We start from the raw sequence: 72089 nt of genomic DNA, 5'->3' as shown, positions 1-72089 counted from the left end.
TCCTGAAACATAATTTGTTCCATGGCAACTTGTTCAGCTAGTCTTCAAATTGATGGAAATCTCCTCACACCTTGCCACCACCACAGCAGCTATTCTAAATATTTTTGTACATATAGGTCCTTTATTTTTTCCTTAAAAAATGTCTTTGGGGACATGTACAAGAATATTTATAGCTGCGCTCTTTGTGGTGGCAAAAAATTGGAAAATGAGGGGATGCCCTTCATTTGGGGAATGGCTGAACCAATTGTGGTATCTGTTGGTGATGGAATACTATTGTGCTAAAAGGAATAATAAAGTGGAGGAATTCCATGAAGACTGGAACAACCTCCAGGAAGTGATGCAGAGCGAAAGGAGCAGAACCAGGAGAACATTGTACACTGATACACTGTGGTACAATCGAATGTAATGGACTTCTCCATTAGTGGCAATTCAGTGATCTAGAACAAGTTGGAGGGATCTATGAGAAAGAACAGGATCCACATCTAGTGGAAAAACTGTGGGAGTAGAAACACGGAAGGAAAACAACTGCTTGGTTACATGGGCTGAGAGGGATATGATTGGGGATATAGACCCTAAAGGAACATCCTAATGCAAACGTCAACAACATGGAAATAGGTTCTGATCAAGATCACATGTAATACCCAGTGGAATTGCCTGTCAACTACGGGAAGGGGTGGGGGGAGGGGAGGGAGGGAAAGAATATGATTCTTTTAAACAAGGAATAATGTTCTAAATTGACTAAATAAAATTTTCAAAAAAAATATCTTTGGGGCATAGATTTAGTAGTGATATTACTGAATCAAAGGGTATGCCCAGTTTTATAGCTCTTTGGGCAGAATTCCAAATTGGTCTTGTTAACATGGAAATATAGAAATCCCCAGTTCATTTAGTAGGGAAGTAGAATCCCCAGGTTTTGACATTGTCACCAGAGAGTTTTCTCCCAGAGGAAAAGTCCCACATCACCAGACAATAGACTTCCTGGTAGTTTGGGTGGAAATAGCTAATACCAGATGTTAAGTATCTCTTTTGTCCCAATGGTTTCCCCCCCTGGGCTAAAGTCCCTTACCTAGGTGGCCCAGCCCTGGGCTGAGTCTTTCCCTTTTGTGTCCATTGTAAAGCATCATCCCCTCACTGTTATTCCTGTCTGGAACTCCTCTTTTTCCTTTCTCACTATTGTAAAATCAATCAACTATCCCTCTCACCCTAAGCCCCCAGGTCATCTAGAAAGGTATTTAAACTCCCCAACTTTAATGGTTCTTCGAAATTGTTGTTCTCCTACTTTTTGGCATTTTCCTAAGAATCAGTGACCAGTACTCTGTGCAGTCCCATGTGGCAAGCAGCTCTGTTGTCGAGGCCTACTAGCGCTGGACCCCTTTTGTCCTTGATTAAAGAGTGATCTTGACTATTTAATAGTTCTGTGTTTTTTCCAGTTAACAGTCTCCAGAGTGGTTGGATTGCTTTATAATTCCACCAAGAGTGCATTAGTGCCCATATTTTTCCATATCCCCTCCAGCCCTTGTCATTTTCTATTTTTTGTCTATCTGATAGGTATGAGGTAGTACCCAAGAGATGTTTTAATTTGTATTTCTCTGATCAATAATAGTTTTGAGTATTTTTTCACATGATTATAGATAGCTTTGATTTCCCCTTCTAAGAACTGTCTATTTGTGTCCTTTGACTATTTGTCATTTTGAGGAATGGCTTTAAAAAAATAAATTTGACTCTGTTCTCTATATATTTGAGAAATGAGACTTTATCAGAGAAACTTGCTATAAAATTTTCCCCAGTTTCCAGCTTTCCTTTCAATTTTGGTTGCATTGGTTTTGTTTCTACAAAATCTTTTTAATTTCATGTAATCAAAATTAGGGCAGCTAGGTGGCACACTGGATAGAGACTTGAGCCTGGAGTCAGGAAGACCTGAATTCAAATCCAGCCTCAGGCATTAATGAGTTATGTGACCCTGAACAAGTCATTTAGCCCCTTTTGCCTCAGTTTCCACATTTGTAAAATGTTTTTTTCAGGAGAAGGAAATGGCAAATCACTCCAGAAACTTTGCCAAGAAAACTCCAAATGGGGTCCTGAAGAGTTGGATACAATGGAAAACATCTTAACAAGAACAATAAAAGTAAAAAATATCTCTTATACTCCCTATGATCCTTTTAATTAATCTATTTCATTTATAAGAAAGTTTTCCTATTTTACTGGGAAAAAGTAAAACATCTAGTCTCATTTATTTTTCATATACTCTTTGACCTTGGTTGTAAAACTGTTGTATATTTGAGGTAATCAGCTGAAGACATCCCAGACCTGTAGTATTTAAATTATGCAAAGGTATTTTGAGTGTCTTTAATTACTACTGTTATTTTGTGGGCTTTTAAAAATTTTGTCCTACTTTTCAAGAACGGATAATGACCAACAGTTCCTTATATACTTAGTGGTGGGTGTTTCTGATGGTGGTTAATAGCAGCTATAAAATTATAATGAAATGAAACATAACGATGATATCCATCCTCAAGGGAGTAGTGTTGTGTAATTAATTGATAACTGTAGAATAATTTGATCTCTTCCAACAGTCAGGTGCTCTATGTCATGAGTTTCTGAAGAAGGTCTCCAGCATATTTGGGGAGCATCCCTGTGAGGGATTTATCAGTGGATAAGGATTAGGATTGCACAGGGTAGTTAGGTATAGATGGGTTGCAATCTCTATCATCATTTTGTGGATGAGATTTTAGCTTTGCCCCAAAATATAGGATTTCTTTATTTTTTGTCATTTATTCTTATAAATTAGTTTGAAATACAACCAACCAGGTAGGTCCTGATTAGTGCAAATAATGAATCCTCCTACGTGGTCATGCATATTCAAATTATTACTATTTGAAGTTATAATTATGCAAATTATAGTAACTGGTTCCAGCCCAGTGGAAAAATGCAGTGCAAATTTGAATAATTCAACCACTTCACAGGATTCATTATTTATCCTAATTGGACCTGAGTACAAAATATTTTATTAATAATACATTGTTTAAAAAAAACATTTATTTTGTATTCAAAAAGTACCATACTCCAATGGCTCTATAATTTCATTGATGTAGGTTTTTCTTCCAATAATACACATCACAACCCATCCATTCCTGTTTATCCCATTCGATCCTTTTTCATGTCTTTCCAAAAGTTCCCAGTAGGGTGTCCACCCCATGCTCTGGTGGCCTCATTCCCTTCCTCTTGACATGATAAGAATACCAATAAAAGGCTTGGTCAGTTCATCAGTTCTTAGTTCTTGTCCCATGATCAGTCCATCTTATTTTATAATTACATGTGGCTTCCTTTAAACTATTTCTCCTTTATAGTAAACTTAAACATCATTTATGTAATTCCTAACATAACACTTAACACTAGACACATAATAAGCATTCACATGCTCTCTGATTCACTGAGTGATATAATTAGTTTTCTCAGGTTATACCTGTGGGAATAAAGTATCATGCTACCGGCACAAAGTACAAGAATGAAAGAACATGTTAAAAGTGATGTTAGGAGTGATCGTTTTCTCTCTTTTTTAGGCTGTGAGATATCTATTGATGGCTTCCCTTGAGCCATCTCTCTATACATTTGGACATCCCATGTGGATATATATAGTCTACATTGGCAGTGTATACCTTACAGACCCAGAATCATTATCATGCTGCTCTATGTTAATTTAATCTGGTCTGTTAGCAGAGGTAAGAGCATTGTGCAAAATGTTCCTGGCTTGACTGGAAATATGGTTGGTGCCTATCATTTGTGTCTGATTAGCTATATTGAATATTTAATTTGATGAAAACACTCTATTCCGTTCATCATCATTAAGCAATGAGTGACAACTATGTGCAGGGAAGAAAGGTCATTTTGTAGCATGGGTCATTTGGGAATGGAGAGGACTGAGTAGATGATGCCAAACTGAAAGGCTTTAGATAGGCAGATGGTAGCATGAGAGAATTGGTTTTCTGGTGGTCAATGAGCAGAGGAAAAATGATGGTGTATAAGAACAAAAAAGGAAGGGTGGATAGTCCCAAAGATAAGCATCGATAAGCATAGATATTTAACTTAGGGCAGGTTTATGTTATAACATTTCAATGGAAAAATATCAAGAAACTATTGGTAGTATTGACAATTTTTTAAAAACCCTTACCTTCCGTCTTAGAATTAATACCATGTATTAGTTCCAAGGCAGAAGAGTGGTAAGGGCTAGACTTGTCCAGGGTCACACAGCTAGGAAGTGTCTGAGGTCATATTTGAACCCAGGACCTCCCATCTCTGGGTCTGGCTCTCAATCCACTGAACCACCTAGCTGCCCCCAATATTGACAATTTTAAGAACAAACTCTTCATAAAGGGAAATAGAGGCCTGGAAAGAAGAGACTTGCCATACCTATATAAGAAATAGCTACTATGAGGGCTCCTGAGCTGTACATAATAGAGATTTGCAATTTATAAATACTCTTTTTTTCTCTGCTTATTTTATTATATTTACTAAGTTCATAATGAAAACAAGAGAGGGGGCTGCTGGCCATTTAGAGACATTAAACATATTCTGATGAAAATTCAAATGAAGAACTCCATATTAGATAAAAAAAAAGAAAGTCTGATAATTCATGTATTTAGAAATTAACTTGTGATTTCCAGGAATATCTCTAATGAAGAATACATTATTTTGATGACTTGAAATGTTTCAATCGTTTCAGAATCTCCCATAGATTTCAATAACATGTCTTTTGACAGTCCTCATGAAAGACACTGAGTACTCACTAGTCAGGCACTACTTTCCCTATTGCTCTACCCCTGGCTGGAGAGGAATTCTTAATGCAGCTTCCATTTCTCCTAAGGGAGGGATGCAGATAGCTTTCAGTTAATCATTAGCTATTATGGAATCATTTGTTCTTTTATAACCAATAAGACATTCTGATCAAATCTGATGTCTAAGAATAGGTTTTAGGAACCACAGAATTGAGAAGAATGCTTTTGTTTACAGCTCATAGGGCACATAGTGAGCACTTAATAGATGTTTATTTTTATTTTTGTATTTTAAAAGTTTTTTTTTTCAGACTGACTGTTAAATGGGTCTCCAGAAAGTTACTACAAGTGTGAGATCAATCTGGTTACTTTTACTAAGTCAACTAGAAAGGATATATTAAGTTAAAGGAAAAGATATTTAAGCAATATAGAAAATAAAGTGGTAAGAAAAGTTACACATATGCACACATTCAACCTTAGTTCTTACTTTCTGTCACAAATTTCTGCAGTCTTGGTGAGGAAGTACACAAATGTAGAGAATAGAAAGGGTCAGGGAGTATTCATGTAGAGGTTATACATACAGAACATATATGTCAGAAAACACATAGAAAGACTACACATAGGGTAAACATGCAACTTGGGTACCAATATGGAAGACATATACATAGGGACATGTGTGAGAAGGGTACACACAAGGCTGGAACCATCCAGACCTCTGATGCTGCAGAGCCCTCAATGTCTTCCTGTGATGGAATCATGCTACTCACTGCTGTTCCCTTTGGGATACCATATTTTTTTTCCTTTGTTCGGCATCATATCATCTCTATGGGATGCCATGGCTAGTTTCCAACTGGGGTATTTGCTAGGCTGCTTTCTGCTGCCATCTGCTGGTATTCAGTTATTCAGCTTCTTGAGACCATTTGCAACTGTGTTAACTTTTGTCTAGAGCTGAAATTCTTGGTAACTTTTTTTTTAAACCCTTACCTTCCGTCTTGGAAGGAAATCAATATTGTGTATTAGCTCCATGGCAGAAGAGTGGTAAGGGCTAGGCAATGGGGGTCAAGTGACTTGCTCAGGGTCACACAGCTGGGAAGTGTCTGAGGCAGATTTGAACCTAGGACCTCCCATCTCTAGGCCTGGCTCACTTAGCTACCCAGCTGCCCGCTCTTGATAACTTTTAAGGCTTAAAATAGGGTTAAAAATCTGAAAACCTGCCTAGCCCCTGTACTATGACATTTGTACTCTGTTAGAGAATAACAACAACAAAAAAAGTCAGAAGCACAATTATCAAATCTTTTTATTGTTTTCACTGTTCTTTTTCAAATAATGCTTGAAGTCTCTGGTTCCCAGCAACTCTCTGAGTTTGGGTAAGAAATTCCTTAGACCTCTTTTCAAATTCCTGTTTTTTCAGGCTGTGTTTTTTAAAACAGTTTTGGGACTTCACCCAGCAAGCTCAAAGTCTCTAGTTACCATATCAATAAATCAGGGACAAGAATAAAAGAGTAGGTCACTAGTTTCTGCCTTAAAAAAATTTGCCAACAACAAAATAGTTCTTCTTTCTTTAGAATTTATCCAATTGACACACCCAGCTGGTCTCTCTGCATTTTATTTGAATCATATAGCAACTGGAGAGGTCAGGGAAAGTTGTAAAGGAATAAAACCCTCAATAAGTTCTGGTTGGAGCTCAGGGACAGCAAACTAATGGCACTGTTTCTGGTTTGTTGTTATCCAGATTTGCAGTTCTTTGGCATCTTGTTTCTCTGAAAATCTACAGATCTATTTTTTGGATTATGCATTTCCCCCTTCTATTTTACCTCCTTTTCTGTCTCTCCTCAGAATTACATCTGTTTTTTGCCTGATTGCTAATCTTGATTTTGTTTCCAACCTAATTATATTTCAGGTAATTGATTCCACCTCACTAGGTCCTTGTCTCTACTTTGCCATTTTTAAAATCATCCTCACCCTGCTTGCCTGTGAGGAATATCTCTTTGCTCACATGGAGTCCTGAGCTTTACTGATACATTTCCATTATTGCCATCTAGTGGTGAGTCCTATATTTTCTGTGCCATTTTTTTCCCAGTAAATAGAATCTGTCCCTGATTATATGTTTCAACATGAAAATATAATCATTTACTGCTGTGCATGAAATTTGCCCATAAAAAGGAGAATGAGAGATTGCAGAGAATAAAAACAAAAATCTGTCTTTATTCTGGGGACAAACTTCATATTGATAATTATAATAAGAGAAGTATGGAGTACTTTAAAGTCTACAAAGCACTTTCCATACACCCTCTTCTTTAAGCCTCACAACAACTCTGTGAAATAGATAATGTAGGTATTTATAACTGTGAAGAGCATTGTGCAGAGAATATTGTGTAACTTCTGGACTTTTCAATGAAAGGACCCCAAAGTATATTCTCCAGTATAGCTAACATTAGAGGACAAAGGTGTCCTCTAATATTGATCCTCAGAGTAGCTTATTTACACATACCAATGTCTGTATTCCATCCCTATAATAAAATATATGCTCCTTGAGAAAAGGACTTTCTATTTTTGGCTTCCAAAATAATCCTCCTAAAATGCAGGTCTGACCCACATCATTCTCTTTCCTAATATATTGCAGTCTCTCTTTATTGTGTCTTAAAACAAACAAACTAACTAACTAACAACCCTTACCTTCCATCTTGGAATCAATAGTTCCAAGGCAGAAGAGCTGTAAGGGCTAGGCAATGGAGGGTAAGTGATTTGTCCAGGGTCACATAGCTAGGAAGTTTATGAGGCTAGATTCAAACCCAGGACTTCTGTCTCTGGGTCTAGCTCTTAATTCATTGAGCCACTACTTAAATTCCAAATCCCTTCCCCCATTGCTTCTAATATAAAAAATAAAATGCTTTGGCTTTTATAGTCAGGGGTTATCTTTGTTTTTCTTTGTATTTTTATCTCCATCATTTAGCATAGTTCCTGGGACACAGTAGGTACATAATTACTATTTATTGACTGAACATGTTTGATAGTATATGCTTCATTTCACAACTGAACTGAACAGACATTCATTACTATAGAGGTTATTTCATCAAGTAGTTCTCTGGAGTGAAAACTGGTCATTCCATCTAACTCTTCTTTGCTCCCTCCCCTAAATATATCAATATCTATATAAATATATTTATACATAAATGTCATTCAACTTAATCATGTCCATGTGTCAATCATGTCAACTTAAACAAATAAACTAATTGACTGTATCTAAAAAGATACATTCTGTAATTACATTCCACTACCTTTCTACTGAGAGATCAGAAGCAAATGTCACCATCAGTCCTCTGAAATTACTTTTTTTTGGTCATCATTTTCAGCCTATGAATGTGATGGTAAAAGCTCCCAGTTGTTTTGACTTACATTTCTCTGATTAATTAAATCATACTTTAAATTACCAAGGGAAGAGGCTATTTGACATAGACCTATGATGAATTATTTTTAAAGGAAAAAAAAGCTTTTGTAAAACAAGTAATCAACATTTTGCTTTGTTAGTTTTTTTTAAATATGTTTACTTTCCTTAAATAGAGATGTAACCTGTCATTGGCATTTCTGAACAACTAAGAAGACAATAAATAACTAAAATCACACAACAGTAGAAGAACTGGCAAGAAAATTGAAGTGTTTTAAGTTGTTAGTTTGATGCTTTCACGAATCTCTGGTCTCATCAATGTGAGTGCTCTTACCTGTGCACAACCTTTTGCCTCCCCATCCTCTACAGTGCTTGTACATGTCTTCCTATAAATTCTCCAAAGAGGATCTATCCACTGTGTTGGAGGCCTTTCTCTAGGTCTTTTAATGATTTGTGGATACCAATACTGTACTCAGTCTAGCCACTTGTTACTTGCTACATAAATCATAGAATCCATCAGAACCTGCTTGATAAATTTTTCTGTCAAAATGATCATTCACTTAGAAGTATATAGAACTGCCACATAGTTTATCAAATTTAGAGTGTTTATTTTCTGGTTGTTTCAGGCATCTTATCAACCAAATTGTGTCAGATGTTTAGTGATCAGATGCAGTCATAACTCAGAGGCTGACCTCCAAATGATCTATTTGGTTGAACGTAAGAACATAGCCATAGAGTCTCACCTAATGGACTTTATAATGTGCCACTCAACAACTATTCAATGGCATATTTTCAGGGTGCTTTCTCCTTTCTAAGCAATGATCAGTGGCTTCAGGATTAATATGATAGTGCTGTCATACTAAATGTCTAGGTCTGCATCCAGGCAGATGAAATAGTGTCTCCACATTAGGAACCAATGGGTAGGAATCACTCTGAAGAGAAAGGAATTTGATTATTAAAGGGACTGTTTTGTCAATCTCTATGATTCGTATTATAATCTTGTCACCCCTTGAGCAGCCCAAGAACATCTGCTTGTCACTCACTTGGGTTTCATCCCATTAAAGGCTGCAAAACCTGGAAGAATGTCAAATATCCTCCCTCTCCCCCCTCTCTTCCCTCTCTCTCTCTCTCTCTCTCTCTCTCTCTCAACTGGAGATAAAATGATGCTGGCAATTTTATAGCATGACAAGCATTTAAATGAATTGCATATTCTGGACAGTTGTTATTATCAATAATAAAATTCTTGATGCAAATATAAAAACCAAAGGATTTTTTAAAGCAAAAAATAAATGTTGTTGAATAAATATGAATTAAAATTTTAAGAGGTGTGTTCACTACAATTATTACCATAGTTATTTCTACAGATGTCAATAATGTTATCTATTCCTGTTTTACCAATGAATTCAAAGTAGTTTTCATGATATAGATATATATATACAGAGATATATAGACTTCAGTATTCTAATAAGGGTATGGAAATATTGTCTCTAGAAGTCCCAAAGTTTAGGAAGTTCTACATATAAAAAAATGTGAAGGGGGGAGCTGGGTGGCTCAGTGGATCGAGAGTCAGGCCTAGAGATGGGAGGTCCTGGGTTCAAATCTGGCTTCAGACACTTCCCAGCTGTGTGACCTTGGGCAAGTCACTTGACCCCCATTGCCTAGCCCTTACCACTCTTCTGCCTTGGAGCCAATATACAGTATTGACTCCAAGATGGAAGGTAAGGGTTTTTAAAAAAATGTGAAATGCCTAAAATGAAGATGGAGATGAAAAAGGAGGTAAGGTGAATAATAAGACTTGAGAATAAGAATATATTTCCCCAACAGAGAGTGGATTGCTGAGCATAGCTCCAACTAGTCTCTTTCCTTAATTCATTAATTAAATTCATTAGGTACTTACTATGTACAAAGTGCTTTACTAATGTGTGTATGCGTGTGGAGGGGTGAGAATGGGAGGAAGAGATGAAATCCTTGCTCCTATGGAACTTAAAATTTAGTGAGACATCTGATATAGTGGGATTAGTGGGACATCTGATTATAAAAAAAAGTAGAAAATGTTTTGTGCCTAAAAGTACTATTACAGTAATTTTTGAGTGTCCAAGAAAGAAAGGTGTTTTTAAAAAAAATTTGATTAAGTTATGGGAGGAATCAGGAAAGACTTCATGGAATAGGGGCCATCTGAGGTAGGTCTGAAAAGGTTTCCAACAAGTAAGAATGAGACAAAGAATATTCCAAGTATAGGTAATTGAAAAAAGACAAATGCTAGAGAATGTCATATTAATAAGGGAAATGAAGTAAAGCCAATATAGTTAGAGGACCAAGTATATAGAGGGAGTAGTGTGAGATAAGGGTGAATAAATGATCTTCCTAAAGTGCTAGTTTAACCACTTCACTTCCTCTCACCCCTATAAACGTTAGTGGCTCCCTGGTAACCCATGATCAAAAATTAAATTGTCTCTTTGGCTTTTAAAGGTCTTGACAAGACAATCCCCTCCTATGTTTTCAGTTTTATACTTTCCTACCCTTTACATGCTTTATAATCCAAACATTGGCCTTGCTGTTTTTTACTGCCTGTCTACCATGTATGCAATACACTCTCTCCCTCATTTTCTCCTCTTGGCTTTTCTGACTACTTTCAAGCTTAACTTAAATATCATCCTTTATAAGAGAAAAGCCTTTCCTGGTTCTCCATCCTTCTGTAAATTCTTACTAAATGCTACTGCTGCTGATTAGTGGGATAGGGCCAGAATTTGGAGGAACTTGAATTCTAGTCAAAGAGACTAGACTTTCATAGGCTTATAGGATCTAACTATGGAAGGGACCTTAATCTATCCCTAAACATCCCTCCTGGAAATTGAGGGGATGCCCAGCAATTGGGGAATGGTTAAACAATTGTGGCATATGATTGTGATGGAATACTATTATGCTGTAAGAAATGACAAGCAGGTTGGTTTTTAAAAGAGCAAAACATAGAGATATATATGTGTATATAAAATTATGAAGAGCAAAATAAGCAGAACCAAGAAAACATTATATATATGCAGCAATAGAAGTATTGTTTGAAGAATAACTCCTATGTACATTTCCAAAGAAAGAACTAATAAATAGAAACAAACAAGACATAGTTTATATATATATAAAATGATGTTTTTCTCTAGTGCAGGGAGGGGAGGAGAGAGAGAGAGAGGAAGATACCTAGGAACTTTAATGTAAAAAACAAAAACTAAATAAATGTGTTGTTAAAAAATCCCTCCCTCCCTTTTTTTTTGTTTGCTTGTACAGATGAGAAAACTGAGAATCAAAGAGATGAAGCCACTTGCACAAAGCCACAGAGGTTGCATCAAGACCAAGATTCCAACACACATCTTTTGAATCTAGATTCAATGATCTCTTTTCTATATCATGGTTTTATTGAATCATTTCAGGGCTATAACCAAAGCAAGTAAGAGACTAGGAGAGTACACCAAAGGACAAGACAGAGCTCATAATATGGGCACAGAATCAGTTAAATACTCAGAAGAGAGCTTGAGATGTGAAAATATTGAAAATTATAGTCATAATTTGGATTCCCAAAGTTTAAGATCTTGAAGAAAATACAATTTTGTGAGATGTTAAATATGATCATGTAGGCATGTGGCTAAAGTGGATTAGAGTTGAGCCATTTGAAAAGTTAGGTGGAGAAGGTAGGAAAGGAGTGATCAAGACGAATATTGAAGACAAAGCAGAAGGAAGACCTTGAGCCAGGCACCAAATTTCACTGGAAAAAGTCAACAAACCAAACTGATTCTACTTCCTATAAATTTATGGTGCTAATTACTCAACTGGACCTTCACTGCTGCTTAGAAGTTTTCCCTTTATTTTATTCTTTCTTTTTAATGTTTTTTTTTCCCTCAGATTACATGTAGTTATGCATTTTTTCATTTTCCCATCTTTTATTTATTTATTTATTTATTACATTTAAAAAAATTAAAATATTTTTCCATAGTTATATAATTTATTTTTTCTCCCCCACTGCTTCCCTCTCAACCTCCCGGAGCTGATAAGACTTCCACTGGGTTATACATGTGTTATCACTTGATACCTATTTCCACATTATTCATTTTTGTAATATAATAATCTTTTAAAATGAACCCATGAAAACAAGTGTTAAATCATACATTTTTCTTCTGCGTTTCTAGTCCAACAGTTTTTTCTCTCTATGTAGATGGCATTCTTTTCACAAGTCTCTCAGAATTGTCCTGGATCATTGCATTGTTACTAGCAGCAAAGTGGATTATGTCGGATCTTTCCACAATATTTCAGTTTCTATGTACAGTGTTTTCTCTCTCTTTTTTTTTAGACCCTTACCTTCTGTCTTGGAATCAATACTGTGTATTGGTTCTAAGGCAGAAGAGTGGTAAGGGCTCGGCAATGGGGGTTAAATGACTTGCCCAGGGTCACACAGCTAGGAAGTGTCTGAGGTCAAATTTGAACCCAGGACCTCCCATCTCAAAGACTGGCTCTCAATCCCCATAGCTACCCAGATGTCCCCTACAGTGTTCTCTTGTTTCTGCTCATTTCACTCCACATACGTTCATGGAGGTCTTTCTAGCTCATATAGAAATCCTCCAGTTCATCATTCCTTATAACACAGTAGTATTCCATTATCATATACCACAATTTGTCCAGCCATTCTACAATTGAGGTACAACCCCTCATTTTTCAATTTTTTGCCACCATAAAGAGCAAGGCTATGAATATTTTTGTATAGCCCATTTTTATTATCTCTTTGGGGTACAAACCTAGCAGTAGTATTGCTGGATCAAAGTACATGCATTCTTTTAAAGCTCTTTGTGCATAATTCCAAATTGCCCTCCAGAATGGTTGGGTCAATTCACAACTCCACCAGCAATGCATAAGTGTCCCAATTTTGCCACACTTCTTCCAACATTTATTATTTTCCTTTACTGTAATATTGGCCAATTTTTTAGGTGTGAGGTGGTGCCTCAGAGTTATTGTGACTTGCATTTCTCTTATCAGGAGGGATTTAGAACACTTTTTTATGTGCTTATTGATAGTTTTGATTTTTTTCATCTGAAAACTGTCTATTCATGTCCCTCGAGCATTTGTCAATTGGGGAATGGCTTGATTTCTTGTACATTTGACTTAGTACCTTATAAATTTGAGAAATTAGACCTTTGTCAGAGATTTTTATTATATTTTTTTCCCAGTTTGTTGCTTCCCTTCTACTTTTGGTTGCATTGGTTTTGTTTGTACAAAAACTTTTAAATTTAATATAATCAAAATTATTCATTTTACATCTTTTAATGTTGTCTATCTCATTTGTCTTAAATTCTTTCCTTTCTCCAAATCTGACAGGTATACTATTCTATATTCAGTTAATTTACTTATAATTTCCCTCTTTATATTTAAGTCATTTACCCATTTTGAATTTATTTTGGTGTAGGGAGTGAGATGTTGATCTAAACTAATTTTTAAAATACTGTTTTCCAATTTTTGCAGCAGTTTTTGTCAAATAATGAGTGCTTGTCCCAAAAGCTGGCATCTTTGGGTTTATTGAACACTAGCTTGCTGAGGTCATTTACCCTTACTCTATTCCATTGATTTACTCTTCTGTCTCTTAGCCAGTAATATACTGTTGTTTTTTTAACCCTTACCTTCTGTTTTATAATCAATACTGGGTATTGGTTCTAAGGCAGAAGAATAGTAAGGGCTAGGCAATGGGGGTCAAGTGACTTGCCCAGGGTCACACAGCAAGAAGTGTCTTGAGGTCACATTTGAACCCAGGACCTCCCATCTCTGGGCCTGACTCTCAATTCACTAAGCCACTCAGCTACCCCCTACCATATTGTTTTGATGACCACTGCTTTATAGTACAGTTTAAGATCTGTTACTGCTAGGCCCCATCCTTCACAGTTTAAAAAATTATTTCCCTGGATATCATCCTTGATCTTTTGTTCTTTCAGATGAACTTTGTTATAATTTTTCCTAATTCTATAAAAAAGGTTTTTGGCAGTTTGATAGGTATAGCACTGAATAAGTAAATTAAATTAGGTAGGATTGTCATTTTTATTATATTAGTTTATCCTACCCATGAGTAATTAATGTTTTTCCAGTTGTTCAGATCTACTTTTATTTGTGTGAAAAGTGTTTTGTATAATTTTTAATAATTGTTTTGACATTTTTCAATTCATGTTCTCTCCCACTCATCCCTCTTCTTCCCCAAGATGGTAGGCAATATGATATGGGTTATACATGTGCTATCATGCGATACATATTTCCATGTTTGTCACATTGTGAAAGAAGACACATTGTTTATATTGGAAAAAATTATGAAGGAAATGAAGTGAAAAATGACATGCTTCAATCTGCATTCACACTCTGTCAGTTCCTTCTATGGAAGTTGGCAGCCTTTTTTGTCATAAGATTTTTGGAGTTGTCCTGGATTATTTATAATAGTAATTCATAGTTGACCATTGTATGTTATTGCTTATACTGTATACAATGTTCTGGTTCTAGTCATTTCATTTTGTATCACTTCATATAGGTCTTTCCTGTTTTATTTATTTTTTTGTTATTACTTATGGTACTATGGTATTCCATTATATAATGTGACACAACAATATTTCATTATATTATTCATTATATCATATACCACAACTTGTTCAGCCATGCCCCAATTGATGGACATCCCTTTGGTTTCCAATTCTTTGCCACCTTTAACCTATTCTTATTGTTTATTTATCATATTCCTTATATTTACTGCTCTGTAAGAGGGGAAGGGAGACTATGCAGATGTATACAGTGAGTTCTATGTGCTATGACAATTAGATGGAGAAGTGGAGAGTATGAAGCCTGGAGTCAGGAAAACCGGAGTTAAAATTGAATAGTGTGATCTTGGGCAAGTCACTTAACCTCTATTTACTTCATTTTCCTCAGGTGTAAAATGGAGATAATAATAGCACTTACCTTCCAGGCTGTTGTGAAGATTAAATGAGATAATCTCTGTAGAGTGCTTAACACAGTGCCTGGCATAGAGTAGGTGCTTTTAAAATGCTAGCTATTATTATTATAGGTACTAGACTCTGGTGTATGAATATAAAGAATGATATTATATCAAGAAATTTATATTCTGTTGGGGGAGAAAGAACATGTGCATAGAAAATTAAATACAAAATATACATATCCAAAGTAATTTTATAGAGGAGAACTTGAATAAGGGGTGGTGAGATAGTTCAAGATGTTAATCATGTAGAAGGTGGCCCTTAAACAGAACCTTGAAGGAAGCTAGGAATGGTTTAAGGCAGAAACAAGGAAGAAATACATTTCAGGCATGTCCCCTGCCCTTTTTACTGGACAGAAAATAAGAGAACAGTCTGTCCCAAGTCATAGAGACAGGAGATAAATACCATGTACAGGAAACAATAGACAGGTTGCTTTGGCTAGAATTTAAAGAGTGAAGAGGTGAGTAATGTGCAATTATCCTGGACAGGTAGGCTGGAACCAGATCTTGAAGAGGTTTAAAAGTGTGATAAAGGATGAAAAGGTTTGCAATGTACAAAACTGTGCAAAAATGGAAAATGCAAACTTAGGAATGATTGACAGTGGCATGTGATCCTTTTCATCCTTTATCACAAAAATCAAACAGAGGTATCTGTATTTTTCTACCAGAGACAAGTGGGAGGCACTGGACATTCTTGATCAGGGGAGGGACCTGGACAGACTTGTGTTTATGGAATATCAATTTGTCTATTGTGTGGAAGATGAATTGGAGAGAGGAGAGACTGCAGGAGAGGAGACCAATGGGGAAGCTAAAGCAAGAGAAAGTTAACATTTCCAGAGAAAGAACTGTTGGACGAAGCTAGATGTGGATTGAAGCATACTATCTTTTATATCAGCATATTTATGCTTTTTATTTTGGGATTTTGGTTTTGTATGAGTGTTGTGCTCTTTACAATAAGAATCAATATGGAAGTGTTTTTTGCACAATAGTAAAAAGAAAATTAAAAAAAGAGAAAAGTTAAGAGTTTATGGTGGTCTAAATTATGGTGATGCTTTGATCCATTAATACTACTACAAGATCTATATCTAAAAGGGATCCCCCAAAAAGGGGGAAAACATCTACTTGCACAAAAAGGTTTATAGCAGCTCTTCTTGTGGTGGTAAAGAATGGAGAATTAAGGAGATGTCCATCAATTGGAGAATGGCTGAGCAAATTGTGGTATATGTTGACGATGGAATACTTTTATGACCTAAGAAATGATGTACAGAAACAATTCAGGAGCTAGAAAGATCTAAATGAACTAATACAGAGTGAAATAAGCAGAACCAGAAGAACATTATACACAGTAATAGCAACAATGTGGAATGATCAACTGTGATAGACTTAGTTACTCTCAGCAATATAATGATCTGGGACAGTTCTGAAGGACATATGCCAAAGAATGCTATCTATCCACCTCCAGAGAAACAACTGTTGGAGTTAGAATGCAGGTCAAAGCATACCATTTCCCAAATTAGCTTATTTATGTTTTTATTTTTGGGGTTTGGTTTTATATGATTATTCTCTTACAAAAATGAACAATGTAGAAATATGTTCTGCATGATAATACATGTATAACCCAGATCAAATTGCCATTAAAACTAGTGTATAGAGCTTGAGGCTGGAGTTCAGAAGACTCATCTTCTGGGTTCAAATTTAGTCCCAGACACTTATTAGCTATGTGACCCTGATCAAATCATTTATCCCTCTTTGCCTGAATTTTCTCATCTAAAATAAGCTGGAGAATGAAATGGCAAATCCCTCCAGTGTTTCTGCCAAGAAAACCCCAAATGGGGTCAAGAAGAGTTTGATATGACTGAACCCCAACAAAATGACTAACAGGATGATAGTGCCCTCAGGAGAATCAGAGGGGAGAGGTTTAGGGAGATAAATAATGAGGAGAGGGAACTTTCTACTTAGGAAGAATAGGTTGAATCACAAGGATGCTGAGTGAAGTTATAGGGGAGTAGATTGTTACTCACTTATAAACAGTAAAGGTATTTATTATTGATTTGAACATCAGTCCTGAAGGAAGAGAAAGGAAATGTTATTGGTGATGATCTATGAGAAATTACAGAGAATAGGAGAGATTTTGCAGGATTCAACATAGGCAAAGATTCCAGTTTTTTAAAAAATGGAAGATAGCCTAATATTTCAACTCTTTCATACATGGCCCCAAGGAATAGAGAAGAATCTCATAGATTAGCTCATTGTAATTTGTGTGGTAGCTTGATTTTGAAGGGGTGGGGTGAATAAGAGTGCCAAGTGAGACTCTTCTATTTCAGAGCAGTACAGCTCCAGGGGGACTGATGGGACTGTCTTTTTCTCCCTAAGTATCTAGTTCACTATATCTCTGTGTCTTTGAGAAGTCTTAGAACTAATCCATCCTGTAAGCTTCCAAAGTCCTCAACATAGAAAGCATGAATATTAGGGTGATAATGACTCTTTCATAATTTCACCAACAATTAACTCCTTGCCAACAGCTTCTGAATCTTTTCCATTTGTTTTTCTGCCATGCCTCTGTTGGGAAGTTAAGAGATTGAACAGATGATGATCTACAATGGGGGTCCTGAAGAAAGTGAATAGAATAGTGAGAGTAGTACAAAATACATCATAAAGACATAAGGAGAAGACTTAGGGAGTACCTGATAATTTTCTTCAAATTTTTGAAGGTTCGTTTCTTGGGAAAAGGGTTAAACTTATTCTACTTGGCTGAAGAAGAGAGAACTAGAAAAAATGGGAGAAATAATACCTAGCATTTATATAGTGATTTAAAGTTTGCAAAACACTTTACATATGTTGAAACTTATTTGATCTTTACCGCAATCCTATCAGATAGGTGCCATTATTATCTCCATTTTACAGATGATGAAAACTGAGGTTGGGAAGAGGGTAAATCATTTCTTCAAGGTCATATTTAGTTACTAAGTATCTGAAGCAGAATTTAATCTTAAGTTTTCTTGTCTCCAAATCCCATACTTTATCCATTTTGACACCTAGGTGCTAGGGGGACAGGAAGATTTTACTTTGGGGGAAAAATAATCTACATTTTTATGGTTCTTTAAAGTATATAATGGGCATCTAAGTGGTACAGAGAATAGAGTAGAGTCAGGAAGATTCATCTTCCTGAGTTCAAATCTGGCCTCAGACACTAGCTGGGTGATCCTGGGTGAGACATATAACCCCATTTGCTTCAGTTTCCTCTTCTGTAAAATGAGCTGGAGAAGGAAAGAGCAAACCACTCCATTATCATTGCCAAGAAAACCCTAAATGGGGTCATAAAGAATTGGACATGACTGAAATGACTGAATAGCACAAAAAAGTTTATAAAACAATTTCTTTTAAAAAATCTGAGTAAGCTGTCTTAAAATGAAAGAGTCCTACAGGAAATTGGGAGTTTTCTATGACCAGAGATCTTCAAACTTAAACAAGATAACCACTTGTATGGGATACTGCAGAGTACATTCATACTTCAGGTGGAAGTTGGATTAGATCAGGAGTTTTAAACTTTGTTGTATCTTGATCCTCTTTGGCAATCTAGTGAAGCATCCAGACTCCAGAATAATGTTTTAAAATGCATAAAAGAAAGTAAAACACATAGGAGTAAAAAGGAAACTAATTATGATGAAATACAGTTATTAAGATTTTAAAAAATTCACAGATACTAGGGTAAGTACCTCTGGACTAGATGAAGGTTTGAAGGGTTCTCCTGTATATATAAAATAACCAATTTTCTTGTATGAATTAGGTTGGAATGAAGCACAATGGCAAAGGTGTTGGATTTGGAATCAGATGATCTAGGCTTTGATACTTATGAGATATGTTGCAATGGACAAGGCCTTGTAAACCCAAATTTTCTCATCTGAAAAATAGAATTAATACTACCCAAACTATCTACCTTACACAGTTGTCCTGAGAAAAGCATACTGTGAATGGCAATGTTCTATATACATGGGAGATACTATTATTTTGAATTCTTAGTGATTATTACTATTATTATTTTGCTTTCTTTGACTATGATTAGATCAGTAGTTTAGACTTTAGTTTGGATTTTAATTCAGAGCTGGCAAATTTGTATTTTTCTTCCAATGTTAAAAAGTGGTTGCTGCAGTTCTTTCTATTTTGAGATATATAACAACAGTGTCATACTCTTGCAGTTTTAGAACCCAGAATAGGGTGAGCTGAAGGGAAACTTATTAAGCCATGACAAAACAATCTGTCCTATCTTATTATCCATTTTTCTGTAAATGCAAAGGCACCCTGTGGGCCTCCTGGCAGACTTTTACTTTCACCTTTGACTTTGACTTTCTTTGCTTCACTCTCAAGTCCAGATATCCTAGCTGGTTAGGGCAGGACTTGGGCTTCAGCTGTGGTATCTTCTGGGGGTTTCTTAACCACCTCCTGCTGGTCAGTGCCATAGACTAAAAAATCCAGGTGCTGACTTTAGGTAAAATTGTAAAGCAGACAAAGATCATTTTCTGCTTCTTCTCTCTCCTTTCCTTGTTTCTTTCCCCCTTCATGTGAGTCAATGTCTCCCCAACCTTAACAGTGTTTAAGGAACCAGTGCACTTGACCTTGATCTCCCCTCCATTAAAACTGGTGGTCATATGGAAATAGGTTTTGAACAATGATATATGTATAATGCAGTGGAATTGCTTGTCAGCTTTGGGAGGGTGGAAGGGAAGAGGGGTAGGAAAAATAATGAATCATGTAACCATGGAAAAATATTCTAAATAAATAAATTAATTTAAAAAATAAAACTCATGTTCTTAGAACATGATATACAATTTGAACCCCAATACTAATTTAAGTCCACGTTTTACCCCTTGAAATGGTATTTATATTTTATACCTTATCCTTTATTGCAGAATGAAATAATATTGTAAATTTTACATGACTCTGGAATCCCTTGATGCCCCATGAGTATAACTGATTTGGACTCATGGTGTGAGCCTCTTCCAGTTCATCTCTGGACACAGAGACACAGAAATCCAAGACCAAAAGTCATTTACTTAAGATAGGAAATAAATATATAGAACTGGAGAACAATCAAGTAATAGGGATATTGCTTGTCCTAAATATAAACACAAATGGGTGTTATCCCTTAGTCCTTCCAAAATGGAGGAATAAAAAAGAAAATTCCTAGGGAAAACCTTTTAGGAGATAAGGAAACTGTTCTTCAGGTCATAGGTAAATAAGGTAAAGTAACCAACAACTGGCCCATTTTCCCCCCTCTAGTGTCCAACACAAAGATTGCCAACTTTTCAATACTTTCCAAGTTTTTCTGAAATTGTCTCTTGCATAATTTCTGTTTCAGCCAGGTCTGACTTTTTGTGATCCTATTTGGGGTATTCTTAGCAAAGATACTAGAGTGACTTGCCATTTTTTCCCCTTTCAGCTCATTTTGCAGATGAGGAAACTGAGGTAAGCAAGGTTAAGTGACTTGCTCAGGGTCGTCCAGCTAGTAAGTGTCTGATGCCAAATTTGAATTCAGAAAGATGAGTCTTCCTGACTCCAAGGCATTGCACTCTTTCCTCCTAGCTACTCATCATTTCTAATAGCACAATAGTATTTCACCAGTCATCAACCATCATTTGTTAGCCATTCCGTAACTGATAAACACACCACTAGTTTTCAGTTCTTTGCCACTACAAAGTGCTATTATAATTATTTGTATACAGTAAAGACCTTCTCTTTCTTCAATCTCTTTGGTGTATAGGAGTATAGTGGTATCATTGGTGAGAGAGTATGCAGTTTACTAAATTTTTGTACATAGTTCCAAATTGCTTTCCAGAATGAACTATACCAATTTACAGCTTCGTGAACAGTCTTGGCTAGATATGAGGTAGAAGCTTAGAAATGCATTATTTTGCATTTCCCTACTTACTCATGATTTGGTCCACTTTTTCATATGACTTGATAGCTTTGATTTCTTTCTTTTATAACTGCCTATTAATTTCCTTTGACTATTAGTTGATGAATAGTTATTATTATTATTATTTTTAATTTAAATTTGTTTGTTACATTAAAATACCCAGGTAACTCCCTCCTTCCTTTCTTTCTCCCATTAGAAAAGGCAACATTTGACAAAAAGGATATATGTACATACAAAACTATGTCTTGCTTATTTCTATTTATCAGTTCTTTCTCTTCAGGTGGACACATACAAGTCATTCTTCAAACTATATGTCTGTTGCTGTATATAATGTTCTCTTGGTTCTGCTAAATTCACTCCTAATAATTTCTTTAGGTCTTTTCACTTAAATAAGAAAATTAACCTGCTCATTATTTCTTACAGTTCAGTAGTATTGCATTCACAATCATATACCCAAACTTGGTTAGCCATTCCCCAGCTGATGGGTATCCCTTCAATTTCCAGGTCTTTGCCATCACAAAGAGAGAGGCTATAAATAGACTAGAATAAATAGGTTCTTTTCCTTTTTCCCTGATCACCTTAGGAAATAAATCTAATAGTGGTATTGCTGGGTCAAAAGGTATACACAGATTTGTGACTCTTTGAGCATAATTCCAGGTTGCTCTCTAAAATGGTTGGATTATAGACCAATATTTTATTCCCTTTGCCAAGATAAGATTACTTTCATTCTTACAAATTTGAATCAGCCTCTGATATATTTAAAAAATAATACATTTATCAGAGAAACTTTCTGCAAAGATTTTTCCCAATTAAATGTTAAGTTTATTATTTATATATTATATATGATATAATATATTTATATATAATATTAGTTGTTTGTACAGAAACATAATTTTATGTAATCATAACCAACTACTTAATGTTCTGTGCTCCTTTCTATTCTTTGTTTCATCATGAACTCTTTCTTTATCCATAGATCAGATAGGAAGTTTCTTCCTTGCTCCTCCAATTGTTAAAGAAGTTTTAGACATCAGGGAGAAAGTAGAGGCAGGAGGTCCTTGGTAGATAGAATACAGGCTCTGGAGTTAAGACACCTGAGTTTGAATTCTACCTCACACAGCTATGTAACCATATCTTATCTATGATCTCAGAACTTCAGTTTTCTTATCTGGTATTCCTTTCATCTACTTGCTATCATAGAAAACTGGTTTCCCAAAGGTGACTCTGTAGTCCTTGACAGCTTTCTCTAGTTCTGTATCAGTTCACATAAGTCTTCCTCAGTTTCTCTGAATACTTCCTTTTCACCACTTGTCATGGCACAATAGTATTCCTATACATTCATATGCTATAAATTGTTCCCCCATCATTGGCATATACTTTGTTTTCAGTTCTTTGCTATGACAAAAAGTGGTGCTGTAAATATCTTGGTACCTTTAAATCTTTTCCTGTTGTCTTTGCGGGGTATATGACTAGGGTGGTAGATTACTAGGTCAAAGAACATATACAATTTAGTCAGTTTTGGGTGTACTTCCAAAATGTTTTCCAGAATGGCTGGATTAACTCAGAACTCAACTCAGCCATGGTATTTTGTAATGTCTTCTGGGTTGACCCTGTAGGTTTTCTGTTATTGTTCCTATTGAGTGAGAAAGGGTAGGTGGAAAAGAGGAATGGAAGATTGAGGTCAACTCTTGGGGAGAGAAAGTAACTTCTTCCAGTGACAAAGAAAGATTAAGTGCACAGTTGTATCTTTCAGTCTAGCTGATGCTGGAACTCTGGTGGTGACAGGAGAATTTTAAAGTTTTGCACAACTTTTAAGATTCACCAGGCTTCCTAATGTGACAGATATGTCAAATGGGTTCCAACTCACAGAATTTCCAACCATTTCAATTTAAACTGCTTTTAATCCAAGTGCATTTATAGGTGTCAGCTTAGGTATAAATTATTTCAAAGTACAAAACACTGTAATTATTTTGGAGGAGAAGACTAACTGGATGTACATCATCGTAGCTATGACAACCATCAGGAAAGATCCCATTATTCATTTTAAAAGAGCGTTACTCAGGTTTAAACCTTAGTTTGGGATATGTCCCATTGGTATGTTGAGGGGGTGGGGAATGGGTAAGTAGAGGCAGGACTGAAATAATGTTTTAATGATTCTATGAAGGGATTATTGCCAGCTGATAGTAAGTTACAACCGAATTGGAAATCTTTCTTTTCTGCTGGCCTAGCTGAGTGATACAATGAATAGAGTGCCAGACCTGGAGTTAGGAAGACTACTCTTCCCAAGTTCAAATTTGGTCTCACACATTTACTAACCGTGTGATCCTGGGCAAGTCACTTAACCTTGTTTGCCTCAGTTTTCTCATCTGTAAAATGAACTAGAGAAGGAAATGGCAATTTTTTCCAATATCTTTGCCAAGAAAACCCCAAATGGGGCCATGAAGAATCAGATACAACTGAAAACGACTGAACAGGCTGGTGAACCCTCTGCCATATCATACGAGAGGCAATAAACTGCAGTCTTCATTTGAGAAGGGCCCCCCAAAATCACTTGCAAGGTGTAATGGTTAAGTTTGCTACCTTTTCAATGTTTTTCTTACCTATGGCAAAAATACCTGGGTAGTTGATAACCCCATTGCCTGACTGTGAGCTTTTTCTGGGACTTCTCCAGGGCACACGGTTATTATAATAGTCGTTTTCTATGGACTATCCAGGTCTCCTAACTGACTTAGGTGATACTTTGACTAGAATGCTGATCTTGGCATTAGGAAGGCTTGAGTTTGAATTCTCTTCAGAAACTTGCAGGTTTGTGTGATCTTGGTCAAGTCTCTTAAACTCTCTTACATTCAGTTTCCATATCTGCAAAGTATGGATAGTAATCACCCCATACTCACAGAACTGTTGTGTGATCAAATTAGATAACCCAAGCAAAGGGTTTTGTTATCACATCATGTTTCAAGGTTCGTCTGAAATGCTGTGTTTTCCAGGAATGCTTGCATGATCCTCCTGGAGTCAGCCATGATCTTCTATTCCTCTGGTCTGGTACAGCACTTTCAACCCTTCTTTGGAGCTGTTCTCACAAGGCCCTAAGCTCCATAAGGGCAGGGACTTTATCTTTAGTCTTTATCTTCCCTCTTCCCCTAGCACAGAGTACAATAGACCCTTAACAGGGATTCTTCAATTGAATTGTCCTGGACTGACTTCTTATCTTGAGGATTCCTTTTGTTTGAGTTACATTACCCAGTGAGAACTTTGATTCTTCTGGATTGTGATTTTATTGGCCTCCCCTAGAATTCTATCCCCTGATAACAGAGTATCTTTGGGAATCTTGGAACCAGTTCTTCCTTTTAGATTAAAATTTTTTTTTTTCTAGGATTGGTCAAATGGCTTGGCGTTAACCTTTTTGTGTGGCTTAGATTATCTGAGCTCACTTTGGAGCTTAACTGTACCCTTATCTTTATATGGAAGGGTCCCTAAGGCTTTAGTTTATAGTTTATGTGATATGAACCCCTAGAGCAAGTAGGTCTCAGGGTGGTGAGAATAGGGGCTGCCAGACATTGGGGAACTTCTTTTTTATATCTCACTAGATGAAAATGTTTCCTAAACTAGATATTCCCTACTGTTTCAAATATAGTTCATATTTTCCTATCTTTTCCCCAGCATAAGTCACTCTCTCACGGTGAAATCTGTATAGAACTGACACGGGAGCTTGGGGTTTCCCTTGGATATCCTAAACTCTAGAGGTGTTTCAGGTCAAACAGAAAGCAGAAAAATTCCTTCTCTTCCTCTTGTAATGCTGAGGAAAAGGTGACTCTGGGCATCATAGACTCACGATAAGGAAAGACCCCTGAGAGAAATATTCCCCTTGGATTCTCACCTGGATTTTGAGATGGACATAGCTATAAAGAGAGTTATGCTCTGATACCATTGGTTTGTCCCCTAAACTATGCCTGGCCACCCCCTGTGTCTTTGGGACACTAAACATCACTCTAGCCCCAGTCAGGTAACAAATATCCCCCAATTCTGCCCAATCTCATTCCATTCCCTCATCCTTGGTCATGTAGCCTCACTGCCAAAAGGGTATAAGAAGCCCAGAATCCATCTCCTCTGGGAGGTAGTGTCCATTCTTGTGCCTGCCTCCTGATCTTTCAATGGTACTAGCAAATTAATAAATTTCTCTTTTTATTTTTAAGCTAAGTTTTAGAGTTTTGCATTCTTGCAAAGGGTACCTGTCCTGAACCTGGGATTCACCTCAAGTCCTCCCATAACAGAACTATATAGATAAGAAAAGATCCAAAATTGGAAGGGGATTTCCTGGACAGCTAGTCTAACCTATACTTTAAAAAGAATTCTATTACATCTAAAGGGTGGGCATCTGCTACCCCCAGATCTACTATTTAAGGAGAGCTCCTAGGATGACCATCTTATTATTTCCCATCCAGGTTGTAACACTTCATAATGCCCAGGTTTGTAAGACTTCATCATGTCTCACCAAGTACTTTCCTTCCAGGTTCTTCCCTTCTCCTTTTTGCATTTTTAAATGTGTTATTATTCCCCATTAGACTTCTTTTTTGTGTGTGTTTCTTTGTCTCCTTAGTGCCCAGCATTATGTCTGGCACATAAAAGGCAGTTAATAAATGTTTATTGTTTGACTGAATACATATCTGACAAATTAGGGAGTTCCTTTTGATTTTGGATCTTTCACTCTCATTTCTTTCTCTCTCCCTCCTTTTTTTTCTCTCTCTCTCTCTCTCCATACGCACACATAAATGCATATGTCTCTCTATAAATGTATTTATATATAATATATAGGAAAAAAGTATAATCTAAATGTATATAATATACAGTTTATAGTTTTGCATATAGAGATGTCCCAATATGGTACACTGAAAATCTGGAAAATAATATTTTTGGCCCTCCCTTCATACCAGAGAGAACATGAACCTAGGTCTTCCTGGCTCCAAGGCCTGTGAACCTTAAAAATTCCTAGACCCTACTTCATAAGATTGGATTAAGACCATTCCCCATTTGGGTAGAGAACTCTACTTAGATCAGAAATGTGAGAACTCTACTTCATCTACTTAAGTCTGCCCTAGGGGAAGATAAAGTTGTAAACTCTTTTCTGAACAATGAAAAGTACTTAAACCCATACTTATAATAAGGCAAAAAGTTCTTAAGATAAGTACCTATAAAGGTCAAGCAACTTGTGAATTTACAAGGAACAAAAAGGTGAGAAACTTACTCAGAACTTTCCTGATGTAAATTACTCAAAAGTTCACACCCTTAGGTGTGAACTAAGAATGGTCTGTCCTTTGAAAAACGTCTACTGTGATTGGTAGATGTAAGAATTTAGGGGAGGTGACTTAGGAGAAAATGCCCTTTATAAGGAGAAGAGCAGTCTGTTGAAGGACAGTCTCTGGCTGGAACTCCCTTTGAGGAGGACTCTAGCTGGAACTCCCTCTAAGGAGACTCTGTCTCTCCCAGGTCTCTCTCAGGACAGTCAGCTGGGAAGTCTGAATTACAGCTGGTGCCTCTCTGATCACTAGAATCCTTGCTTGGACAGATCTTGTGGTGAGTGATTAAGGACTGACTGATCTCTCTTTTAAGACTCAGGTCTAGGCCATGTTGGCTAAGGCCCTTCATACTTATTCCTTTTTTATTCTCTCTCTCTTTCTTAAATTTCTCATTGTATTATTAATTAAAATTCTCTATAAAACCCAGTTGACTGGGTACATTTGAATAATTGGGAATATTTCCCTGGCGACCACCTTATATTTGATTTAAAATAAGACACTGTAGTGAAAACATATCTTTGCGGTCACAACTTACTCATCCACTCTTATATCTACAACAATTTAATTCTTCCACTATTTTAATCACTACAGTTTATACCCTCAACTATTTTAACTCTTACAGGCCAGTTCTATATCCAGTATGCCACGCTGCCTCTATGGTATATTATATATATATGTATATTTACTCTAATACTTTAAAGACATAATTTTATTGCTGTGGGTGCTTACTCCAAGGACACAGATCCTAACCTCTCTATAACTTAGTGAAATGTTCTTCATTAATTTTCATGGTTCATCCCCTACAAAGCTGACTAGATGGCAGTCTACTGACCTACTAGCCTTCTCTAGGGCTACCTTCAAAAACCTTTCCAGCTCTACTTGCATAGATTTTGAGAATGTCAATGAGGAATGAGGCCAGGGTTGGAAGAAGATATAGGCACAAATGCAAAAAGAATCCCCCCCAACACTATTATGTTATGTTATGTTAAATTCTGCTTACTACAAACATCCCTTAATAATTCTTTCAATTCAAATGCAGGTGTTTTATCCATTTTTATAATCACTTTTCTCTTCAGTTTTATAAATTATGTTCTCTTGCTGAAAAAATTAAACTCTAAGCAAACTCAGCTTTTGTACAAGACTGACTGCTTTGGTCAAATACATTTGGAGAAATATGGTATTTAAATAGATTGGTTTGAATCATTTGTAGACTTTGTTATGCCCCAAGTACTAGGTTTGACTTCATTTGTTACAAAGTGGACAAATTCAGTATTTATTTAGCTTCCTTTTGAGTTATAGCTGCTGAGCCTCTATATGTAAAGTTATGCAAATAATGTGCAGGCTCATTTTGTACTTTTCAGATTTTTTTCTGAATAGGGCTTAGAGTTTTGCTGAACTGTGCAGAAAAGCCCCTTTTGCTAAGAGAGGCCTCTAAGTAAATACTTCAGTCCAGCAGCCAATCCTGATTCTGCCGGCATGTTTTAAAATGCTAATATCACTATCAATTTTCTCATTTTAATTAACTGTAGAAATTTTTAACAGCATACAATTAAAATTATAATGGTGAAATGAATTCTGCAATCAATCTAAAAGACCCCCCACCCCCACTAACAGTATAAGCAAACAGTAAAATAGCTGACCACTGTTTTGAATCCTACTTTAAAAAGTGGCATTTAATATTTCTTTGGAGCACTAGAGTGCTGTAGTGCCCTCTCACTTACCCCATCCTTATATACAACACGGTCTGGTCATAGGAGGCAAAAAAAAGAGAAAAATGCTGAGAGGTTCTCATCTGTTTTTATACCAGTTGATTCAAGGAAATTAAATTCCATTTTCTAGATTTAAATGTTTTAGAATTGTAGAGGATTTAATCAAAAGTATCCTGGTCAATCAATTTAACAGCGTTAAAGAATGAGGCATTTGTTCTGGTTTTTGAAATATCTCTCTTGGAAGGTCCTTGTTAATATCACAGTTGGGATTTTTCTGGGTAAGGAATGGAAAGTAGGTAGGTAATTGTTAGCCCATTGACACTGTGTGGTAGGTGATTGATTCACTCATGGCATTTAAAAATGATTGATTTAGTCATGAGCTCTGGTCCATACCCTTCAATGTCCTTAGATTTGATTTTTAAAAGGGAGTGTACAGATCTGAAGAAAACAGGGGGAGAGAACTGAATTTAGTTTTTAAAAATTGTTTTGACTATGTATGGGCTCTGGATGAAGTCTTTTGGGTTTAAAATAAATGCTATTATGTAGTACAATAAGTCCTTCAATAAATATATATTAAGCATTTAATATGTTTTAGGTTCTATGTTAAATGCTAGGAATACAAAGAAAGACAAAAACTTTGCCCTTGCTGGCAAGAAACTAACATTCTAATGGGAGGATACATGTAGATAATTATGTACAAACAAGTTATATATACAGAACTGAAATGGAATATAATATCAGGGGAAGTTCCTTAGGATGGGAGGAGAGGCTCTGCAGAAGGTAGGATTTGAGCTGCAGATTGAAGGCATTCAGGGAAGCCAGCAAGGGGAAGATTAGGAGGGAGAGTATTCCAGGCATCAGAAAGAGAATGCAGAGATACCAGGAAATGGTGTATCCTTTGGCAGGAAAAGCAATTAGGCCAGTGTAATGGATCATGGAGCCCAATAAAGTGTAAGAAAGGGGCCAGATTATAAATGACTTTAAATACCAAACAGACGACTTCATATTTAATCCTGGAGATAATAGGAAATCACTGACACTGAATTAGATGCATATTGTTAGTTTCAGTCCATATGCAGGACATTAAGCCTCTTTTATCTTAACCCAAAGATCCCAGCTTTTGGGACAAAAATCCACTATTCAATAAAAACTGTTGGGAAAATTGGAAGACAGTGTGGGAGAGACTAGGAATAGATCAACACCTCACACCCTACACCAAGATAAATTCAAAATGGGTGAGTGACTTAAACATAAAGAAGGAAACCATAAGTAAATTGGGTAAACACAGAATAGTATACATGTCAGACCTTTGGGAGGGGAAAGACTTTAAAACCAAGCAAGACATAGAAAGAATCACAAAATGTAAAATAAATAATTTTGACTACATCAAATTAAAAAGCTTTTGCACAAACAAAACCAATGTAACTAAAATCAGAAGGGAAACAACAAACTGGGAAAAAATCTTCATAGAAACCTCTGACAAAGGTTTAATTACTCAAATTTATAAAGAGCTAAATCAACTGTACAAAAAATCAAGCCATTCTCCAATTGATAAATGGGCAAGGGACATGGATAGGCAGTTCTCAGATAAAGAAATCAAAACTATTAATAAGCACATGAAGAAGTGCTCTACATCTTTTATAATCAGAGAGATGCAAATCAAAACAACTCTGAGGTATCACCTCACACCTAGCAGATTGGCTAACATAACAGCAAAGGAAAGTAATGAATGCTGGAGGGGATGTGGCAAAGTAGGGACATTAATTCATTGCTGGTGGAGTTGTGAACTGATCCAACCATTCTGGAGGGCAATTTGGAACTATGCCCAAAGGGCGACAAAAGAATATCTACCCTTTGATCCAGTCATAGCACTGCTGGGTCTGTACCCCAAAGAGATAATGGACAAAAAGACTTGTACAAAAATATTCATAGCTGCGCTCTTTGTGGTGGCCAAAAACTGGAAAACGAGGGGATGCCCATCAATTGGGGAATGGCTGAACAAATTGTGGTCTATGTTGGTGATGGAATACTATTGTGCTAAAAGGAATAATAAAGTGGAGGAGTTCCATGGAGACTGGAACAACCTCCAGGAAGTGATGCAGAGCGAGAGGAGCAGAACCAGGAGAACATTGTACACAGAGACTAATACACTGTGGTATAATCGAACATAATGGACTTCTCCATTAGTGGCGGTATAATGTTCCTGAACAATTTGCAGGGATCTAGGAGAAAAAAACACTATTCATAAGCAAAGGATAAACTATGGGAGTGGAAACACCGAGGAAAAGCAACTGCCTGAATACAGCGGTTGAGGGGACATGACAGAGGAGAGACTCTAAATGAACACTCTAATGCAAATACTATCAACAAAGCAATGGGTTCAAATCAAGAAAACATGTAATGCCCAGTGGATTTACGCGTCGGCTATGGGGGGTGAGGGGGAGGAAAAGAAAATGATCTATGTCTTTAATGAATAATGCTTGGAAATGATCAAATAAAATATATAAAAAAAAAGACTCTTTTATCTTTTCTGTAAAGATGTAGACTTGACACAAATTGTGCGGTTCTTGAGACTGGCTTTGGAGGAACCAAACAAAGGATAAATTGTGAGAAACTCTCCATGACTGATCCTGGTCTATGTCTTTCCAAAGCAAGGGATTCTAAGGCATGAATCACCAGTGGTAAATGGTATCTTAAAGAGAGGAAATTTTTTTTTTCCTTTTCCTTCTTAAGAGTTCAAAATATTTTCATTTTTTTTGTTTGCAAAACTGGTTATATTTAATCTTTGAAAATGAAGTGGGAGGGCAGCTAGGTGGCAGAACTGTGTTCATGTCTTCCTTCAAACAGTTAGCAATGTGTCTCTTGGTTAGTGAGGAAACCCTGAGCTAAGATAAGCAAAGACTAGCACCTACACTAAAACATAGTCTTTTGGAATAAGAAGAAATCTCAGAGACCATCTTACTTAACTCCTCTCATTTTACTGATAAGGAAATTAAGGCTAGAAAGGTTAATGATTTACCTAAAGTCATACCCAGTTAATGGCAATAGAGATATAATTGGCATGGGAAAAACAGAATTTTGTGCTTAGGGAAGAGAGAAGCTTTCTTTCCATGAAAATGTACTTTCTTTCCATGATGAACATCTCCAGTCCTCACTTTGAGACAGAACTTCTCTGGGTTATGTCAAGAAAGAGGGTGCTTTGTGGTTACTATATTCCTGCCAGTAACAGTTGTAGTAATTGGCAGCTTTATTGTAGAAACAGGTCAGGGTGTATAAAAGGAGAGAGGAATAGAAATGTGGGAGAGCTTTGAGGTAAAACCCTAGGTGCAGGACAGGTTTCCCTTTGAAAGAATGCAAGACTCCATAATTAGCTTTGTGACCGCGAAAATGTGGGTTTCAAGACTGTGAATTGCCCAAACTGTAAAGATAATTTTTAGCGTCTTGATTTTATATAAAAAATAAGTGGTCACCATGGGAAAAATACCCAAATATGAAATACCCAGGTCAGCTGGGTTTTATGGAGATTTTAATTAATATAAATGAAGGAATTAAGGAAAGGGAAAGAGACAAAGTAAGAGGAAATAGTAGGAAAAGGCTAGGGCCAAGACCAGTGGCCTAGGCCTTTTCTCTTTAAGAGAGAAACTAAGTCAGTCTTTAATTGCTCACCACAAGATCTTTCCAAGCAAAACTCTAGTGTTCAGAGACCCAGCAGCCTCCTCTGACTCCTGACCTCCAATTCAGCTACCAAAGCTGAACTAAATCGAACTCCCTTGAACTGGTTCAGACAGCTCCTTTTAAAGAGAAATTTCTCTTGTATCACCTCCCCTAAATTTTTACGTTTACCAATCACAGTAGACGCTTTTCCTAGGACAGCCCATTCTTAGTTTTTAGTTCTGACCTTCTCTGGGTAGATTATATCTTCTGAGTACTTCACACCTCTTTGTTAAGCTTGCCCCTTGCAAGTTGCCTGACCTTTTAGTGATTAATCTGACCTTCATAGTTACTTAGCACCCTTTTGTATTAGATGTAAAAATAGACCTAGCTTAAGGGCTTTTGCCTCACTATAAGTATGAGTTAAGTACTTTTTCATTGTTCAGAAAGGAGTTTTACAACTTTATCCTCCCCTAAAGTATGCCTAAGTATGGGTAGAGTAATTTTAAAGTTCCCAATACATTCCTGATCAAGTACCTCTATTGTTTAAATGGGGAATAATCTTAACCATAACCTTAAGATAATATTCCAAGATAGAGTCTGAGAAATTTTAAGATTCACAGCTTAAAAAGAAAAAAGAGAAATTTATTAATTTGAAAGCAATGTTGAATGGCTGGGAGACAATGTGCTGCTTCCCCCAGGAGATGGGGTCTGGGGTTTTTATACCCTTTTGACAATAAGGGTTACAGGATAAGAAAGGGGTGGGGAGATGGAGTGAACCAGAATGAGGCAATTCATTGTGTTGGAGGGGGGGTATAATGGATAATCTGTGTAATTCAAAGAATGATTAGATTAGGTACTGCCCAATACCTAGAACTACCTGGAACTAGAAGGTGCATATCTATGTTAATTGAAGATCTAGGAGAAATTCCTAGGGGGATATTCTTTTCAGGGACCAGAAAGGAATTTCCTGCCTCCCTTTTGATCTGGAACACTTCTGGAGTTTGGGGTGTCTAGGAGAAAATCTGTACCCCCATATCAGGAGGATTTCCTTAATTCTACCTCAATAGACTTTGATCTGCACCCATCTAACTCTGACAGTTCTTTCTCTTGAGGTGGATAGTATTCCCTGCCATAAGTCTTTTAGAAACATCCCAGATCATTGCACTGCTGAGACTAGCCCAGTTTTCACAGTTGGTCTTCCCATGATGTTCCCCTGGTTCTGCTTATTTCATTCTGTATCAGTTCATGTAGATCTTTTTAGCCTTTTCTGAAATCATCTTGTTTATTATTTCTTATAGAACAATAGTATGCCATCACCAACAAGACATCCTTTCTCTTGAGCTGTTCAGACAATAGAATTGACTGTGATCATGTTAAAACTGTTCCAAAATGTGTTAGAGAGAATCACAAGATCACAGAAACAGGAGGGGCCTCAGAGGTCAATGAGTCCATCCCATAACTGAACAAGAATTTATTATAAAACATTCCTGAAATTTTTCCATCAGCAAGAATTGATTAAGCATTTGTTATGTGCCAGTCCTGGGGACACAAAGAAGAGCCTAAACAAGGTCCCCACTCTTAGGGAGTCCACATTTCCAACTGGGGAGACAACCAATCAAGAACTAGGAATGTGCTATATAGGGATCTATATAGGGTAAATTGGAGGTGATCACAGAGGATAGGGATAAGCAATGGGGGAGGAGGAAGAAGAGAACAGGAAAGACTTTCTTTGCGTAAGGGCATTTACTGAGGAAATATTCATTCTATTTTTTAGGCAGTTCAATTGTTAGGAAGAATTGTTTCTCACATCAACCTTAAAATTGCATCTTTGTAACTTCTACCCATCCCTCAAGAGCCAAGAAGAAAGAGACCACTCCACCTTCCATAAACATTTTTTCAGATACCTGAAGAAAGCTACCATGCCTCTCCCCCCGTTCCTTCTCTTCCGGGCTAAGCATGATAATACTAGTTCATACTTATATTCCACTCCAAAATTTTCAAACTGTTTTATATATTATCTTATTTTATCCTCACAAGAACCTTAGGAAGGTAGATACTATTATAATTCCCATTTTGCACATGAAGAAACTGAGGTAGAAAACACTTAAATGATTTATCTAGAGTCACAAAGCTAGTAAGTGTCTCAGGCTTGATTTGATTTCAGGTCCTCAAGGCAGCCTCACACTTACAGCAATTAATCCCCCTTCATTTCTTCCTTAACCAAGAACAAAAGGGCATAGTTCTGTGATCCTGAGCAAGTCACTTAACCCCCCATTACCTAGCTGTTATTACTTTTCTGCTTTAGAATTAATACATAGTATTGATCTTAACACAGAAGGTAAAGGTTTAGAAAACAAAACAAAGGGGCAATTCCCTTTTCCATGTTCTCCCCTATTGGGGAGGGTCAGAGTCTTTAAGAGACAGAGTCTAGTCTGAGTCATAGGGCTTGGGCTCAGAGTTGGCTGGTGATGGAATGAAGCTGGAGCTGTCAAAACAGGTGCCATGATGAAGAACCAGGAAAACTATTCTGAAAATAGTCTGCTGTGTTCTAAGGCTTTAAAAGTTACAATAAGGAAAACGATATTAATAGTGTAGTCATTCACAAAATAAATTATGTCAGTTTGTACATCTCTGCCCTTTTAATTTATTTGTACTTAAAAAACATTTTAAGGATTTGATTTATTTTCTATTATTCTTCCTATTTTTCTAATTTGATTGCCTTTCTCTACCCGAAAGCATCAGATGAAGAGAAGAAAAACAAGAAGTGACAGATGGAAAGACAGATGCAAACTTAGAAGGAGGAACAAAAAAGGAGATGGAGAGAGACAAAAAATACAGGGAAAACAACAAAGAAGAAGGGGGCAGGGAAATGTGTGGAGCATTTTATAATACACAGATGTAAACTGCTTAATATACATAATAGACAATATTATACATGTACATATAAAGGCAAACTAGCTTGCCCACATGTGCTCAGCGTTGAGATAGTCTAAGCCAGCATCTCCAGGGAACTGTGTTCCATTTTAAAAGTTTTGTTATCCAGATACTAATTCCTATAAACCTTGAAAAACTTTAAGAAATTGTACAGGTTTAAATGAAGAGCCTCTAGGAATGTATTACATGTTTTTCAAAGATATGTCATTTATTTCATCTGCATTCCTGGAAATCTGACATGAGGTCGAAATGCCTGATCTTTTTTTTCAAGGTAAACCCTGGGACTGCCTGTCTTCCTCTTCACTGCTTTTTAAATTTATCTATTTTGATTTCCCCACAAAGCTTTCCACTTTTTACTTCGACAATATGCACACTACATTTGTTCTTTACTTGAGGAATTCTGAACATTCCAGACAGAAATAAAAGTTAATAGTGTGTCTTTATCCAGGCTGGCGCCCTCTAGTGTGAAGACCTTAACAATGCAGGTTCATTGTGCTTCATTGTGATGCAACTTTACTGAACAGATGTAGCCTGATGATAACTTATTTCTGTTCCAAAAGTTCACTTGAAGATATTTTGTTTGGAGCACAGAACACATTTTCACACAGAAGCAATGGTCTAAATTATGGTTAGGTTTCCAGGATAGCTCACGGGAAACTATTTAGCTCACAATATAATCAAAATACAATTTGTTTATACTAAAAAATAGTAGAAAATAGTTACAAATGCACAGCACAGCAGATGCCATTGTTTATGGTTGTTGAAAAATCATGAAGAACAACATAGAGTCTGTAGGACTACAGTTGGACAAAGGCCCTAATTTTAAAGAAAAGAAAACAGGGTAGAGTCATCACACTATAATAAAAAAAAAAGGTAACATTTATCTGGCACCTACTATGTGCTGGGAACTGTGCTGAATGCTTTACAGATATCATATCATTTGATCATCACAACAAATCTGGGAGTGCTATTATTTTCTCCAATTTACAGATAAGGCCACTGAGGCAAACATAGACTAAGTGATTTATCCAAGGTCAAACAGCCAGTATGTGTCTGAGTCAAGACCTGAATTCAGGTTTTATTGACCCCAAGCCCAGAAATCTTTTCCATTGAACCATCAAGGTGCCTATAAGCTTGAGTATCATTCTGGCAAAATTCTAGTACTTATTATTATATATATTTTTGCTTTCAATACCACTTAGTTTAAGCTGTCCAATAAGTAATTAGAAATGTTTAAGACTGAGAGAGGCTAGGGATAGATTAGCAGATATGAGAATTAATACCATTGAAGTGATAATTGAATCCATGGGAGCTGCATGAAATCACTGCCTGAAACAGTATTTAGGGAGAAGGTCCAGGATAGAGCTTTGAGAAGAACACCTAGTTTGTGAATGTGATCTGGATGAAAATCCATCAAAGGGATATTGAGCAGTGGTCCTGACTGACAGCATCATTGGCAGCAAAGGGATCAAGGAGGATGGGGACTGAGAAAAGGACATTAGATTTGGTAATTAAGAGGTAATTAGTGACTGCAGAGACAGCAATTTCAGTTGAATGATGAGGTTGGAGAGGTTGGAAGCCATATTGCAGAGGTAAGAAGAGAATGAGAGAAAAAAAAAGTGGACGCACTGATTATAGATGGTTTTCTTAAAGAGTTTGACCACAAAAGGAAGGAGTTACTACTTTTTGGTAGAACTTTTTGAGGTTAGAAGTAGGCAGAGACATGGGTATAAGTAGGCAGCCAGTAAATCGAGAGGAAATGAAGATTAGTGAGAGAGTAGGGATGATGATATAGGGCACAATCTGTTGGAGAAAATGTTTTATTTGCCTTTAAACCTTTCCTAGACATGACAAAGTACTCTGCATTTAGTAAGGAACTTCATAAATGCTTTTGGGAGTTGAAACCTATTAAGAAGGCTAAGAAGAGAAGATCAGTTCATCAATGATGGCTAAATCCATTGGAGGTTAGTACACCCTGCTGGTTTAATGCTGGGCCAGACACATTGTCCTAGGATGGGAAAAATTAACACAAGGGAAGAAACGAAATAGTGAAGTACTGATCCCTTCTCATCTGAGTCTTGCCCATGGAGATTAGACTGCATATTCTTTTTTTTTTAACTCTATTTTAGAATAGATACTAAATATTGGTTCTAATGGAGAAGAGTGGCAAGGTCTAGGCAACGGGGGTTAAGTGACTTGCCCATGGTCACACAGCTAGGAATTATCTGAGGCCAGATTTGGACCCAGAACTTCCCATCTCCATGCCTTAACTCTCTATCCACTGAACCATCTTCCTGCCTGAATTAATAGATTTTTCACCAACTATTATGAACCAGGCACACTACTCTCTAATCAGTACCCTAATCCCTACCCGCAAAACACTGATTTCTCAAATGTTTGGATTCATTGAAGGTTCTTAATAAAGTCATAGACTTTTGGAGCTCTGTTCAAAGGTATTTAACTTAAGTTTGTGAACTTGAAAAAATATTTTGATAATAGCATTTTAATATGATTGGCTTCCTTTGGAGTCTTTGGAATAAAAATCTATTTTATTTTAATTATTTCAGAACATAATTCTAAGGAAGGGTTTATAAGCTTTAATGGCCTGCCAAAGAGGTCCATAATACTAAAAAGGTAAGAAATCCTGAAATTCAACACTTTCATTTTCAATTTAATTTAACATACAATTATTATCTAGGTAGCTTGGTGGCACATTTATGCAAGACTGCTGATCTCCAAGTCAGGAAGTCCAGAGTTAAAATTTTGCCTCAGACACTTACTAGTTTTATGTGACTCTGGGTAAATCACTTAACTTCTGACTCCTTCAGTTTCCTCATCTGTAAAATAGGGATAATAATAGCACCTATCTACCAGAGTTGTTGTAAGGATAAAATGAAAAATGTAAAGAATATAATATTTATATTTGTAAAAATATTTATAGATATTTTCAAAAAAGTAAATAATATTTACAAATACTCTCAAAAAAAGGTAAAAACTTTGCAAAATTTCTGTGCTCTATAAATGTTAGCTATTGTTATTATGTTTAGCCTGGAGGAGAAGACATAGAGTAGACATGATAGCTATTGTCAGGAATTTGAAGAGATGTCAATGAAATGAGGAAAATAGTGGCACCCACCTCACAGGCTTTCTCTGAGGAGAATAATGAGAGAACAGAAGTACAGAGTTTTGTAAACTGTAAAACACTATGTACATAATAGTTCTTTATTGCTGAATGCTTCCCTGTGACAGGTATTAGAGAGATGCAGAGTTCAAATATGACAGTCTGCTTTCCTTGAAGCAGTAGGAGCTATGGGAACCTTTGTTGGAATCCTGTACCTTGCCATTTAATATCTGTGAGACTTTGGGCAAGTTTCTAGGTCTATGGACCTCCCCTTGCTCATTACTAAAATGAAGATGTTGGTTTAGGTGACCTGTAAGGTCCTTCCCAGTTCTAAATCTATCATCCTACATGGAAATGTAACAGTTAAATTAGTTTCTCTACTAAAAGTATTATATTTTTAGAGGTTTATTAAAGTTTATTAGAAATTAAGGATAAAGAAATACAAAATAAGAAAACCTAGGGCTGGTAAACCCATTCAATTTCACTTACTACATCTTGAGATTCGCTTATGCTTAGAAGTAGAAGCAGAGAGAGAGACCAAGTAGGTGGTACAGTCAGTTTAAATACCCATTTTGCTCTTGGTCCAGATGGGGATCTCAGGTGAGATTATAGGGCATTCTGGAAAGTGCCAAGGACTTCTGGGGATTGGAGTCTGGGGTTCAAATCTCCATTTTTGCAGAAACACCTAGGTGGCTCAGTGGATAAAGTGCTGGACCTAGAGGAAAAAAAAATCTGAGTTAAAATTGAGCCTCAGATTCTAGCAATATGACCCTGGGCAAGTCACTTAAGCTTTGTGAATCTTATTTTTCTCATCAGTAAAATGGGGATAATAATAGCACCTACATCCTAGGGTTGTTGTAAGGATCAAATAGGATATTTATAATAGGCTTAGCCTACAAGAGCACATGATAAACACTATATAAATGCAGCTATTATTATTATTAAAATGCTTAGCATGAGTATTATGTGAATGTTATTATTAAAATATTTAGCAAAAGTGCTATATAAATGTTTGTTATTATTATTAAAATAGGGATAATAATAGCACCTACTTCACAGGGTTGTGGTGAGGATCAGATAATATTTGTAGAGGACTTAGCCCAATGCCTAGCACATGATAGGTACTACATAAATGTAGCTATTATTATTATTATTATTAAAATGCTTAGCATAAATGCTATATGAATTCTTCTTTTTCTTCTTATTAAAATGGAGATAATAATAGCACCCTCCTCACAGGGTTGTTGTGAGGATCAAATGAGCTGTTTGTAAAGGGCTTAGCACAGAGCCACATGGCAGATGCTTAATAAATCCTTTCTTTCCTTTCTATATAGAAAAATGGAGTCTCTTCTTGTACTGCATTCTATTTTGTTCCTCCATTGTTTGGGAAGGGTACAGATGCCTTGAATCTTGTAAGCACTCTGCCACCCCCTCATCTCCATAGGTAGATGAAATCTGGAAGGAAAAAAAGAAGAGAAAAAAATGAAATTGAGGAAGAAAAATACAGGTATTCTGCTCTTTGTATCCAGTAGTCCTGTCTGCCAAGAAACACTTAGAACTTGGGCTGTTCCTGTTTTTTGCCGCCCTGAGCTTTTTTGTTCTCCCTCTAGCCCTTTGGCTTGTGCTAAGGTCTAAAGGCCATTTATTTTTATCCACTGTGTTTGGCCACACACGATTGAAGCTTTCAGTGATGATTGCTCTCATACCCTATTGCAATAAGAATGTGATGGCTTGGGGGAATCCTTCTGGATCCCTGGATGGAGCCAATCCTTATCTTTCTGCACAATGCTGGTCAGCTAGTGGCATGAAAGAGATTTTCATAAGGTACAGAATGTTACAGTTGGTAAGAGGCCTTAGAGAAAATTTCATTAATCTTTTAATTTTATTACAGAGAAAAAAATATTTTATTGGTGACTTTTGCTTTTGTATTCCTCATTTCTGGAAATTCTCCCACCCCAATCTACTCTCTTAGATTGAATCTTCCCTTTTAATAAATAAAAACAATTAAGAAAAAATGGATTCAGTGACCATGTTTGGTATTGTATACATAATCTTATCCTAGTAGTTCCTCACCTATCTGAGCAGAGGAGAGAGGTATGTATCATAAGTTCTCTGAGGTCATTATTGATTTTAAAATTACTCAATGTTACTTGCTTTTATTTTTTAATTTATTTTTTAATTTATTATTTTTTTTTAATAAACCCTTACTTCCTGCCTTGGAGCCAATATTAGCTCCAAAGCAGAAAAGTGATAAGGGCTAGGCAATGGGGGTCAAGTGACTTGCCCAGGGTCACATAGCTGGGTCTGAGGCCAGATTTGAACCTAGGGCCTCCCATCTCTAGGCCTGGCTCTCAATCCACTGAGCTACCCAGCTGCCCCCATTACTTGCTTTTAGGTAGACTTTTCCAAGAGACCTGTGCTTGGGTGGAGACTGCCCTCATGTTTACTCCGCAGGAATGGAACTTCAATTCCATATCTCTTCTCTCCCTTACCCCTAAGGACTTAATATCCAGGGGAGAGGTGTAAAGATTAAAGATGTTTCTCTTTGCTTTTGAGAGGCAGCCCAGTAGGATGGAAAGATTGCTGAAATTGGCAAGTTAACTTATTTCTCCAAGTCTCTTCTTCATTAACTAATTGTGAAAGGAAGGGTTTGGATTAGATAAACTCAGAGATCTCCACCATCACTAAATCTATGATCCTGTAGCAATGAATATAATAATTGTGATTATTTACATTATTTTATTGCATGCTTAGTATTTGTGTATTGCTCTAAAATTATAATAACTTCTTCATCTTATAATATATTAGAAACCCATTTATGTAGACTGTTTTTATGAAAAATAACGGGGAACTAAATAGTTACTTTGTAAAACAAAACAAAACAAAACAACCCCCCTCCCCCCAGGACATTGCTACATAGGTTTTTTTTGGTTTATATTTTTATTCTGGATTTAATAAACAGCAAATAAAATGAACATTTCCATATGTGAGATGTGTGTGTGTGCCTCTAATAAATGTATGTCCACATGGACTGTCTAAATGTGGCTTGCAGCTGTTATAAATAAACATCTCTGGAATCTTGTCTACTCTTCTCCAAGGGAAACTCAATTCTTGCCTTAAGGGAGCAGGATACCATTCTTACTGGCTGATCACCTCCCTCTGTGGCAGGACATTCTTTTCTCCAGGCTCTGAGACAGAGAGCAGATAAGAATTGCATCTCCCAAATATAATTTGGTGGTCTAGGAGCATGATAGTTTCAGAAGAAAGCTGCTTTTGAGTTGCTTGCTTTTAACATACTCTCTTAATTCTCTGGCCAGTCCTCACAGCCATCATCTGGGGAAGCAGCTTCTGTAGAGAAGAGGCCATCCATCTTCCCCAAATGCCAGCCCACTGTACTCTCAGAGAAGCCTGGTCAGTTAACTGAATTAGCAGGGCACTTTGAGGGAGAGGCAGGAGACACATATGCCAGGCAAATCACCACCATTGTGGCAACCATATCCCTTCCAACCCTAGTGGTGACAACCCAGAACCAGGAACCCAGAGACTTTTGGAATAGCACCGCTTCTAGCTCAGTGCCTCCGTTGTCATCCTGGGAAATAAATTCTGTGAAGATGCAGCCTGGCAACTGCTCTTGGAAAGGCTACAGGGATATTTATTAAAGACCCAGAAAAGAGTATCCTTGCGACCAAAGTCCTTGGCATTGTCAAATGGTTCAACATCAGAAAGGGATATGATCTTATCAGTGGAAATGACATTTAAAAAAGAAACATTACCATTTGCTTTGCTATTGCACACCACCTGAAGAACATGGGACTTTTCCATCTGACTTGTAGCTTAAATCTTCCATATATATTGTCTCTCATTAGAATATGAGTTCATTGAAAAAAGGGGATAGTCTGCTTCTCTGTTGGTATCCTCAGTGGATACTCAGTTAGCACAATATAGTAAGCCCTTAATAAAATATTCCCTGCCTTCCCCTACCCATCTAGAAAACTGGCTTTGGTATGGCTCTTTAGTAGGGCCAACTCACCCAACTGCAGGTAACACTTCTTTCCTGGCCTTTAACTTAGCTGATGGAGAGAACCCTTGAAAGCAGACCTCAAGGTCCCTAGGTCACACATCAGTATTTCCTGCTACCTTCTTTGCTTTACAAATGTAGTGGTGTATGGTTGAAAGAGCACTGGATTTGGATCTGGAGTCATAGAAGCCATATTTTAATTCCAGTCTGGGATGGTTGGTGAAAGGGAAGTTGAATTTATTTAACCTTTCTGGGAAGAATGGCATAAGAGATAGGGTATATATGTGAAGGAGGGAGAAAGTAGAGCTGGGGTTTGGACTATATCATCTCTATGGACTCTGCCAGCTCTAAATCCTCTGATTTCTTTTCATTTCTATTTTCTTGTTTTGATAATCCTTCTTTGCTGTTTGCTTCTGCATTATCAGTTAAAAAATGTAAATATAGTTATTTAGTTTACACATGGAAAAATTAATTTCCTTGTTCTTTTCAAAGAGATCTAAACACAGGTTTGGTATAATTGGAGTGGAGATTGGGATGGGAAGCTGGTGTGTACCTTTCTTTAGACATACTTTGGTTTTTTAATCCTTGATGGTTGAAATTTTTTCTCCCCTCTAGCAGTTAGCATCAGGCTACTAAGGCTGTCTTTCCCTACTGCTTTGCCTGGCTGAAAGAGGAAGAATTCAACAAAAACTTTGACAGCTGGTATGAAACCTCTGGCAGATTTCCAGAAATTTTTCTGTATTCCACTGGGACATCCATGATGACACATTTTTTTTGTGTGTGTGTGGAACTTTTATAAAACATAAATGAAAGCCAAATCTCACAGAATCACAGAATGCCAAGTCCTTCCTGCTGATGCTATTTCTAAAGTATCTTCTAAATCAGATCAGTCGCCTCTTTTCTAATCCCACTGACACCTCCTTTCTAGTTCCACTGACAAGATCATCACCTCACTCCAACTATTGCAATATCCTTCTTATTGATCTCAATTCTTCTACTGTCTTCCCTCCCCCACCATACTTCATACTTCTGCCAAATAATTTTTCTATTGATAGACTTGGCCCTTATACTCTCTGGTTCAAAATTTTTTAGTTATTCTGGGTTTCCTCTAAGATTAAGTACACACTCTCAATCCTAGCATTCAAGATTCTCTACAGTTTGGCTCCAGACTACATTTTCAGAATCATGTGATGGAATGTTTTAGAATTCAGACAAACTGGACTATTATCTCAATCTCCCTTTTCTTCCTTTCATGCCTTTCTGCTCAAAGAGACTCCATTCCTACTAATCTATACCATGTGGTCTTATTTTTAAATCCTTGTCTTCCCTCTAGGTCCATCTCAGGTTCTACTTCCTCCATGAAATTTGAAGCCCTCAAACCATTCTGTTTAAGCTGTTATATGCAATAGAAATTTTTAAGAGTTCTTTGTTCTCCTGGCATACCTTCCTTCATTAATTACCATATTATAAGTACCCGAAGGACCAGGACACTGATTACTCTTTCCTTTAAACTTGTCCCTTTCCCAAATCTCTCTGTATTTGTTGGCATCATCATCATCCTTCCTTTTACCCAAATTCATAACATCAGAATCATCTTTTCTTTTTTCTCCTTCCCTCAACTTCAAACAATTTGCATCTGTAACTTGCCTCTGTTCCTTGCTCTTCATTCACATGGCCACTACCATAGCTCAAGTTTTTCTTTACCTCTTAAGTTGCACTACTTTAACTGTTGATGCATACCACATAATTGGCTTTTCTATCTCGAATTTCAACCGGATCCAAACTTTTCATTACATAACTGCCATATCTTTTTTTTTTTTGACCCTTACTTTCTGTCTCAGAATTGATACTAAGTATCGGTTCCAAGGCAGAAGGGTGTTAAGGGCAAGGTAATTGAGGTTGACTTGTCTAGGGTCACACAATTTAGAAGTCTAAGGCCAGATTTGAACCCAGGACCTCTCATGTCTGGCTCTCTATCCAATGGGCCACCTAGCTGCACCTGACATGTCTGATCATATTATTTCCATGCTCAAAAATGTTTATTGGCTTCCAGTTCCCAATAGAATAAAATAGAAACTTCTTCAACCATCACTTAAAATCTTCCACAATCTGTCGCCAGTGTATCTTTTTAGCCCTTTCCTTTCGTTAGGAATTAATCAATCAATCAACAAGAATTTAAGTGCTTACTTAGTACCACATACTGTATCAAAGTTGAGAACATCCCTGCCCTTAAAAAAAATCTATTTTTAATTTACAAAAATATGTTTTCTTTCCTCAGCTCCCCACCCACCCACTGGAAAAACAAAACAAAACACAAAACTTGTTACCAATATATATAGACAAGGAAAATAAATCCCCATAGTGGCCATGTCTAAAAAATATGTCTTATTTGGCACCCTGAATCCATCCTCTTTTTTGTGGGGAGGTAGGCAGTATGCTTTGTCATCTTTTGAATCATGGTTGGTCATTATGTTGATCAGAATTCTTAAGTCTTTTTATTTTGTTTGTCTTTATTCTTGATATTAATTCTATAAATTGCTCAAGGATCTCATATTTTATGCTTCTCTTTGGGGACTATGTCTCTTCTGCCGTTCTCCGCCAAGCTTCCAGTCACTACAAATGTTTCTCAGCATGGTTTTACAGGCATCTTCATTCCTTTAATTCCTATCTTGGCCTGAGAATGGGTGGTCACTCCCAGGGCAGCTGCTCCAACCATTGCTTTTGGTGCCCATTTTTTGTGACCAAACAATCTTGCTTCTTCAGTGTCATTGCAGAGAATTATGCCTTTAGATTCTCAACCTAAGGCCCATTACCCATGGAGAGATTTCAGGAGGTCTCTGATTTTGCATGGGAAAAAGTTATATTTAAATTGTATTTGTTTCCTTTGCAATCCTTTGTATTTTATTAACACTATTCTAAGAAGAGGTTCATAGGTTCTTTAGATTACCAAAGAGGTCCATGACCTAAAAAAAGGTTAACTACTGTTCCAGGAGGAAAGGACTAAGGAAAATTCCACAAGAAATAAATTTCTGGAAAAACCAATGTTGGATTCCTATCCTGAGAGCACATGTGCTCAGGCTATCCACAGTTGTAGCAAAATACTATTCTGCTTTTTTGGGTTTGTTCTTTTTTTTTTTATTTAAATACCATTCCTGGAACCAATAGCTTTCATCTCTGAATTTGAATTTTAATCTTTTTGCTCCTCTGAAATGAATGACTCCAAACAGTACACTAGAAGACTTTGGAACTAGGTGATCTTGTTCTGTTTTGGGTTAGAATCTCTTATCATTTTGGTGGCTTCTACTTGAGGGCATTACTTGGGATCACTTGTGCATGTATGGATAGGATTTATAACCCCCCAAATTCAAAAAGTTCTGAAAGGGTTTGGTCAATCACTTGTCCCTCCCATGCTTGGCACAGAAGAAAATACCTAGTTAACATGATCTGAAAGGTTATGAGTAGGGGAGAGAAGGAAGGAGCTTCTAGCTCACATAAGCTAGCAGCAGAGAAGTAGTAGACGTGGAGGAATTATGGAAACAACAGAGGAACTCCTGAGACAAGCAAAGGAGTTTTACAAATATAAATCTTTTGATCCAATGATTTTGTAAGCTCAGATGCAAAAAGCTTCAACTTTAAGATGATCAGTCAAGTTGCTTAAAAGGAGGAACAGAAGATGGAGCCAGTGAGCCAAAATATTGGATGGCAGCCTTGACTCTCCTGACCAGAAAACAGAGGAAAAGGACCTTTTTTTTTTTTCTTGAGCAACTTTACTGCTAATTGTTCCTAGGGGATGTCAAGTAGCAAAGCCCCAAACCAGAGCAAACAATCATTTAAAAATGTTCTACTTCGCCTAGCTTTATAACACTTGGAGAAGATTTTTTAGAGCAGTAGTGAGTATTGCAACCTTTTTAGCTCTGAATACTATCATTGCATCTACTCAATTTCAGAGAGAACAAAATGGAAACTGGAGGTTTGGGGAGAAGCCCATTAACCAGCCATAATGTGACACATTAGTAAAAAGAAACTGGCTTTGTGTACACCTCTCTGGTGTAGGAATTGTTTCATTTATTCTATCTCCAGTGTCTAGCACTGGGTCTGACACATAGTAGTACTTAATAAATGCTAGTTGCCTGACTGAATGGTTGATTGAAAAAATTCTATCTAAAAACTAGCTCACTATGAAATATAAACAAATCCACGGATCAATCCATCCATGCTACATTAGGTCCATTTCAACAAGCATGAATTAGTGCCAGTTGCATTCAAGTCACTATTCTAGGCAGTGAGGATACCAAGCAAAATGAAACAAAGTCCATGCCCTCAAGGAGCTTACATTCTCCTGAGGATATGACATTGGATGAAGGATCAAGTAGTAACAACTAAGGAATCAGAAGAAACTTAGCTTACAAGGTGGCATGTGACCTGAGCTTCAGACTAGGTTAGGGGTTCTGAGAGGTGTGAGGAGGGAGTGAATTCCAGGCAAAGGCATGGAGGAATCTAGCATCATGGTGATTATCTGGTACAGACTTGAAATGCAAGATGGATTCCCTTAAATAGTGAAGTCTTTCAGATGTTGCTGTTTGCAGATTAATTGTATCAAACTTTAGAACACTGAATAGTTTTCTAAATGAGAGCCATACTCACTCAAAATATGCAATTCTCTCAATCCAATGAGGAAAAAAAAAGTTGATGACGAATGTCTATTAACTAAATTATAATATGCAATTATATGGGCAACTCATTGATGTTGTTCAGCAGTACACACACTTCAGGGAAACTATGAAAATAGACAATGCGCTGGATTCAGAATTGAATACAGAAGTCAATCAATCAATCAATAAACATTTATTAAGTACTTGGTATAGTTCAAAGGACAGAGGATGGACTAGATATGGGAAATTGTCCAGTGTTTCTAAACCTTGACTTTTTTTCCCCTGAAACAAGTGACCATTTTTTTAATATCAGTATTCTTTCAGGATACCATATGACTGTGACTGTGGAATCATGGAATACCATGATTTTTTCTCCCTTTCACTTCCTCTTCCTCTTTTCCTCTCTTTTTCTTCCCTGCTTGTTTCTCTCCCTTCACCTTTCTCTTTCTCTCATTCATGGGAAAGACATTTCGTTTCTTTTTCCCCCTTTTTTCTTGCACTATCAGCATGTGGACAATAGGCACATAGAAGGTACTTAATAAATGCTTGTTGAAAATTAATATCCTCTACTATGTTATAAGTTTTCTGAGAGTAGAAACTATTTTTTAATATCTCTCAGTGTCAAGTGTGGTGTTCTATGTACAGTGGGCCCTTTCTAAAGTTTATTAATGTTGAATTGAATTCTAAGACCATAATGGATTGATGTGGTGTTACCATTTCCAGGGGGTATTTTCATTTGACAAGAGTACTGCTATAGGATTATACCTTCATGCTCTGAAATGACATTCTGCAGAGAATACCATTTCCATTTCCTTAAATCAGTGAGAGAGCTTGTGCTATGTAGTACTTGTTTTCAAAGGGATTTTTATTAAACACCAAATGCAATTAGATATCCTAGTAGGTTTTTAATATAGTTCATTTCCACAAACAACTAGTTTTTAGATTTGTTAAGATATTGAGTATTTGGGGATAAGATAATATGAGTAGAATGAGCTGATTGAGACTTCAGAGGCTTGCCTCAAGGTCACATAGGAAGAAAGGGTGAGCAGTGAAATTTGAATCCAGATTCTGTCTCTGAACCAGTACTCAGTTTATTCTGTTTATATCATGTTTAGTTTTTACATTGTAGTCAATAATAATAAGGGACTATATTTGATTGGTCATTGATAACTAACAGATCAGGCAGTTATCTTCTTTCTTCTGACTACCCTCCCTTCTTCCAGTTTCCTCCCTCTCTTCAGCCTCCCTTTCCTCCCCTTCCCCCTTCCTTCTTCTTTCTTCTTCTAAACCACTCAGGGTGAGTTTATGATGTTTCACATGAAATACTCTTTCTCTTCTTTATCTTAAGTAAGGGATTTATTTGGTTAAGACAGGAAAGGATAAAGAATGGAGGTAAGAGGGTTGGGGATTTCCCTAATACTACAGTGAGTCTTAGATTAGAGGATTTGGAATATAGTTCAAATTTAGAGAAATGGTTGATAGGTCTGAAAGTTCAGTCACTATCATCAACAGAGCAAGTCAGAGAGATAGCTGCACTATTGTCCTTCTTTTCTTCTGCCTTCAAAGTCACTGGGCCACCTTCAGCTCGAGTTTCCAAACTCTAAGAGGGGAAAAACTCCTTCTTCCTTCCCTGATACAAGGCAACAAGGTAACCAGGGTCCAGCCAGCAGTTGGCTTTGCCTCCAACTGTTTCTCCTGGTAACATTCCAGATAGAACCTCTCATTTGACTGACAGGTCACCACTCAGCCACTGCTTCTGCCTCTTTGCATGCTTCCCAATTTCTCTCTTCCACAAATCTTCCCTTTTCATCTTGGAAAAAATGCAACCTGCATTTTTAATGATACTTCCCTTTTAGATATATATTTTGTTATATTTCTAACTACCTAATTCTTAATCCTGTACTATATTAAATATTCCTTTACCCTCCCAAAACAACAAATCCTAATCTATTTTATCTATTCTGTCTACCTAATCCTATGCTAAGTTTGGATATAGGAAGATGGTTTAGGTAAGCAATGAATTTTACATAAATATAGTTTTGACATAATACAAATCATGTAACAATTTTAAACAATTTCAGCAGTATTTTGCATATGTAACTCTTATCTCCTAATGCCAGCCCACTTCAAGTTGGACTTTAGCTGATCCTTGAATCTTCTCTTTGGTCGGCCTTGTTTCCTGAGTCCAGCTGACAGTTCACCGTACAATACCTGTCTTGGTATTCGCTGTGGGTCCATGCGGATGACGTGTCCGGACCATCGTAGCTGGGTTTTGAGGACCAGGACTTCGATGCAGGTGGAGTTGGCTCTGTCGAGGACTCCCTGATTGGTGATGCGGTCCTGCCATCGGATCCTCATGATTTACTGGAAGGAGCGTTGGTGGAATTGCTCCAGCTGTTTCATGTGCTTCCGGTACAGTGTCCATGTCTCACAACCATACAGGAGCGAGCTGAGGACCACTGTGTTGTACACTTTGAGCTTCGTCGCAGTGCTTACACCTCTGTGTTGGAGGACTTTGCAGTGCAGTCGCCCAAGTGTCTGGCTGGCCTTTTGGATCCTGGCATTAATCTCGTGGTCTAGGGACCCGTCGTTGGCGATGGTGCTGCCCAGGTACTTGAAAGTGTTGACGTTAGAAAGCTGCGTGCCGTCGATTGTAATGCACGGCTGGTTCGTTGGCCTCCCTGGTGCAGGTTGGAACACCTCTGTTTTGCTGAGGCTGATAGTCAGGCCAAACAGTTTTGTTGCGGTAGAGAACCTGTCCACAATGGTTTGGAGATGATTTTCTTGGTGGGCCATGAGAGCACAGTCATCTGCAAAGAGAGCTTCCAGGATGAGTCTCTCTGTTGTCTTTGTTTTTGCAGTCAGGCAGCGAAGGTCGAATAGTGAGCCATCCAGTTGGTATTTGATGTAGACGCCCAGGTCTAGATCCATCACAGCATGTCGTAATACTTGGGTGAAAAATAGGTTGAATAGCACCGGAGCGAGGACACAGCCTTGTTTCACGCCATTGGAGATTTTGAAGCGATCGGAAGTCTCTCCACCAGATAGGACTTCCCCTGTCATGTCGACATGAAAGAGCAGGATCAGTTTGACGAATTTTGCTGGGCAACCGAGCTTGCTGAGGATCACCCACAATGCATCCCTGTTTACTGTGTCAAATGCTTTAGGTAGATCTATGAAGACAATGTAGAGACTCAGGTTCTGCTCAAGGCATTTTTTCCTGCATTTGCCTCACCATGAAGACCATGTCGATGGTGCTACGATCTGGTCGGAAGCCACATTGTGATTCAGGCAAGTTCTGCTCTGAGACAGATGACAGGAGTCTGTTGAGTATAACACGGGCGAGGATCTTTCCAGCAGTGGAGAGTAGTGAGATGCCTCTGTAGTTGTAGGTGGGTGTATGGGGTGTTCAGGGAGGGGTAGTATCTCTGGTATGGAGGGCTTGTCGTGCCCTCCTAGGGCAGCTCTCCAGCCTCTGACCCCCACCTGACACCCAGCTCTCACTTGTGGCTCCCAGTAGCTGCTAGCATGCGGCAGCAGCCACACCCCACGCAACGGCTTCGACAGGCCGGCTAAACCTTGTGAGGGTAGCCATTGGGTCATCGACCCCTGGTGAACCAGGGCTTTGCTCACCCAGCATGTGAAGACTGCTTCGGCGGAACAGGTGGAAGAAACCAATAAGTTATCAATTACCAATCAAATATAGTACCTAATTATTATTATTCATTACAACATGTTGTCTCCCCCATTAGATTGTAAGATCCTTTGGATCAAAGACTGTCTTTGACCTTTATTTCCCTAACTTCTATCACAGGGCCTAGCACATAGTAGGTGACTAAGATATACTCATTTCTTTCTCCTTCCCTCTTTCCACCCTTATCTCAGTCAGGATATCTAAAACTTGGCACATTATCTCTAAACCTCCCTATCATCACTATCTAATTAATTCCTTCTCTTCTTTTTCTGTTAATACATTTTTTTTCCTAGTCATCTAGACTGGAAGTTTTACTGAAATTCTCTGTTTGAAGGATTATTGATCTTTCATGTCCTCACCTCCCCCCCCCCCCAGCCCCATCCTATAATAAATACTTTAGATTTTTGTTTTTCATTGCTTTTTGCATGAATTTTTTTTTGCCTTCCCCATTCCTGTCACCACACTAATTCAGGCTCTCATTTCTTGAAATGTGGGCTAGGAAAACTTCTAATTGTTTTCCCTGTCTTCAGTTTCTCCCCCATCTATGGATAGGCTGCCATTTGCCCCTCTAATACATTCTGAATGCCATAGTTGAACTAATATTTCTAAAATGCTACTACTCTTCCTCTTTAGGAAGAATTAGCGTGAATTAGGAAGAAATCTCCCTGAATTGTCATTTATGCCATATTGTTGTCCCGTTAAAAAACTTTCAATGTCTCCTCATTGTCTAGATTCTACAGGATAAAATTGAAACTCTAGCTTTCATTTATAGTTTTCCATAATCTGGTAACAGATTATTCTCAGGAGGGGCAACAAGGTGGCATAGCGGATGGAATGCCTGACCTGGAGTTAAGAAAACTTATCTTTCTGAGTTGAGACTTGATCTCAGACATTGTGTGGCCATGGGCAGGTCAGTTAAGCCTGTTTGCCTCTGTTTCCTTACCTGTAAAATAAGTTGGAGAAGGGAGTGGCAAACCAATCCAGTGCCTTTGCCAAGAAAACCCCATATGGGATCACGAAGAGTTGGATACCACTTAAACAACTGAACCACAACAACAGTCTGGTACTAATTGACTTGTCTAACCTTGAAAAGGAGGAGGAGGAACCCAATTAGGGGAATGGTGAAGTCAGAGAAATCCCAAAGTAGGTAGCTGGGTGGGAAATGACATAACTATGTTGAGTAACCTTCTTAAATGGAGATTTGGGAGTTAAGGATTTCATTTTCCAATCAGAGGGTGGTATTGAAGTGTGAGTACCAAGGCTGATTGGAGGAAATGTGAGAGAAATTCCAAAGTAATGCAGCCAAGTAGAAAATGGGTGCCATGAGGCTGGCTGCACTGCTTCTCTGTGAAAAAGGGTACCATATTAGAACTGAACTTCCTGGGGCATGGTAGAGAATTCAAAGAAGTCCCAAACAAGATATAGTAAGTACAAAAACCCAAACATTTTCCCCAGTTCCTTGAGGGAACTGGAACCCTTACCTACCATCGTGTGTAGGAATAGGATCAAAACTAAGAGCATTGGGGGCAGCTGGGTAGCTCAGTGGATTGAGAGTCAGTCCTAGAGACGGGAGGTCCTAGGTTCAAATCTGACCTCAGACACTTCCCAGCTGTGTGACTCTGGGCAAGTCACTTGACCCCCATTGCCTAGCCCTTACCACTCTTCTGCCTTGGAGCTAATACACAGTATTGACTCCAAGACGGAAGGTAAGGGTTTTTTAAAAAAAACAAAACTAAGAGCATTGGTTCTATAAGCTCATGTCAATGGCATTGCTGCTAGATGAATTATTGTTTCAGTTTTTGCCAGCATGGGGCCAATAGGTTGCTTGAGAAGATCACATCTTGTTGCTTGAAGCATTGAGGCTGGGCTGATGGTGATACCTGACCTGGGTCATGACTCCTAGTTTCCTATTTCTATCCCTTCTATCCAAGTCAGAGTATTCATTCCCTTTACCTAGAGCACATTTCCTAGAGGCCATATGCCTACAGAGGGGGAAAAGGCCTTGAGGATTTTCTCTTTACTAAGTAGTCTCTAACCAGAAGCTAGAGGTGAAGGAGACACATCATTCCTCTATACACAAATCAGTCAAGATAAATGGCCAAAGATGACTTGGGCTTTTTGCTGACAATTCTAGCTACACAGCCAATCAAAAAAAAGTTCCTCTTATTCTAGTGGTAAATTATCCAGAACCAGTTATAGAATGTCTACATGTTTCATCCAATCTCTCTAATCACTTCCCTTAACATGTTATCATAATTGTCCTAAAAGCCACATCCCCAGTATCCTCCCTGCAGGGAGACACCATCTGAAAAAACTATTGGGTCTGTATATGTCCTAAACTGCCATGAACAAAGTTTTTCTCCACTTTAAAAATCTTTAGTGTGTCATTATCTAAAAGATAAAATTAAAAACCCATTTATCTGTAAAGTTTAGCAGTCTTATTTCTTTCCAATTCTTCCAGTTTTTCTACTCGCCCAGACTTTTATGAATGTCTTAAAACACTATAGTTTTTTAGTATCAATGGATTAAACTCAAAATGAATCAAATGTTAACCATTTGATACACAACGTCAAATTATTTTGGTGAAAGAGGGCCTGCTGAGTACCTTAAGTCATAGAGAGACCACTTATTCTACCCATGTACAAGACAGGTCCTATCTACTCTCACACTAATCATTAATACATTAGAAAAAACACATTAATTGAAGGAGTCTAGGAACTATGCAGTTCATAGAATATAATTTTCAAGCAGTTTTACAAGTTATTACGTGGACTGTTTCAAGGAGGAAATAAGATTAGGAACTCCACTCCTACTTCCTTTCATGATTTGAAATATAATTTTAATGTCAACTCATTTTTTTAGTAGGACTTTCACTATCCTAAGTATCATCCAGGAACATCAGAGATGAATTTAAGAGGCATAGAAATGTTGTTTTGGATTCTAAATACTAATGAAAATATTTGTAGAGATTACAGACCCCATAGGAATTTACTTAGAATAGCTGAGAATCAATTTCATTATTTTCTTTTTCAGAAAAGAACTATTTGAGGCTCTTGACTTATATACCATATGCTCCTAGATTGTAGAATAGATATCTCTGCTAATGTCACCAACTTCTGAAGCTGGGCAAGGAATTCAGCTATTATTGTAATTGGGTTGTTACTAACTGAAGCACTGATTGTTAAGCTTAGGTTCTGACAGGACAATAAAGATGCAGTATCGTTTTATCTCTTTTTCATAGATGCTCCATATTGGGAGAGGGATAGACCCATTGGGCAGAGCAAGGAAGGTTTTATATCTGTAAAGTGTCAAGGTCTTGTTATTTATTTGAAATCTCCAAAAGCACAGAACATTTGGAGAAAAAAATGATGTCATGTAGGAAATTTATTAAGTATGTTTGAACACTGTGATTTAAAGGGAGCAAACTTTATTTAGGAGGAAACAGATCTATTCTTAAAGGGAGCAGAAATTGGAACACTTCCCACCCTCTTATCCTCTGACCACCATTATTGCTGTCACTTTTTCCTTTTAGGAGTTAGCTGATAACAAGGTTCCTAGATCTCTGGGAAATAGTTGCCAGGGCATTTTTGGTACACTGTGTAAGAATAAAACTTCAAGAAAGAGATTGTATCTATCTTGAGCAATTAGTGAGTAAAAGAGACAAGAAGGTTTATGTGACCCTTTTGGCTTTGGAGCAGTTGATGGGAGATTGAGGGGAGAGGTTGAAGTTAGGTTGGTTAGGAAAGAAAGATGCAACTACAGACTATGAAATGTTTCAAATTCAACTCAGTTAAGTGAGGCACTTGGGTTGGGGGTAGAGTCTGCCTGCAAGATTATTTGTCTTTCAATCAAATTTTTCCTTGGAACTGGAAAATTGAAGTAGAAGCCAATAGTGCAAAGGGGAGGTGTGTTGATAGCACTAAAGTAGGACTATCTTCACTCAGTAAACATGGTAATTAGTCGCCATTTTATGAATCAAATGTCCAGTCAATGGGACCTTGAACGTTATTTGTAGGCTGTTAATGATCTTATGGTATGCTGGTGTAATTGTTATATTCTGATATGCATTATAGGGCAACCCTTCTCAAATGAGAGGGGATTGGAAATAAAATCACTTGTGATTTATAGAGGCACCTTTGGGCTGGTTCTGGAAGATCTGGACTCTTTCAGTTCTGATGGATGCTGGATGTGGGCAATAGAACAGAACAAACTACATTTCTGGAGCATAGACATGTGTGACTATTTCCCATTCACTTTATAGAGTAGAATTCCACAAAAGGAGGAAAAGATCCAGGTCCTGATACTAAAGATGGCTCATTTGTATCATTCCTAATGACCTCAACTGACTTTTCTTCCTATTGTAAATCTTGAAATCTCTCAGACTTGTGAATGTTAAAAATTTCTCCATTGGGGAATCCCCCATTGGAACAAATTCCCTACTGGAAAACATTCCCCATTTTGATGTGAGAACTCACCAGGATCAGAAATGGGAGGACCTCTACTCCACCCATACTTAAGACTGCTTTAGGGGAGAAAACTCCTTGCTAAACAATGAAAGTACTTGGACCCATGCTTATGATGAAGCAGGGAGTTCTTTGAGCCATGCCTGTTTTTAGAATTGATACAATTGGGATGCTAGGTACCTATAAAGGTCGGGCAGGTTTTCTCTTGATGGGATTAGTTGACTCAGCTGTGTTTTCTCTGGTTCAGACTTGCTGAGGGGATTAGTCGACACAGCAGTGTTTTCTCTGGTTCAGACTTGCTGAGGGGATTAGTCGACACAGCAGTGTTTTCTCTGGTTCAGACTTACTGAGGGGATTAGTTGACTTAGCTGGAATTCAGATGGGCTGTCTTTTAGAAAACATCTACAGTGATTGGTAGATGGAAGAACTTAGGGGAGGTGAAATAGGAAAAAAACCCCTATATAAGAAAAGGAATCTCTTGAGCAAGGGATCCTTGGAGATAGATCCTTTTGGAGGAGGCCCTTTGAAGATCTCTTGAGAAGAAGTCCCTTGGGAGGCTGACTCTGGCTGGAACTCCCTCTGGGGAGACTGTGTTCCCCAGACATCCTTGCTTAAGACAAATCTTGTGGTGAATGATAAAAGACTGACTGACTGATCTCTCTCTCTCTTAAGATTCAGGTCTAGGCCATGTTGGCTTAAGGCCCTTCATACTTATTTCCTTTTTCTCTCTTTCTTTTAATTACTCATTGTATTATTAATTAAAATCTCTATAAAACCCAGTTGACTTGGTTTATTGAATAATTGGGAATATTTCCCTGGCGACCACCTTATATATTTGATTTAGAAACCAAGACACTGTAGTGAAACATATTTTCTGTGGTCAAATTTACTCACCCTCTCTTATATCTATCACAATTTATATCTTCCACTATTTTAACTCACTACAGTTTACAACATCAACCATTTTAATCACTACAATTTATAGCTTAACTATTTTAACTATTACACTATGTTCAAACTATTCACTTTTACTGAGGGTTCTGTTCTCTATCACATACAGGCTGGTTTCAGCCATGAATAGAACACCTTCATTCTTGCTTATCTGGAAACCCTAAATATCCCAGGGGAAATGCCAGCACAATCAGCTGCCACTCTATTTATCTGTTTCTTAGGGCTAAAGGAATATCCTAACCAACTCCACTGAATGCTGCACCAAGTGCCATCTGTGCCTCTTAAGCCATTTCTGTGCCCCACAGCACATCAGTCTTCCAATCCGACTGACAAGATTTGTGTAGGTTCACTTTCTCCTCAATGGCTTTTTGCTATTCTGTGTGACATACTTTTCTATTTTCTTCCTCTGCAGTGTTTAAAAGTGGGTTTGTACTTTAAATCAGTGTAGTTCTTCTCTGTCATGTTTCTCAGGTTGGTAAGGAGATTATACAATTCTTATTGTATAAGGTCATTTTTGGGTTCTTTTGACCCCAATAAATAGCTAAAAGGAATTCCCACAAATTCCATAGTTTGATGGAATTCAATCATGTGAGGTTGTGAGTGGAGGATTGGTTTCAATAAATGTATTAAAATTTATTTGTGTGTAAAAACATAGTCACACTTTAGAAGACTGGGATTATGGTAATAAGAATTTGGAGCTTGGTTTCCTGACTTGGAAAGGAGGTCTAAATGTTTATCCTCAGAGACAAATAGACATATTTTGCTACAGAGTTGTTCAGTCCAATACCATTAATCAGTGCTAACTTCAAGCCACTTGGAAAAGAATTCTTAAAAATCAATAGAAGAAGGGCATTAGAAAGAGTCACAAAATGTAAAATAAATAATTTTGACTACATCAAATTAAAAAGTTTTTGTACAAACAAAACCAATGTAACTAAAATCAGAAGGGTAGCAACAAATTGGGAAACAATCTTCATAAAAACCTCTGACAAAGGTTTAATTACTCAAATTTACCAAGAGCTAAATCAATTGTACAAAAAATCAAGCCATTCTCCAATTGATAAATGGGCAAGGGACATGAACAGGCAGTTCTCAGCCAAAGAAATCAAAATTATTAATAAGCACATGAAAAAGTGTTCTACATCTCTTATAATCAGAGAGATGCAAATCAAAACAACTCTGAGGTATCACCTCACACCTAGCAGATTGGCTAACATAACAGCTATGGAAAGTAATGAATGCTGGAGGGGATGTGGCAAAGTAGGGACACTAATTCATTGCTGGTGGAGTTGTGAATTAATCCAACCATTCTGGAGGGCAATTTGGAACTATGCCCAAAGGGCGATCAAAGACTGTCTGCCCTTTGATCCAGCCATAGCACTGCTGGGCTTGTACCCCAAAGAGATAATAAGGAAAAAGACTTGTGCAAGAATATTCATAGCTGCACTCTTTGTGGTAGCAAAAATTTGAAAAATGAGGGGTTGCTCTTCAATTGGGGAATGGCTGAACAAATTGTGGTATATGTTGGTGATGGAATACTATTGTGCTCAAAGGAATAATAAAGTGGAGGAATTCCACGGAGACTGGAACAATCTCCAGGAAGTGATGCAGAGCCAGAGGAGTAGAACCAGGAAAGCATTGTACACAGAGACTGATACACTGTGGTACAATCGAATGTAATGGACTTCTCCATTAGGGTCAATGCAATGTCCCTGAACAGTCTGCAGGGATCTAAAAAACACTATCCACAAGCAGAAGATAAACTGTGGGAGTAAAAACACCGATGAAAAGCAACTGCTTGACTACAGGGGTGGAGGGGATATGACTGAGGAGAGACTCTAAATGAACACGCTAGTGCAAATACCAACAACATGGAAATGGGTTTGAATCAAGAACACATGTGATACCCAGTGGAATTGCGCATGGGCTATGGGAGAGGTGGTGGGAGGGGTAGGGAAGGGAAGAAAAGAAAATGATCTTTGTTTCCAATGAATAATGTTTGGAAATGACCAAATAAAAATTTAAAAAAAAAAAAAAGATCTCTTGCTTCCAAAAAAAAAAATAGAAGGGCAGCTAGGTGGTTCAGTGGATAAAAAGGGCACCAGGCCTGGAGGTGGGAGGTCTTGGGTTCAAATCTTCAAATCTGACCTCAGTTACTTCCAAGTTATATGACCTTGGGTAAGTCTTTAAACCAGTTATCTAATCCCTACCGTTCTTCTGCCTTGAAATTGATACTCAGTATTGCTTCTAAGACAGAAGTTATGGATTTTTTAAAAAATCAATAGAGGATATAGCCTTTTAATTTTGTTGTCCATAAATCGTGAAGATTAATTTCCTTGTCAGATTTTATGACTTTGGCTTTTATAGTTTTCCCCCCACAACCCTCAAAACACAAAACTGAGCTCATACACATATCGAGACTTCCTCCTAGGTAAATAACTTGTTCTTAACCATTGAGAAGGCCTTAATTAAGGCAAGATAATTTATGAGACAGAAATGATTATACTTTTTTAATAGATGGCTGTGGGGAAAGTGACTTCTTGTTTTAAAGAAGCCCTTAGTGTCTGGGTTAGAATGGTAGGAAGTAGACCTTGTGAACCATATGTTGTCCTACATGTAGATTCTGAATTCTCTCTTTTTAGGTTATGGGAAGGGAAAGATCAAAGAAGTTTACATCGAGGTCAAGGACAGAATGGAGACACACATGTTATGTCCAATACAGGAAGAGGCTATATGTGGTGAGAAAGAAAATGAGAATTTAGAAATAGCTTTCTGTGGTTTCCATGTCCCCAGAGAGTAGCATCTACTGTGAGGGCGATAATGGTGTTAAAATTAATAGAATTATAGAGTGTTAGTTTTGAAAGTGATCTTAAAGTTTATATAATTCAATCCTTTCATTTTAGAGATAAGGAGACTGAGATCCAGAGAGGTTAAGGTACTTGCCAAAGGTTAGGCTGCTCAAGCCAACTTCCCCCCACTCCTCCCTTTTAAATTGAGTGTATAGCAGGTAATTTTCTTCAAATGAACCAGAGCAGTTAGATAAAATATATTGCTTAATTTCTGTCCCAATAATAACTCAGAAGTTTGCTTCATGTCCTACATTAAGAGACCTCATTAAGCAGCCCTTTTGTCTGCAAGAAGCCACAAGGCATGGTATGCTTTTCCTTTGCCCTGTAAGGACAGCAGCAATTATGAACAGTGGCTTAAATAGTTATTCTTTCTAGCAACTGTATTATGGATTGCTCCTCTGTGCTTGTAAGAGATTAGAGACGTTAATAAGACCAGCATGATTCTAGCTCCCAGTGGCCCCCAAACAGCGTCCACTACAGCTTTATCTGAGAAAGGTTTAAAAAAAGGAAAAGAAAAGAAAAGAAATCATTTCTTTCCCTTGCTCTGGGGGTGAATTTAGGATGACCTCAAAGAACCATGCCGATTTACCAAAGTCAGAGGAGAAGTGAAAGGTACAAGCATCTAAGGCCAACATTTCATTTTCTATTCCCTCTAAGGGATGCATATCATAAAATAAACATAACTTCAGTTTGTCAGACAATAAAAATACAACCTGTCAGCTGTTGGGAAATTGGCTTTAACCCAGGTAGAATTTACCCCAATCTCCAACCTCTTCCAGTCCTCAAAAATGATGCAATCACATTACTTGAAATGTGAAAAAATATCCTTGATTTCATTTAGCCTGGTTGTCTTGGCCCCAGTTCAGAGCTGGGGCTGCACCTCATCCATCTGGGCACCTCAGCAGGGACCAGCAGGGTGCCTAGCACAAAGCAGGAAGTCAACAAATAGCTATTGAATTGAATCGAATTCTTCTCAGTGTTATCCAGTACACTGCAAAGAGCAAAATCATTTCTCTGAAAGTAACAGCATAGTCTTCTTATATCTTTAGTATATTACTGTGGAAAGGAAACAAAACTCTCTCTCCCCTCAACTCCTCCATACCCTGCTACAAACCTTGTTTTCCCCCTGTTCTTCATATCCTCCCCATCTTTTCCCAATAAATAGTTACACTACACATATGTGATGATGTTAATTACTATTAGAATTGGTTTAATCATAACTTTCAAAAGGTTTACAATGAAGATTATTATTACTTTGCTTTCCTTACTTTTCTTGCCTGCTACCTTCACTTTCTCACATCCCAGTGACTTCATAAGTCAAGGGAAACTCCTATATGGAAACTCTCTCTCTGGATGCATGTGTCTTATTTATATTTAACTTAATATATTTTCATCCAAACTAAAGTCTCAATATTTTTTCTTCTTGAATCAGAAATCATTCTAGTTTCCTTCTAATCTTCTCTCCTCCTCATCTGTCCTTAAATCAATTGTCTTCATTTTCTTGTCTAAAGATAAGCATGAATACAATTGTCCTGTGCTTCATTCAGACCCAGTAGTATTTTTCCTTCAGGATATATGAAGGAAGTGAATTCTGCACTGAAGAGATGACTGTTTTTTTGGGCTTATTTTATAAATATGGGAAATGCGTCTCTATTCCAAAGAACAAGCAATAGGTGAGATATATCTTAGAGGGGTTAATCGTACCTGAACAATGAGCCCAGGTTCCCTGAGGTGAGAGAGATGATCAGCCCTCCAGGCTGTGAGAATTGAATCATAGTGCACTGGACTCCCCTCAGACTGGTGATAACAACTTGGATATATATATATCTCCAAGTTGTTTTATATATATATCTCCATGGTTCTAGTTTTATTTAGTGATTTTCACAAGGATATACTTTCTACAGCTAGCCAATTCTAGTAAGGGTGAACCATGATTGCTTTGAGCCCCAGAATATGTACTAATTTGATGTATATACTGTAAAGGATAATTTCAGTGCTGTGACCTAAACTATATTAATTATTGGTTGCCATGGATATCCCAAATAAAAAAAAATACCCAAGTCAGGTGGAAATTTATAGTGATTTAATTAATATAGTAGAAATTAAGAAGAAGGGAGAAGGAAAGGGTGTAGGATTTCTCCTGCCTGGCTTGTGCCAGGGGGAAGATTAGAGGCTTTAGGAAGGTAAGGTTTTGGAGAGTAAAAGAGGAAGGAATCAGCCTGAACTCCAAGAGGGCTCAGCCAAGATGCCTGAACCTGAATTAGCTCAAGGGCAAACTCACTGCCAAAACCCAGACAAATAGCTGCCACCACACCAAGATGTTGGAATGCTTAGCACGCTGCCAGCCAGAGACGCCTCTCTGGGGAAAAGGGCCGAAGAGAGGAAGTGACATGCCTTATATAAACAGTTTTACATCACTTTCCTGCATCTCATCTGTACCAATGTTAGATTAGCTTGACTTAGGACAGCTTAGAGGTCTGTCCGCTATTTCTGCACATGTCTATTGAAGGCCATCTTCTTAGATACTTAATCCTTGAGTATGGGTGCAGACATTCCTGACCTCATTAAACTAAGTAGGGTGGAGCAATGTAGAGTTCCCAAGACCTGATTCTGTTAGACCAAGTATCTCCATTGTTACAAATCAGGAAATAGCTAAATCAAATCTTCTAAAGTACAGTCTGAGTAGAGAGGAATAGTTTTAAAATTCACAATACACAACTTTTGTTGTGTATCTATGGGAAAGTGAACCTCAGGATGATGGGGAGAATGTTTTGTAGTTACTATTCTATCCTTTTTTCTAATAGTTAATTATGCCTAATGACTGATTGTCATCAGGAAACACACTAGTGGGGACTTTTGAGCTACAGTGTTAAAAATATTGAACATAGGATATTATACAGCTTTTGAGTGCAATAGCCACCCTCTGGGGACCTAACTTAAGAGTGCAAGTACAAATTGAAGGCATCTCCTAAATGAGTTATTACATATATAAGAGCACATAAAAAGCAGGTGCAAGTTATTTATGTCTTTATTTGGGGTCTCCTACATAAGGGTATTTCATACTCTTATATAAGACATTATATGCATGGTCAAAACTAAAAGATGAATAAACACTTACTCATTGGTCTGTAGTTCCCCTCTCTAACCTCACTCAATCCCCTAGTACCTAGGATATGTAAGGTGATATATGTGTGGGTGGTGTAATATTTATAGGGAAAATGGGTGGGATTGATGAACAGGGGATACAGAAGGTTTTATAGCAGGGAATGGAGGAGTTGAAGGGAGAGAGGGAATACGGCTGACGGTGAGGTAAAAGGAGAGAGATAACCCCTGCCAGGAGGCTATTTTTTAAAAATGGGGTTTCTAAGAAATGGGTCACTTATGATAGCCTGAGAAGACATCTTCTCTATAGATTGATGTTGCAGATACCCCAGAGCAGGTAGGCACGGACCCTCCTGAGGGATAAGCCTCTCCCCAGACCAATGTCGCCCAGCAGGGGTCCAATAAAGACCTTTATAGTTTTTTTTTTGAATAGTGCATTTATTTGTACTTAAGAGACACTTTCCAAATAAAATGTTAAATGCTTGCTGATCAATAAGGTCCAACCCTCAATGAAAACATTTCTGAAATACAGTAAGACCTTTATAGTTGAATGGCTGTCTTGAGGTTCAGCTCCCTCTATGTCCCCTGAAAAGATAGTCCTCTTATCTGACTGCAGTTAATTAAATAAAGAAAAAAATTTAATAACAAGTTTGGATTAGAGAGGTATCAGGAAAGAGGGAAGAGGATTTCCCTAGATGAGGTTTTTGAGTCTCTCTCAACTTTTGAGCTGAGGCCAGGGCTCACAGGCTGGTGGAGGGTTTCTCTTATTCCTGTCTATGCTATATCTGTTCTAGCTTTCTTAATTTCAAAAGTCTTAGCAGTAGACAGCGAAAGGAAGAAAAGTTCTGACTTTCAGAGCTGGTTGGGCCTTTCTCTTCAGGCTGACACACCTAAAGACTGGCCTTACAGTTCAAACTGCTTCCCTTAAGTCCTTTTGTTGATGACACAATCACAGGAATCCAAGGAGAGCACATAGTTGAGAAAATCAGGAAAATAGAGTCACTTCTATCCAGATACAGGGAGAGAAGCTTCCTTCCAGTTCCAGGACCAGGAAGGAAGTGCTAGTCACAAGACCAACTGCCATTCCCAGTTGCCCATTCCCCCACCAACTGTCAGCCTTGTCAATATCTTCTCTCTAACACTCCAACTGCTGTTTGTTCGAACTCAGTGGAAGAAAGTCCAGAACTTGCTTTAGTTTTCCTTTCCACAGTGGGTTAGTGGGTGATGATAAAGATGAATCAAGAGTATAAATATAAAGTTGAAAAATTTTGTGTCCCTTATTAATTATGGAACCCCAAATTATTTTAGTTTGTGGTAAAACAAATATACTTAGAAAAATTAAACTTTTGTTTATCCCAGGGGAAGAAAACTTAATGCTAGAAGGATTATGCAAATCAACTGATGGAAACATTTTATAATAATTCTACTCTAAAACAAAAATTTCCAACATCTATTTTCTTTGCTTTCTGGATAAAAAGATGCATTTCAATAATTGACACAGTTTGATCCTTTGAGATAGTCTTAAATCCCTATCTTTCTTTATACACTCTGATTTTCTATATAATATTGGTATTTCAATTATAGAAATTAAGGTTATTCACTGAATTTTAAAGGCAATGCTCTTTAGTGGATATAGTTAAATGAACAAATAAACTGAATAAATTGTAAGTGAAAATTCAATATGAAACAATAGTAAGATGTTTTATTAAGGTTCATTAGCAGGAGGGAGATAGGAATTCCATCGTCCTTTGAATTGTTCAGGTCATACACAGAATAATGTATTCAGCTCTAGCTACCATATATTAGGAAAGATGTAGACAAATCAAAGAGCAATCAGAAGAAGGAGACCAGGATGCTCAGAGGACTGGTTAATGTGACATATAAACTTGTCTGGAGGTAATGGAGATGGCTAGCCTAGAAAAGAGAATATTTACAGAGGAAGTGATATCAGTCTTCTAAAGGGCTATCATGTAAAATAGAAATCAGATTTGTTGCTTGACCCTTTGAGGACAGACCTAGAACCAATGGGTGGAAGTTTCAGAAAGACAGACTTTGGTTTACTTCTTACATTGTTCTAGAAAATTTCAAAATAATGAAAAGTATCCCAAAGAAGAATGGGCAGTCTTGGGAGATGGTAGGTTCTTCCTCATTGCAGATCTTCAAGTTGAAGCTGGAGGATCACTTGTTTGTAGAATTGTAGAAGGGATTTAAAAAAAAATATTGCTTAATTTTTTATTTGAAAAAATTTATTTAATTATTTTAGAATATTTTTCCATGGTTACATGATTCATGTTCTTTCCCTCCCCTCCTCTTTCCTCCACCCATAGCCAATGAGCAATTCCACTGGGTTTTACATGTGTCATTGATCAAGACCCATTTCCGTTTGTGAATTTTTAATTTACTCCACCCTGCTTAGTCTTAGAATTCTAGAAACCAGGAATGTATACACCCCTACTTAAGGATTAAGTGTTGAGGAGGATGGCCTATGACCAACATGTGCTAGCAAGTGACATATAAGAAACAATTGACAGACCCCCTAAGTCAAACTTAAGCTATCATTGGTAAATGTGCAATAAAGGAAGTGATGTAAAGAACGGGATATATATTTTGTGTCACTTCCTCTTGCCAGCCCCTCTCTCTCTCTCTCTGTTGGAGATGTTGGGCACACTCACTGATGTTGGGCTTTGTCGGCAGTGTGGGGAGTGCTGGGCAGTGTTTTGGCGTGCTTGCAGCTCTTGGGTTTTGGTGTTTGTGGCTTGCAGGTAAGGTGACTGGGAGAAGTTCTGTAGAGTGGGTTAGGTGAGGCTTCTTCCTTGAGCGACCTTGGTGAGGTGACTGATTCCTCCTTTCCTCCTTTCCTTGACCTCCAGCTCCTATCTGGCTTGCCAAAAGCAGTACAATTCCTTTTCCTCTTTCTCTTCTTAATTTTTCCCATTATTGTAATTAAGCCACCATGAAAATCCTAAACTGACTTGAATATTTTATTGGGATTGAATTTTAATCCCTGGCGACCACTAGTATAATATGTTTAGTCAACAAACCTTAATTTTATCCTTTACACATTTTATTAATATTTGCATTAGGGTGATTGCTTAGAGTTAAAGAAGGGATTCTTAGTTAGGTATAGGTTGTATTAGATTGCCTTATAGGTCTTTTTAGCTTTTAGATTCTGTGTCTGAAGATCTGTTAAGATTTTATTATTATTATTTTTATGAAATTCTTCTAATAACATCCTTATGAATAAGATACAGCAAATATTATCACACTCCTAATCTCCACACACTCAATAAACTCATGTGGCATTCTATTACCTTCAGGAACAAACACAAAATCCAGGATGTGATGTTTAATGCATGATAACATGATCTGTAGGGCAGCTAACTGACCCAATAGATAGAATGCTGGATCTGAAGTCAGAAAACCTCATCTTCCTGAATTCAAATCTTGTCTCAGTCACTTACTATCTGGGCACTGGGCAAATGACACTGGGAAAATCACTTATCCACATTTGCCTCAGTTTTCTCATTTGTAAAATGAACTGAAAGGAAATGGCAGACTCCAGTATTTTTGCCAAGAAAACCCCAAATAGGGTCAAGAAGAACGTGAAAGATGACTGAATGAAACTGAGGTACTGCTATATTTCCAGTATTTTTACACTTTACCCTCCTCTTTGTATTCTGTAATACACTCTAGCCTTTCCCCCTTTTTCTTGATTTTCTTGGTTTACCTATACCCCAAACTTCCTAACCTGGTTGTTCCATCTCTCTCTTCATGACTAGCCCTCACTTTCACCATGTATGCTCCTTGGATTAGACGCTTGATTTTCCCAAGTCAAAAGGACAAAAGGAAGAGAAAAGGGTAGATCTAGCCTTATTCTGAGGAGATTTACAGAAGCACATGGACAAAAATCATGTGGAATGAAGAGTAGGGGAATCATGATCTACATGGGCAGAAGTAGTTCTCTTAGCTGTGGAAAGGAAAACTGAATCAAGCTTTTGGCCTTTCTGCCACTGAGGTGGAACCGACAGCAGTTGTTATGTTGGAGTGAAGATACTGACGATGACAGTTGGTGGGGGGGAAGGGTGACTGGGAGAATGACAGTGGCTCTCAAGGCATTCTCTTTCCTGGCCCTTGGACTGGAAGGAGCGCTCTCTTGCTGTCTCTGGATAGAAGTACTTCTAATCCTGGATATTTCCCAACTGTGTGCTCTACCTGGATTCCTGTGATCATGTCATCTAACAAAAGGATTTAAGGGAAGTGGTTTGAACTGTAAAGCTGGTCTTTAGGGGCGCTAGACCAAAGAGACAGGCCCAAACAGCTCTGAAGGTCTTTTTCTTCCTCTTGCTGTCTACTGCTAAAGACTTTGAACTTAAGAAAGCTAGCATAGCTTAGCATAGCCAGGAATAAAAGAAACCCTCCACTAGCCTGCGAGGCCTGGCCTCAGCTCAAAAGCTGAGAGAGACTCAAACCCAATCTGGGGAAAAGTATAGGGAACCCCACTTTCCTCTACCCTGATATCTTCCCGATCCAAACTTGTCATTAAATTCATCTTTATTTAAATAACTTGCAGTCAGATAAGAGAACTATCGTTTCAGGGGGACATAGAGGGAGCAGAACCTAAGGACAGCCATTCAACCATAAATGGTCCTTATTGGACCCCTGCTGGGTGACCTTGGGGTGGGGAGGCTTATCCCTCAGGAGGGTCCATGCTTACCTGCCCTGGGGTATCTTCAACATTAATCAATAGAGACAACATCTCTGCAGGCTATCAGAGTTGGCCCATTTCTCAGGAACCCCATTTTTCAAAGGCAGCTTCTCAGCAGGGGGTATCTATCTCCTTTTATCTCACCAGCATCCATATTCCCACTATCCTTTCAACTCCTCCATTCCCTGTTACAAAACCTTCCTTATCCCCTGTACCTCTCTAATCCTCAACAATTCCTTTAAATATTACATACCAAAGAAGATTATGAATCTATCACCATTCTGGAATATCATCTCTACTCAAAGGATGCTATTATATATGGTGTTAAAGGTGTTAAATGCCTCCTGCTGCTCATCCCCACACCCCCAGAGCGATCTGTGGAGCAAACCCCCCCCCCCCCCACTGAGCTGGGTGTGGCGGCTCCCAAGCCCCAAGGTGTGCTGAACCCACATATGGCCGTGTGTCATCGAAAATGGCTATGGGTGTCAGTGCTGACATGGGTGTCATAGGTTCACCATCAGGGGATTAGGGGTTGGGAGTAGCATAGAAGAGGACAAATTCAGTTGGGGAACAGCAGTTGAGAGGAAAAGGTTTTTGTTAATTTCCATTTTAACTAATTATTTTTGCCAATGAGGCACTAAAATCACTTTTTTCAAAGTTGATGAAGGAATTAAAAAACTGTATCATCTAAATTTCAACACCATTGGCAAAAACCCAGTTGTCCTATCTTAGTTAAAGGTTTGATGATGACCTCTCCAAACACTGTAGTAAAATAATTTTTGTATCCAGATAATTGACAGAGTAAATGCTGTATGGAGATGCTTTTGGAGAAAAAGAGTGCTAATGAGATGTAAAAGGAAGACCTCACAATCTTCCTAGGAAAACTATCTGAACTTTTGTGTGGTAGTAGCAGAAAATCCTGAGAAGCCCAATATTGGGGAACATCTTCTGAATTGGGAGACCTGGGCTTTTTGGTCACAGAATGACTGTAGAAGAATGAAGTTTTTTTGGAGAACATTCTCTATTGAACTTATTTGAAAAGTTTTTTTTTTTTCACTAAATGAAAAAAAAATTATGAAATTAGCAACAATGTACAAAGGAAAATGATGAAATAAACAAAATAATGAGTAAAATCTTGCACAAACCCTAAGTGTATAACAGAGTAAAATAAAACAAACCAACAGACAACAAATGGAAAATAAATTTGTTGACTGAGTCCTCTACCTTAGGCTTTTGTTTGAATTATTTTATGGATAGTTGTAGGGAATGTGTCTACAATTCTGGTTTTGCCAGTCTGGTTTGTATCTCTAGTCACTTCCATCCATAATTTCCTGTATTCATTTCTATTTATTTATGATGGTACAACATATCACAATATACTAAAAAGCTAAATATTATTGTACAGACATTTTACACAGTTGTTCTTTCTTTTCACTTATGTCATTAGGATAAAGTCCTTATGATAGAATTGCTAATTAGTCTTATGTCTTATTGCATATGACGCATTACTCCCTCAAACATTCATATCAATCCATAGTCTCAGAGTTCTCATTTCTCTATAGTCCAATCAATATTAAACTTGAACATTTCTTCTCCCCCCCCACCATGTTCCTTTATTTTATTAAAAAATTCTTCTTATTTTCATCATTTCAGCGGAAGGAGGGAAGGAAGTAAGCATTTATTAAGCACCTACTATGTGTCAGACACTGTGTTAAGCACTTTACTAATATTTCATTTGAGGCGATCTGCCCAGGTTCATGCAGGTAGTAAGTATTTGAAACCAGATTTGAACTTGGGTCTTACTGACTCCAAGCCAAGCCCTCTGTCCATTGAGCCACCTAGTGGTTTCATTTCTCTGTAGTTGGAATAAATGTGTTTTAGCCAAGTTTGCCTTTTCAGTAATCATTCTATTGGAAGAGAATGTACCCTGTCTCATTTTACTTTTTTTTCTTATCCCATACAAAGCAACTTTTAACACAGTCCAAGAGGTGTTTTTGTTGAAAGCTTAATAATTAGGATACTATCAATGGGGACTTGAGAGAATTTGGCAGGAAAAATCAAATAGATTAATATATAAAGATTGACTAGGTCTAGAAAGAGCTGTATGGGAAAAACCAAAAGCCAAAAATAGCCTTGTAGGTTCAGGTTAAGGTCAGTTTGTAAAACAGCTTTAGGGAAATTTTTGCAGCATTTGTCTGCATCCTGACAGGCACACTGGGGTGCTACTAGCCCTTTATGTTTTGGAGCCTAAAATTCCCTCTCAGATGTTAGCTTATACACATATCTCACTGTACACAGATTTCTTTCATCTTACTTTGTAGTAAATCTACTGCCAAAGTGACTCCACAAAAAAAACACCCTTGTCTCTGAAATGATGACTGGTCACTGGAAAGTGTTTCATCATTTCTAAGCCCAGTGTTAGAAGAAGCTGGATGTATTTAAAGGGCTTTCTTCACAAAGAAGCTGAGTATATCAGTGCATCACTTGCAAATGTTTTAACAAGTGACATGTTGTTGTCATTGTTCAGTTATTTCAGTCACATCTGACTCTTCATGACCCCATTTTTGAAGGTTTCCATGGCAAAGATATTGGAGTGATTTGCCATTTCCTTCTCCAGCTCATTTTACAATGAGGAAACTGAGGCAAACAGGGTTAAAAGCTCTAGTCACACAGAGTCACACAACAAGTAAATGTTTGAGACCAGATTTGAATTTAGGAAGAGAAATCTTCCTTAATCCAGGTCTGGCACTCTATCTACTAGTACAGTGCTGCCTCCAACAAGTAACACAGTAATTGATTAATCAGTGCCTCTGGCAATCCTCAGACTGCTGTCAGTCTGTAGTAATAGAGGGAGTTCCCTCATCGGAAGTTCCCTGTAGCAGTGAAATTACAGATCTGGACGCAAAAAAAAGTTAATTATACAAAAATTCACTGTAGCACCTACTGTGCATAATGTACCATGTTGTTCTCTGATAGAGATTTAGATAATAATACATGTTCTCTACCTTTAAGCTGCTTGCACGTTAGCAGGTGTGATGTCATGAATGGATAAATATTAAACAGGTTAGAATATAATTATTGCTCTCTTTCTTCCTTCCAGAAGTATAGGGTCTATGGATGTAGAACATAGCATAAACTGTCCAAATCTCTTTATGGGTTGGTTAGTTTTGCTGAAGTGCTTCCCTGTCAATAAACAGATCATTTAACTTCAGTCCTCAGTTTCATCATTTGTAAAATGAGGTTATAGGGTGAAATTGGCTGCGGAGGAGGTTTCTAGTTCTAAGTCTCTGATCCTGTGACTTCCTTCCAAATTCACTTTGACCCATTAGGGCTGGTCTTTGAAGCTGGTTATTTGGACAATTCCATATTATTGCCTACCCGGAATCTCACCAGCTTGCCTACAAGTAGAGCAGATAAGGCTTTTTAAAATGTTTTGCTAAAATCTAGGTAAGCTATTGATATCATTCCTCTAATCTACTAGAAAGGTCAGTCTGTTTTTGAAGAAGTCTTGATATTTCTTTGGGACCATCATTTCCTTTTCTAGGTGTTCATTAACCATTTCTTCAATCTAGATTACCAGAAAGCTAAGGAGCAATGCCTTTGCCTAGGCTTGGTATGACTAATTTATCTTTAATAGGTTTTTGTTTGTTCCTGTTGCAGATGCTGTCAGTCACTCCCATTCTGGGTACATTGCTCCTGAGGGAACTGCTATAGATATTGGTGGGAACTCCAGAGCTTCTCAACTTCTGAAGCTCACAAAGTCATCATTACCTAGATAGCTGGGGAGGTTGGAGGAAGCAGAGAGACAAAATAAAATAAAATAAAATTCTTTTTCCCTCTGAAGGGCAATTCCTTCTCAGGAGTTCTTCACTAATAAATCTGGCCATATTTTGTAGGTAGAACTTACCTATTGTATACCCTGTAATAGAATGTAAGCTTCCTAAAGGCACATGCTGTTTCATTTCTTTGTGTCTTCAGTGCTTTAGCCTCCTTACAATAAGCATTTAATATCTGTTGAATTGAATTTTTTGACACAGAGCACCATTTTATTGAATCTAAATTAAACCTTAGTTTTAGCTTTTTACCATTTCAACTATTTTGAAAAAATACTAAGCATAAAGTTGTAATAGCTAGTATGTTTCAAATACTAGAGTACTGACTGCCTCCAAATTGGGGGCAATATTCTGACATAAGGGTTCTGGTCAACCAATCAGACAGTGGGAAAGATATGCTACTCTCACCATTCTATAGATTGCCAATAGAATTGGTCTCCAATACAGTTATACCCTGTTTATTACTTTCTCTGCTCCTTCCCTCATCTGTTCAAACTCCCAGATTCCCTTTTCTAAGCTGTGTTAGGTTCTTAAGGTAGATATATAAGCTAGATACCACTTACACCCATAGCAGCAGTGCCACTGAGAAAATTTTATTTTTCTTCCACAGCATACTCATCCCCCCATCATTTTATAGTTTTGAATTCCCTAGGAGGAAGTAAGAGCCTTGCCTATCCCCTTTTCCTTTGGGGTAAAACAGAATACATCTCTCATAGGATGATCATGTGTGTGTGTGTGTGTGTATGTGTGTGTGTGTGTGTGCATGCACGTGTATTGTGACTGCATTGCCTATTTCATTCCTTTATCTGTCTTCCTTTGTTCCATCCTTATTTCTGTCAAGGGTACCACATCCTTCCAGTCACCTAGGAAAGAATTTCCAATTCTTTGTTATCAAAAAAGAACTGCAATAAATATTTTTGTGCAAACATATTCTTTTTCTTTTCTTTCTTAATCCCTTAGGGATACAGACTTAGTAGTAGTATGACTAGATCAAAGGTTATGCACAGTTTTAGAGCCCTTTGGTGTTATCTTTAACTCCCCAGCCTTACCCCACATATCCAATCAGTTACTAAATCAGCCATCATCCTAGTACAAGCCCTCATTGCCACTTGCCTGGATTCATGCAAAAGCTTTCTTCATAATAATATTTTATTTCTCCCCAATTAACATGTAAGAACAATTTTTTACCTTCATTAATAAAAGTTTGAATTCCAAATTCTCTCGCTTCTTCCCACCCTACCTCCTATACTCCCTCTTGCTTCCTCCTTATCCCTAAGACAATAAGCAATCTGGTACAGATTTTACATCATGTGAAACATTTTTTCCTTAGTCATTTTGTGGAAGAGATCTCTCTCACACACACATAGGCACACACAAGGAATAAAAGAAGACAATGAAATAAAGCATGTTTTAGTCTTCATTCAGACTCTCATCAGTTCTTTCTCTGAAGACAAATGGCATTTTTCATCATGAGTCTTTGGGATTGTCTTGAATCACTGTTTTGCTATGAATAATTAGGTCATTCCAGCTACTCATTTGACTCACTTAAACCTCTTTCTGACTTTGGTTTACAATTTTGCTGCATTCACATAGCAAGGGCGAATCTGTCAGATAACCCTGATGTTTGTTTCTGGCAGTGACCATGTTTAGCAGGGTTTTGCTGTTTGATCCCATCATAGTCTATAGCAATAGCAAACTTATGAATAGTCCGGCCTCAATGGCTTTGAGACAGTTGGGAATTGAATCACTTGGATTTTCACTTTGAGTGGCAATAAACTCAGACTTGACCCGCAACCTTAGTGCCATAGTAACTTAGCTGTGTCTATCACACTTGTTACCTGGATATGAGTGTCAGGGCTAAAGATGGAACAATGGCTAATATTAGCCAGAAAACCAATTTGTCACAGTCTCCTAGAGCCGAAGAGTGGGAAAAACCTGCAAGTGGCCATGTCTAATGAAAGATAAAGAGATAGAACAAGGACTAATATCGATTTACTAGACTGAAAAGGGAAGTGCAGTCAGGACCTTGAAATTCAAATCCA

Source organism: Monodelphis domestica, chromosome 1 (assembly GCF_027887165.1).
Source record: "Monodelphis domestica isolate mMonDom1 chromosome 1, mMonDom1.pri, whole genome shotgun sequence".
In the NCBI taxonomy this organism is placed as follows: domain Eukaryota; kingdom Metazoa; phylum Chordata; class Mammalia; order Didelphimorphia; family Didelphidae; genus Monodelphis; species Monodelphis domestica.
The sequence above is the reverse complement of the archived record's forward strand: the minus strand, read 5'-3'. Positions refer to the sequence as shown.